This window comes from Capricornis sumatraensis, chromosome 20, assembly GCF_032405125.1.
Source record: "Capricornis sumatraensis isolate serow.1 chromosome 20, serow.2, whole genome shotgun sequence".
Lineage (NCBI taxonomy): Eukaryota > Metazoa > Chordata > Mammalia > Artiodactyla > Bovidae > Capricornis > Capricornis sumatraensis.
The window spans coordinates 21,315,867-21,387,955 of NC_091088.1; the positions used below are offsets into that span (position 1 = coordinate 21,315,867).

At 37.8% G+C, this 72,089-nt stretch overlaps 1 protein-coding gene and 1 pseudogene across 1 annotated transcript; one reads left to right on the forward strand and one right to left on the reverse strand.

Annotated features, from left to right (window-relative positions):
* Positions 1-3,836: 3,836 nt before the first annotated feature.
* NETO2 (neuropilin and tolloid like 2) lies at positions 3,837-56,881 on the reverse strand. Its single transcript, XM_068992274.1, has 9 exons — positions 56,876-56,881; positions 56,485-56,578; positions 53,451-53,591; positions 52,547-52,795; positions 47,580-47,603; positions 47,344-47,471; positions 27,446-27,674; positions 5,688-5,801; positions 3,837-4,417 (listed from the first exon to the last, which is right to left on the reverse strand). The coding sequence occupies exons 1-9, from the start codon at positions 56,879-56,881 to the stop codon at positions 3,837-3,839; spliced, it is 1,566 nt and encodes a 521-aa protein (XP_068848375.1).
* Positions 6,034-14,830, forward strand: LOC138096098 (PDZ and LIM domain protein 1 pseudogene; annotated as a pseudogene).
* Positions 56,882-72,089: the final 15,208 nt, after the last annotated feature.

Consider the following 72,089-nt stretch of genomic DNA (forward strand, 5'->3'; position numbering starts at 1 on the left):
GATTATACACTGTTTCCTTTAGATTCAGAAAAGATCACAAAAGCAAACCAGTGAAAGCTCTTTCTGTCTAGTGTCAAGGCTATAAATTGTTAACAAACATTCTTTATTAAGAATTAAGAGTCATTGTCTTCCAGAATTTGCAGGTGCCAAGAAATCATGGCAACAAAATTGAAGAATAACAAAGTGTTACAGAAAAAAAAAGTAAAATATAATGCTTGGAAGAAAAATGTAGAATAAATTACATTTTAAACCAGAATAACTGACAAGCTTACAAGAAACATCTGGGCTGCTGTTTGGAGTGGCTTTTAAAACATCCAGCAAGCAAAAGCAGGGAGACAGCAGAGAGCAAGGGAAGGGTGCTGATCGAGCTCTGAGACATGGGGAACTACCTTCTTTTCTCTGGGCTTCAGTATTCTCATCAATAACACTGGGGCTGATAATCTCTCTTGAATCTTAAAAAAACTCAAATCTCAAGATTCCTTCTGATCATGAACACCATTTTGTAAGAACGCATACGCTCCTTAGATTGAGAATTATTCCCATGATCACAACTAGGCTTTTCCTATCCTGTTCATCAGCTGACACACTCCTGAAACAAGGAAGCATCCTCACCAGACAACAGCACCACTATAAAAATGTTCAGGCATTTAGGAGGTTGTTTTAACGCCTAATAATCACATGAAACGTGACAGACACTGACACAAGTTGAAGTCCAAGTCAAAGGACTGTTTCTGATCTCTTTTGTGATTGGAGACGTGGAAAAATCCTTTGCTTTTTGTCAAACGTCTCCCCTCTCAAAAGGTACGTGACGCTTTACTCCCACATTCTTTAGATGCTGGGGTTAGCGGGGTTCCTGCAATCTGCGGGCACTTGGGGGTTGACACCCTGTGGTAAATCTGGGACCAACAGCCTAACAGATGTGCTCCTGAGCTGCGCACACTCCTCCAGATTCACCTTCTGTGTTTAACACTGGGCACCATATTCTCTGTGAAGGATGTAACAACTTCCACAAGATGGCTAAATTTTTTTCTTAAATTACTACAATTTATGGCTTTCACATTGGTAAACAATCTGCAAAGTTTTTTCACTGATGTCAAAGATGAAAGATTATATATACAGCAATTAGCATTATTCTGGTAATAATGCCTAAAATTGATTAGTTCCATTCTCTTCTCTTCAGATTGTATATTGCCAAATGTTTGACTAAGAAATAAATGCGATCTAATGCCACCCACAGCTCAATGACTAACATACGGCAGTCTCGGGCTGGCGTAGTTACTGATCCTCTGGTTCTTTACTTCTATCCCTGCAGGTAAACTGATGAGAAACCAGTGTTCTAGGCCACACTCAGATGCGCCTTCACTGGCTTAGTATTTACCATTAAGGCCTCTCTGTGTGTTTTTCATTTTCTTTAAATTACAAGGAAATGTCATTCAATATTAAGACCCTCCTTTCTTTAGTTTAAGAGAAAACTAGCCTCTTGCAGGTAAGTTTGAATTTTCTACTATGAAAAACAAGAAGACTTAATTGTTTTAGAAGCAGGAAAATTTAGAAACAATTTTTTTGTCCAAGCTTTACTTGCTTAGTGGCCTGAAACCATGTACTTCTGTACTGTTTTAATGTTAAATGTCTTCATTAACGGCTTTGTATTTTGTAGGCCTCTTCATGCCCTTTTGAGAGAGTAGGACACAAATTTCAAAAATAAAAATCCATTTACAAGTGCTACTTAAGCATACTGTATTATTTACTACTTTAGATGTCAAAGATGTATTTTCTTAATGAATATAATTTTATATAGGAAATATGATAATTTCCCTTTCACTAAGAATGAGATCACAGTTATCATTATATTAAGGATTTACTAAATGTTGTCTGGCCTGTTATCCACTAAAATGCCTATCCAACATAACTACTGAAAGAATTCAGCTATCTAATCTGGCTCTGGTTCATTAGTTCATTGAATACTACATTCATTAAGTCTTTTTACCTTCCCAAGTTGTATTTTTAAAATTGGAAATTATACTGAGTTTTAAAAACACTTAAGACAATACTATGTGTAAGTTTTCCTATCTTCTGGATAGTATATACTTTTTTAAAAATGTGATATAATAAGCATTTTGAAGGAGTATTTTTAAATATATATATCATATTTAAGGTCACAGTTTTCATTAATCTGAGAAAATGTAAAGATGTGATATTTTTAAAAAGTCAGCGAAATCCAGTGAAACTTTAATTTCTCATTTCATGGAAAATTTAACTACAAAAAATATCAAACATGAGAATTTATCTTTTAAATGTCATGCCTGTATTAGTCGTAATTCAATAAATGGATTCCTTTCCACATATATCTTAAGATCCTAAATCTCAGTGCCATAAATAATATGATTAAAGAATCATGTAACAATGTATATTTTAATTATCAGATTTGTGTACTGATTTAGATCAATAGATACCAGTGAAAAATTTATCATAAACTAAGTGCAATAACAAGAGGAAACAAAAGCTTATGTACACATTACCAAGATTTTTACAATAAATTATAGTGTACAGTTCCATCACAGCATATTGGTATACAAAGCCGCTATTGTGAATACTGAAAAGAAATCTGTCGTGGAGGTCTTTAACCTTGATTTAATAAAGTTTGTACAGTATCAAATAATATCAAAAGTCTAAAAAAACACAATGATTTTTTAATATCATGTTTATAAATTATTGTTTATATACCATAAGAAAAATAAGGTCAAAAGTGCAGTTTAAAAAAAAGTGGAAATTGTTATTCTTGGTAAGAACTAGAAAAATGTATTGTCCCAAGTAAGAAGCAATCTACAGGCTTATACAGTTTCTTAGGCATTTTCCTTTAACTCCCATACAACCTTGGTTACCATATGCTACAGGACAAACCAATACAAAGGGAGTGAATAACCTTTTTATAAAAATAGGAAACACAGATCTAGCAATGAGTAACAACGGAAATAAATATGATAGGCCGCCCCCAAAATGAATTAAATGACTTTTTACTCACAGGAAAAAGTGGGCTATCACTGAATGTGATAAAACCTAGGAAATTTCAAAAAATTTTAATTAAGTTTTTAGTTGTAACTGGCAATGGTGCATACATCCCAGGATTATGAAACTTTCTAGTATAACATAACCAAAACAAAATATGACTTAGAGGTGCTAAACCATATCACAGAAAATAAAGGTTAAGGATCCAGTAATTAAAAGGCAGCAATATGGAAATTACTCAAGAAACAGATGGATGAAACAGAATTCTGTGTCTTAACTGGCACTTACCACAGTAACTAGTTATATTTTGACAAACTCTAGAACAAATGCCTATACTGAAATACATGTGAAACATTAACCATTTATATAAGAAACTGAAATGGCAACATTACTGGCTTCTAAAACAAATTAAAGTTAGAGAAGAGAAAAAGTAAAAGGAATATGAAGAAAAATCTTATGTTTAAACTTATTGTGGGATCAAAATTTTGACAGAGCTGTATCAATCAAGAACCGTCTTCCTGCTGCTACCACCAGCTGAGTCTGGCGCAACACTGCTCCCCTCTCCAGACGCTACTATGTAACTGGTGCTTTGTGTGTAGGACACTGAGCACTAGACGCTTGTTTTTTGTTTTTTACTGCATGGACGAAGTTTCTTGGTTGGGTTAACATATAGACTGCCTGAGATAATAAAAACTTGACCATTACATTAATGCGAAATGAAGGTCTTTCTAGTTCTGACAGGAGAAAAGGGTTGGCTGTTGAAAACAATATGGACGCTCTGTAGGCTGCATACATACATACTCAATGATCAACGTCACTTCAGCAGAAGACTAAAAATCGATGGACATGGATGCTTGTGCGGAGTCTTCCCGGCCCCTGACATAAATCTCACAGGGCATCTCCTCCATCACCCTGTCTTCAAGAGCCTGCTCAGGGCACTCATGTGCCTGCTTGAAAGTGTAGCTACTCTTTCTGAAGGTGCTATTAAATGTTTTCATGGGCTGTGGTTGTGCAAAATCATTTCGGAAAGGAAGTTCCATGGAACTGAGGTTGGTCCTGCTTTGTTTGACGCTGGGCGCTTGCGACCCACAGTGATGGTCGTGGATGCACCGCGAGGCCGTCGAGGAGCGCCGCGTCTTCTGGTAGCTGTCCAGTTCCTCCGACAGGTCGGCCAGGTCGGCGGACATCTCTTTGTCTCTCAGTGAAAACAGTTCATAATGAGGAGGATCAAATACTTCTTGAAACCCAGTTTTATTAAAAGCAGTTTTGCATGCCATGACCTTTTTTCGAGGCTGTTTCACTTGTACTAAAATAGAAATAATGAGAAGGACCAAGACAATCCCCGACGTAACGCCAATAATTGTTCCGTGAGTTTTAGTGATTTGTTCAAACAGTCCTGCTTTTTTCTTTTCTGCAGAAAGAGAAAGAAAAACAATGAGACTTTGAAAATTCATTCATGATTCCTGTCACAAATTGGTAAAATATTTTTAGGTAAAGCAGAACACCTGGGTCAAATACAACCCAGAAAATGCAATTTAAGATTAGGTTTTTAAACAAAATAAAACTAGTATGACTTCTGGTTAAACTAACCAATCATAAGGCAGCCAGCCAGACTATAAAAAAAGGAAAAGGACTTGGTTCTTTACTCAGAAGGTATATGAGTACACGGGCTTCCCTGGTGGCTCAGTGGTACACAATCTGCCTGCCAATGCAGGAGACGCAGGTTTGATCCCTGGGTCAGGAAGATCCTCTGGAGAAGGAAATGGCAACCCACTCCAGTACTCTTGGCTGGAGAAACCCATGGACAGAGGAGCCTGGTGGGCTACAGTCCGTAGGGTCGCAAAGAATCAGACACAACAATAACACGTAAGCACATACAGTTTGCAAATCAAAGTAATACATGAATATAGAAAATGTCAAAACAAAATACTCTGTTTTTATCAAGTTTAGCTTTCTGCTCTATGGTAGATTTGAGTTAACCCATAGTATTCCTACTGATGGCCATAAGCAAGGAGAACAAAAATGATTTCACTGACTCACTCAGATATGTTTACAACCATGGTCCACTGTTTTTGAATGGTTACCTGAAAATACTTCCTCTCATGATAGCAATATCTTACATTAACTTTCCATAGTTATTTATTGAACTCTTGGGAGAATAAAAGGGAGATAAACTGTAGTACTGAAACAGTGATTTGATAACCAGCATTACCACAAGGCATATTTCTCTTTCAGGGAGTATATACTGAAATACAGCATAGGAAATTCATGGAATAAAAAACGCAGTCCTTATAAGGAGTCTGTTTTACACTGTAAGACTGAATCTATCAGTTGAATTTTGCTAAATAGTATTTCCATTTAATTTTAAAAATAAGAATACTCTAGGTCACAATCTACATTATTATAACAATAAGGTATCTTTACAATATAAACAACCATGACTAACTTGTGGACAACTTTTAGGTAAAAAATATAGTCTATAAAAATTGCTTTTGTTGAGAATAATATTCAGTTTTACCACATCCCAGAGGTCTGTGATTCACTAAGGAGAACACTGATTTTACATGTCTTCATTCTGTCAAAGCAGTTATGCCAAGAACAGTTGTAGAAAAAGAGATTTTTTTTCTTAGTGAAAGGCAATGGCCACACCTCTAAGGGCTGTCCTTCACCAGCAGACTCACCTTTACAATGATTTTCATCCCAAGGGTATGCACAGTTTTGAATCCCATTACAGACTAAAGAATTATTGATGCACATGTTGCTATGGCAAAAGAAAGTGCTGCCTGTACAGGGAGCTGTAGACAAAAGAAAACTTTGTTGCTAAGAAGAGAAAGCACACAGATTATGACATCCGGATTCATTTTACATTTGCTCTTATAAAGTCAATATCCTATCTCAAAGGCTTTTCTGTGAAGATACTCTGTACTACACAAACAATAAGACAAAGGCCCGTATTCTCTGCTGCTGACTCATGTAAACTTTTACCAAGGGTGGGCACCAAGAGATTGCTCTTAGGGTAATAACAATATGAATATATGGTCATCCCTCGGTATCTGTGGGGCATTGGTTCCAGGACCTGTGGCCAACACCAAAATGTGCAGCTGCTCAAGTCCCATAGGCGGCCCCTCTGAATCAATTATGCAACGTGTACTACTGCGGTATTTACTACTGAAAAAAGCCATGTGTAACTGGACCTGCACAGTTCAAACTCCTGTTACTCAGGGGTCAACCATATTTGATACAGGTCTTACGAAACTAGTACACAGCACATTTTTTTCAAAATGTGAAAGAAAATATTAGTGAAGACCTGGAGACACTGAACCCCTGTGCTTTGCTGGCAGGAATGTAAAACGGGGCAGCTGCTGTGGTAAATAGTATGGCAAATGGTAAACAGTTCTCAAAAACTCATACAGATTACTATACGCGCCAGCATTTCCACTTCTAGGTATACAGTCTTAAGAACTGAAGGCAGAGACTCAAAGAGATACTTGCTGTTCACTGCAGCAATATAATGCACAGGAGCCAAAAGGTGAAGGCAATGGAAATGTCTGTTGAAGGATGAATGGATGACCACAGACAAAATAAAAATGCACTCTTTGGAATTAAAAAAAAAAGTTTTTAAACAGTACACATATAGAATATATGCCATTGAATTTCATATTTGGTATAATTCTTTAAAAATCCTTAATGGTCTCAAAGCTTATCACAAGGACAATAAGTATTAGATACAGAAGTAAGCTGTTAGATGGACAGAAAAGCCAGTGAAGATGCATCGTGGTATTTAGTCAACTGCAGAATTAGCAGGTGAACCCACTTCTGTGTGTCATGTGTGTCATAAAACTGTATCACACAAATGTGTGCACTTTAAAATATAACAGATGTCCTAAGGAATATATAGTATTTTTAGATTCCTCATTTCTAAAAACTGGAGTTTTCTGTTGTTTAATTTTTACACCGCAATTCTATTATATACTAGATCATATTACACACTGAGCTTTTATTTTATCTAGTTCACAAGTGGGAATACAAGGAAGCTGTTTTCAAGACAGGGTGGGTAAAGTTATAAACAGCATTGTACTCTGATTTTCTGAGTCAAACTATTATTAGTTCTTATGGTTTATCAACAGAACATTATGTGACAGTACCCTGATGGCGCTTCACAGCTTCAAAAGTGGCAAAAAGCCAGGTTTCCTGCTCAGTGTTTCTTACTGGTTGAATAGTGAGTGGAAAGTACCCGTTTTTAAAAAAAATCATAAGAGTTCTTTATAACTGCTCTCTACATTATTTAAAGCAATTAGAAAGCAGCACAAGCAATGATATTGTCAGTTTCGTTTTGTAGAAATGCGAGTTATATTTAAAACCACAAATGTACTAAGCTTTATGGATTTTCAGTGGACAAGCATAACTGTTCATAATGAGAATGAAAGTATCAGTTATTGACATGGGTTGCTAATGACATGCTTCAATTCTAAACTATATAAAATGGCTGAATTATATAAATAAAGGACAAAGAGAATAGCAAAAACACTGCCAGTTCTGAACTGCTCTCTGCTTGCAGCCTGAGGACTTTCTCCTTTCCCCTTTACTCACTGCTGGGTCATGGTGCAGGAGAGGGGAGGGGGTTGCCATTTTAGCTTCCCTCTACTTCTGATGAGATGTGGCAATGATGCTGAGAGATGGTTCTGTCCTTCAGCTAAGCCTGCAGGGGACCTGTAGGGCAATATGTCACTGAAAATCACATTATGGATTTATTCTGACAAAAATATCTTCTGCTGCTTTCACAGTTTTAGTCCTGGAAATTATGTTCCTAAAACCATTCCCTTCCTTAAAGAGTAAAGTATATATTAGTACTCAGTACTTGGGAAGAAGTCAAACATATCCTGGTTGCTATTCTGTATTATGCATTTTGGCCAAGTTGTACTATTTTAGTCACATCTGCAGTCTACAGTCAATGAATAGATAGGAAGTGAACCTCTTATGCAGAATTAATGCATTTATATAAATCTCCTGGGAAATATTTTCATGGATGGATTCACAGTAATTACAAACCATTAACAGTTTAGAGTTAATATAATGAAATCAAACCTCAGGGAAATCAAACCAGTCAATTCTAAAAGAAATCAATCCTGAATATTCATTGAAAGGACTGATGCTGAAGCTCCAATACTTTGGTCATCTGATGCAAAGAGCTGATTCATTAGAAAAGACCCTTGATGCTGGGAAGGATAGAAGGCAGGAGGAAAAGCGGGCAACAGAGGATGAGATGGTTGGGTGGCATCACTGACTCAATGGACATGAGTTTGAGCAAACACCAGGAGATGGTGAAGGACAGGGAAGCCTGGTGTGCCACAGTCCATGGGGTGGCAAAAGCTCAGATACAACTTAGCAACTGAACAACAGTTTGGAGAATAACAAAAGAGAGTTAACAATGCGAATTAATGACACAGAGTCGGACATGACTGAAGTGACTTAGCAGCAGCAGCAGCATGTGAAAAGAAAACTGAAGCTCTCAAATGTGCTTATCAAGTGGACATTTTTAAATTGAAACTTTTGTTTTATCAAAGTTCACAAAATTCTTTATTTTGATCACACATATTTTTTTGGAGCAGTGTTTTCTTTTTGTTCTTGGGTAATAAAGCTACATTTGGGATATGGAATTAAGCCTACTGTAGCCTTCAATTAGTCTGAACTTTAATGATTAGTATAAACATATCACTTGAAGGAGGTTTGTCATCTGTTTACTTATTAGATCTATATTAAAGAGAAATCATTAGTTTTACAGAGAAAATAACTAAAACACATTAGAGAAGAACTTTACATATAAGATTTAGACAACTGCTACCCAAAGTAAATATAATGTGAGTCAAGAATGAGAACAAGCAGCCATATTAGTCTTTAAAAAGACACAGGTGGAATTAATTCTACTGACTGTTTAGTCTTTAAGTCCTATCTGACTCTTCTGTGATCCCATGGACTACAGCCAGCCAGGCTCCTCTGTCCAGCTGATTTCCTAGGCAAGAACTCTGGAGTGGCTTGCCATTTCCTACTCCAGGCAATCTTCCTGACCCAGGGATGCAACCTGTGGCTCCTGCATTAGCAGCTGTCTTCTTTACCTCTGAGCCATCAGGGAAGCCATTGATAGTTTATTAACCTAATGTATTTGTGTAGAAAGTTAACACAGCAGGACTAAGGCTGCTGCCTTTAGAAGGGTCTGTGTGCAAGGGTGGCCCTTAGCTGGCATCTGGAAACTTGGCTTCCCTCCATTCCCTGACTGACAAGGGTAGTTCATGGTGCCTAGAGTTTGTGTTAATATCATTTATGCCAAATATTAACAACTACTTTCCTTCTGTGAGCCTAGAATTTTGGTATATTCAAGGCAGAGAGTGCCTATGTGAACAGTCCCCAGTAAAAACCTTGGGTGCTGAATCTCTAAAGTCGGCTTTTCTGGGCAGAAGCATTGAACAGGTTACTATACTTTTTGGTTGTTGGAGAAATGAACATGTTCAGTGTGCCCCTCCTGGGAGGGGTGAGCATAATCCCTGTGAAAGGATTTCTCCAAACTCAAAGACAGTTTTTTCCCTTTCACTGTAATTATCTTAGCTGTTAAAATGAATATATGCTGGTCCTAGAAATCACCTAACATATGGGTGGTGCTGTGGAAACCTGAAACAATATCCAAAATGCTATCATTTTAACATGTAATCAATATAAAACATTATTAAGAACATATTTTACATTCTTTATTTCATACCAAGTCTTTGAAATCTGGTATATATTTCTGTAACTGTAGCACATTTCAGTGTAGACTGGCTGCACTTCAAGTGCTCAGCGGCTACACGCAGCTGATGGACCCTGTACTGGGCAGCGTGGGTACAGATGCTGGGAGTAAAGGTACTGAGGAGAAAGCAAGAAGGCTAAAAGGTTTTCCTGCTAACTACATCCTTGTATCAAGCGCTGACTTGTCTGACTTGTAACAAACAACCTTGGTTGGGTTGCTTTTTATTTTTCAAGCTTGAAAAGTTTTCAAAATAAAACAATTTTTATAAACAAACTGAGGTTATATCTATAGGTCAAAAAGAAGCAACAGCAGTCTACTGCGGCAAACACCACCGCTGAAGTGGACTTCCCCACTGCTTGAAGAATTCACTACCCTCAAAATAACTCAACATTTCCTCCTTTAACTGTTCAATTTTCAGTTTCCAAGTCAGTGAGGCCCCAGATTTTTAAGTACCTCTGAGTCACTCTCTTGTGATTTTGCATCCGTGTGGAGTGTGTCTCCACAACTCTTCTTTCAACTCATTGTTACTTCTTTGATTCAGATCTTCCTGGTTTCCCACCTCAACCATCGAAGTAACCTCCTAAATAGCCTCCATGCCCCAATAAAAGCACAGCTTTTTTTAGAATAACATCCTTCAAAACTCCCCAATGCCTATAACATGAAGTCTAACTTCAGCCTTTTGTTTAAAGGTCTTCAAGTTCTAGCTTTAATCTACCGTTCCTGGTTCATTTCTCTCCGTTCTCTCCCACTACTTCCTGTGGCCCAAATTAGCTCTGCTTCTGTACCTTTCCCATCACAGCAACTCTGAAAATAACAACCTCACTTAACATTTCTACCTTGTGAAAAATCAACCTACCCTCAAGGCTTAACTCAAAGGACCTTTCTGCAAGGACTACCTGCCCACTAGAGGTAACCTGGATATTTACTAAGAAAGCACTTTGTTTTCTGTCTTAAATGGTCTTTGTCATAGTCAATTCTGTATTTATGTCATTTGCATATATATCACTTCACTTAAGTGACTGTAAGATCCTTTAGGACAGGGATTGTATCATCCATTTTTGTATCTTCATAGCAAATACTTCATTTGGTAAAAGTTAAATAAATGAATGGAAGGCAGGTAGGAAGGCTGGTTGGCTAAAGTAACTTCATAATTCAGCTGACCATCTGGCAATTCAGAAAGATCTTAGAAGAGCTCAGCTATAATAAAGCCTATATATGGTCTCATACAACATGATTTTAACACAGAATCCAGGGAGCAATAATATAATACCTTGAAATTATAACTAAAGGGTAAAATGATCAATTCCCACATTTCTCAAGAAAAATACCTGATAATATCTTACTAGTGTACTGAAATATGTATTAACTTTGAAGTTGCAGAAATCATATAGGTTACCATTGTACCATATTCACCAGTCAGGATACAAAATATCTTTGTCTCATAAGGACAACAGATAAGATATGCCACTTATTTTTAAAAATATGTATAATGTGAACATACACATGTAATTATATCCAGGAAGTTTGGGTGAATTTTCATATGCCGACTTCCTTCATTCAGGAGATGACTGTGAGGAAAGCAACCTGTTAAACAGGCTAATCAGCCCTGCCTAAATGTAGATTAAAGTTAAGGGCCATTCAAAACCAAGTCAAAACCATGATGGTGTGAAAGCAGTTTTTTGTCAAAGCTAATGCAATATGATCTGCACTTATAAGCAAAGTCAGCGAAATGATTATTAGGAACTACTGATAAGTCACTTATACTTCTTATAGGAGATCCCAAAACACAGAACCATTTGCCTTGTGAGGATTTGTTCATCTGAATTAACAAGAGTTTCCCTGGTGGCTCAGATGGTAAAGAGTCTACCCGCAGTCTAGGAGACCTGGCTTGGATTCCTGGGTCAGGAAGATCCCTTGGAGAAGGGAATGGCAACTCACTCCAGTATTCTTGCCTGGTGAATTCCATGGATAGAGGAGCCTTGTGGGTTACAGCCCATGGGGTTGCAAAGAGTTGGACATGACTGAGCAACTAAAACACACACACAGATATCAAGTTTTTAAGGAAAGAATTCTAAAATCTGTTCTCAAAGTTTCTCCACTTATAAGCTGGGTCTGTGTGTCTACACATGAACTACAACATCCTGTAATGTGAAAAAGTTCCCACATGCTCATAAAATAATAAAGACACCTTCAAAGACTTTAGCAATCAGAAAAAAGACAAAATCTCCATTGTAATCAGAAGAAGATGTCTAAAGAATATATTGTAATCACAAGAAAGATGTCTGAAGAATACATACACAGAAGGAAATGCAAATGTGTCACTACAAAAATCAACTAAGCACAAAAGACTGTAATGATGGAAATGAGGGATAACAAAGCTGTAAGGCATATAGAAATCAACAGCAAAATTGTAGAAGTCTTTCCTTAGTAGCTACTTTAAATGTAAATGGATTAAACGTTCCATTCAAAAGGCAGAGATTAGCAGAAAAGCAAGAAAACAACCAAGATCCAACTATATGATGTTCTGTAAGAGATTCACTTTAGATCCAGAGACATAATTAGGTCGAAAGTAAAAGAACAGAGAAAGATATTCCATGCAAATAGACACCAAAGAGAGCTGGGATAGTGATATAAATACAGGTGCATATCAGAGATATTGCTGGTTTGGCTTCAGACTACCACAATGAAGCAATTATTCAAGGACTCACATGAATTTTTCGGTTTCCCAGTGCATATAAAAGTTACATTTATGTTTTACGGTAGACTATTAAGTGCACAAGTAGTATCACATCTAAAAAACTCAATTTAACTTAATTTAAAAACATCATACTGCTAAAAAATGCTAGCCATCATCTAAGCAAGTCTTTTACAACAGTAACATCAACAATCACTGATGACCATAAACAATAATAGTGAAAATGTTTGAAGTACTGTGAGAATTATCAAAGTGTGACAGAGAGACATGAAGTGAGCAACTGTTAGAAAAATGATGCCAGTAGATTTTTCAACACAGGGTTGCCCTGGGGTTTACCCAGTGGCTCAGCAAGAACGAATCTGCCTGCAATGCCGGAGATGTGGGAGCCACAGGTTTGATTTCTGGTCAGGAAGATCCCTAGGAGGAGTAAATGGAAACCCATTCCAGTATTCTTGCCAGGAAAACACCATGGACAGAGGAGCCTGGTGGGCTATAGTCCAGGTTGCAAAGAGTCAGACGTGACTGAGTAACTCAACACATACAGGGTTGCCACAACCTTCAATTTGTGAAAAATGCAGTATCTGTTAAGATAGGCCTGTATCAGACAAAAACAGACTTTAAGTCAAAACTGTTACAAATGACAAAGAAGGACACTGTACCTTGATAAAAGGGTCAATGCACCAAGAAGATATAATAATTATAAACGTATATGGACCAAAATCAGAGCTCTAAAATATAAGTAAACATTGTTAGAATTTAAGGGAGAATTAGACAGTTCTATGATAACAGTTGGAGACATCAATACTCTACTTTCAATAATGAATAAAACCACACAGAAGATCAATAAGAAGGGAATTCCCTGGTGGTCTAGTGGTTAGGACTCTGCAATCTTCACTGCCAAAGGCCTAGGTTCAGTCTCTTGTTAGGGAACTAAGATCCCACAAGCTGTGAGGGGCACACCTTCAAAAGACCAATAAGGAAATAAAGGACTCGAACAGTACTATAAACCAATCGAACCTAATAGACATAAAAACCCCACCTAACAACAGCAGGAGATATTTTTCTCAAGTGCACATGGAACACTCTCTAGGACAGACCATAGGTTAGGCCACACACAGTCTTAATTTCAAAAGACTCATATCAGACAAAGTATCTTTTCCAATCACAGTGAAATGAAACTAGAAATCAGTAATAGAAGGAAAACTGAAAAATTTACAAACATGTGGAAATTACACTACACACTCTAACCAACATTTCAAAGAAGCTACCACAAGGAAAACTAGAAAATACCTTGAGACAAATGAAAATACAATGTATGAAACTTATGGAAAGCAGTGAAAGCAGTGATAAGAAGGAAATTTAAAGCTATAATGCCTACATTTTAAAAAAAGGAGACAATAAAGGAGAAAGACTTCATTCAAATCATAGAGAACCAGAAAAAGTAGAGCAAACTAAGTGTTCCTCATTTCCCAGGTCATTCCTGGAATCAAGGCTGCAATAGCCAATGTCTGTGTTGGAGATGTAACCACAGCCATTGATGGGGAAAATAGCAGCAGTATGTTGTACTTAGAAGCTCAGAACAAAATCAAGGGCTGCACAGACAACATGACTCTCACAGTAGCAACAGAACAGAAATATGGTCTCCTCTGGTGACAGAGGAAGGGAAACATCACTCATACAAGATGAATTAGCCTCTGAACCCCAAGAGATCCTACACATAGGAAGCGCCCCGAACCACAGTTATGCCCTTTACCATCTCACCTTCCTCCAGCTCTTCCCCAGGGTCGTCACAAACCAGTGCAACAACCCAGTTAGCTTCTATTCCTCTGAAAATATCTAAAACTTTAACAACGCCTTGGTGTCAAAGAGGCAGCCAGCAGGCAGATGACGGCACATCTTAAGACCATCCTCAGCTTCCAAGCAGACTTGTCTTTGGCAAAGAGTCTGAAGTTTACAAGATGCTTCTGGAGAAACAGGAGTTAAATGAGCCTCTGAGACAGCCCACTTCATTCCTGGTTTTGCAGGAAATCCTAGAGTCTGAGGAGAAAGGGGATCCCAACAAGCCCTCAGGACTCAGAAGTGTTAAGGCTCCAGTCACCAAAGGGGCTACATTGACTAGAAATGCCCAGAAGCTGCTCACGTGTGACAAGTGTGGCACCAGCACTGTGAGCGTGTTTGTGAAGCTGCGGGAGCATCACGGCCACCCCAAGTGTTATGTGTGCGCCAACTATGGCAGCAGTCTGAAACAGAAGGGCCATTTCTTTGCGGAGGATCAGATCTACTGTGGAAAGCATGCCCAGGAGCGTGTCACCCCACAGAGGGCTACGCTGTGGCCAGTGTTCCCCGAATGAGCCAGCAGTTCTGGACCCAATGCTGTTTTCCACACAGCCTCGCTGCATCTTGTCCTCTGAAAGCTGTGGCCTCTCTCTTCCAAATTCTCACTTATGTTGGTTTTATCACTGATTATTAAATTTCACGTCCCCCTCTGTGCTAAGTGACCCACGCTGGCTGTGTGACGCCTGCTGTTACAATTAAAGGAAGGTAGTCTTGTTCAGTGTCCCCTTGCCAGCATCACTGTCTTCTCTTCCCCTCCATTCATCTCTGCTGCAAATGGACATCAGCCAAATTTGAACCAAATTTAATGTCTGACAATGATTTTGATTTTACTCAATAATTTAACAGATTCCAAAAACTCAAAAGTTCCATGTATTTGTCAGAAGGATTAAAATATAAAGATTAGAGATAAATAAAATAGAGGGGGGAAAAACTGGAGAAAATAAAAAACACCAATCTTGGTCCTTTGAAAAGATCAACAAACTAGGCAGACTTTTAGATACAATGACTAAGGAAAAGATTAGAGACTCAAATTACTAAAATCAGAAATGCAAGTTGGAACTGTCTCTTCCTTCAGTCTACAACCAGTAAAACATCCATAACTCATAAAATCAGAAATGCAAGTATAGATTGTACATATATAAAAAGAATTAGAAAAGAATACTAAGAACAATTTGTATACCAAAAATAGGCTAACTTAGATGAAATAGACAAATTCCTAGAAACACACAATCTACCAAAACTGACAAAAAGGAAAAAAGATCTCAAGAGATTTCTAAATAGCAAGGATACTGAATCAGTAATCAAACATGTTTCAACAAAGTAAAGCCCTAGACCAGATGGCTTCTTTATCAAACACATAAGAAAAATTAACAACAGTCCTCGAACTTTTCCAAAAAGTTGAAGAGGAGGGATCGATTCTTACTCATTTATTGGCCAGCATTACTCTGATATCAAAGCCAGACAAAGAAACAACAAGAAAACAAAACTACAGACCAATATCCCAACATCCCTTATGAATATCAATGCAAAAATCCTCAAGAAACTACTAGCATTGAATTCAGCAACATTTTAATGTGAGGATCAAGTAGGATATAAGGATAGTTTAGCATATAAAAATCAATTAATGCAATACACCTCAATAACAGAATGAAGGAGGAAAAACTCACACGATCAACTCATGTGAATCAGAAGAAGCATTTGACAAAATTCAACACCATTTCATGATTTAAATAAACCTCAATAAAGCAGGAATACAAGACCATTTTTTCAATATGATAAAGGCTATATATGAAAACCCCTCAGTTAGCATCATACTCAATGGTAAAGGCAGAAAGTTTTCCCCCTAAAATCAGGAATAAGACAAGAATGTCTGTTTCCATTTCTGTTTAATACAGTGTACTAGCCAGAGCAATTAGGTAAGAAAATGAAACAAAAGCACTCAAATTGGAAGGGAAACTATAAAGTTATCTCTGTTGGCAGATGACATGACCTTACAAATAGTAAACTTGAAAAGACCACAATACAGACATACATTCAGAGCAAATAAACTAATTCAGCAAAATTGTAGGATACAAAAATCAACAAAAATTAGTTACATATCTATACACTAGTAAGGAACAAATGATGATACCATCCACAGGCTCATTGTGTTTCCTATCAAAATTCCAAAACTATTTTTTACAGAATAGAAAAACTTATTGTAAGATTCATGGAATCTCAAGGGACCCTGAATAGTTAAAGTTGAAAAAGAACAGAGTTGAAAGATTCTTAAGTTCAAAACTTACTATAAAGCTACAGTAATCAAAGTAATTGGCATTACGATAGACAAATAGATCAATGGAATAAAGAGCCTCTCAAATAGACTGTCACATGTATTAATATATGGACAACTGATTTTTGACAAGGGTTAAAAGATGATTAAAAGCGGAAAGGACAGTCTTTTCAAGAAATGACTCTGGAAAGCTGTATATTCACATGCAAAAGAATGAAGCTGAAGAAATTAATTTGAAATGAATCAAAGACCTAAATGTAAGAGTAAAAACTATAAAAATTTTAAAAGAAAACATGGAAAAAGGGAGTGTAGTCAGTTTAATGATGGTTCAAGTGCTCCCTCTGTCTCTTCCTTCAGTCTACAACCAGTTAAACATCCATAACTCAACTCTGCCCAGCAGACCAGGATGTTGGAGAACTGCACATGTCTATACCTAAAGGTGGGTGCAATGGAACACCAACAGGAGGTGTAATCCAGGCAACGGCAGAATCACCGCCTGCACCGCTTTGCTGCTATGGCGGAGCCAGCAATCCCAGAGAAACTGCTGGCAGCAGGGGAGGTGGTCCACGAACCGCCAGCCTTTTGGCTGCAGCGGGCTCACAACCAAAGGCACACGGGTCGGCTGGCCCATTCCTCCTACCCGCAGTGGCGCTGCCTGGAAGCCAGCAATGCTGGTCACAGCAGAGATACCTGCTCTCCAGCTCCCCTTCCCCCTGCCCTACTCCCACAGTAACAAAGCCTGCACCTCGGTAGATCCCAAACGCGGTGAAGTGCCTGTGATCCTTGTGCTCCAAGCGTCGATGCCAGCAGCATCAAGGCACCAAAGACCATTGAGGCACAATGACAACAAAGAAAATGACAAGGAAAGTGCCAACTCTCAAATACAACCAGAGGCAGCGCAGGTAAGAGAAACCAAAATTTGTGCTATAGCGCCACCTACTGAAAAACTAGAGAAAGGCCTCTGATTTCTAACCTGTAGAACTCTTAGAATCAAAATCAAGTAGGGTGGGCTGGGGGAAGCTTTACTAAAAAAGAAAGATGTTTGGTACTTCAAATGTGCCAGAAGGGGAACAACTCATCAAGCACAATGAAGAACCATGGTAACATGGTATCACAAAAAGAAAATGAATGTTCTCCGGAAACCAAACTCTGTCTCAGAACAATGAGATTTGATAGACTGTTCAAATGAACCATCAGACAGAAACTCAACCAGCTTCAAGAAAACTCAGATAGGCAGTTCAATGTGTTTAGGAATAAACTTAATGAACAGAAGTAATACTTTATAAAAGTGATTGAAACTCTAGAAAACAAATTCTGGAGCTGAAGAACTTAACAAATGAGATGAAGAAAGTACTGGAAAGACAGCAGGCCGTATGGAAGCTTGAAGACGGAAATCTAGAAATGATACAGGTAGAAAAGGAGGGAATTAAGACCAAAAAATGAGGAAATTCTATGAGAACTATCTAAGTCTATTAGGAAGGGCAACATTAGGATAATGGGTATACCAGAAGGAAAACAGAAGGAGAAAAGAACAATTTATTTCAAGAAATAATAGCTGAGAACTTCCCCAAACTGGGGAAGGAACTGGATATATAAGAAACTAAGAGAACATTTAATTACCTCATGCAGAAAGACCTTTTCCAAGACACATTATATTAAAACTGTTGAAACTCAGTGGCAGAGAAAGAATTTTAAAGGCAGCCAGCCATGGCGGGGGCGGGGGGGGGGGGTGAAGGGGTTGGTGGGGGTGGGGGGAAGATGTTAACTTACAAAGTAAACTATTAGCAGGTTTCTCAGAATAAACTCTACAGGTCAGCAGGGAGTGGCATATCCTACACATGATACTGAAAGATAAAAATTGCCAGTCAAAAATATTCTTTTCAGCAAAATTATCATTCAAATATGAACAAGAAATAAAGGCTTTCCCCCAGACTACACCTGAGAGAGTTCATCAACACTGTAACTGCCTTACAAAAAAACGCTGAAATGACCTCTTCTACCTGAAATGAGAAGGAAAAAGTATACACAACTTTGAGTAGGGTGACAGAGAAAACTGAAACTCTAACATCAGAATATTAAACGTATCATAGAAAAAAGGTTAAAGGGAAATAATTTATAAAAATAATTTATAGCTACTTCAATTTGGTAACAAACTTGTAACAAGAAATAATTGAGGAAATCAGACATCTAAAACATAAAAGGGGAGAAGGAAAAGGTCAGAACTCATATAGGCAAGTAAAAGCAAGATGCTGTCAACAGAAAAAAGGATATTTTAACTATGAGACATTTTATACAAACTTTACAGTAACAACAAAACATAAAAAGATGAAACTGAAAAAATATCCCAGAAAAGCTCCAAACAGAAACATAAGGAAAAAACAACAATGGACATACAGAGCAACCAGAAAACAAAAAATGAAAATGAAATGGCAGTACTATATTTTCATTTATCAATATTCATGCTAAATGTAAATGGACGGAATTCACCAATCAAAAGTCACAGAGTGGCTGAGTGAATTAAAATGCAAGACCCAAGGAGACTCACTTCAGCTCTGCAGACAAGTAGGCTTAAAGTGAAGGGATGGAAGATGATGTTCCAAGCAAATGGTAGCCAGCAAAAGCAGGAGTAGCCAAACTCACATCAGAAAACACAGGCTTCAAGCCAAAAAAGGTAACAAGAGACAAAGATGGACATTATATAATGATAAAGGGGACAATTCATCAAGAAGACATAATAAGAGTTATTCATATACATGCACTTAACACAGACGCATTAAACCAGAAGGACTGGATAGATTTGCACAGAACATTCTATCCAAACGGAGAATCCACTTTCGTCTCAAGTGCACATGAAGTATTGTCAAGAACAGACCATATGTTGGGACACAAAACAAACGTTAATAAAGTTAAGAATCGAATTATATCAAGTATCTTTTCTGAGCACAAAAGTGTGAAATTAGATATCAACTACAAGGAGAAAGCTGAGAAAATCTACAAATATGTGAAGGCTAAACAAATGCTACAGAGTAAGAATTAGATCACCGAAAATAAAATAAAATACATGAAGACAAATGAAAATATGACATACCAAATCTATGGGGATGCAGCAAAAGCAATACCGAGAGGGAAAGTTACAGTTATACAGGCCTACCCTGAGAAACTTAAAAAATCTCAAATCTAACCTTACATCTAAACGAACCATAAAAAGAAGAATGAAGTCCAAAGTTAGTAGAAGGCAAGAACTAATAAAAATCAAAGCAGAAATATGTGAAATAGACACTAAAAAGACAACAGGAAAGACAGATGAAATTCAGAGATGCTCCTTTGAAAAGATAAACAAAACTGACAAAACTTTTGCTGGTCTACGAAAAAAAGAGAGAAGGATCTGATAAATAAAAGAGGAGAAATAACAAGGATACCACAGAAATATAAAGGATGACGAGAATATTATGAACAACTATATGACTATGAATCGGACAACCCAGAATGGACAAATTCTTAGAACCATCCAACCTTCCAAGACAACCATGAAGAAACAGAAAATTTTAAGAGACTGATCACTAGTAAAGCGGTCAAAATAACAAAAAATACCCCCCCAAAACAAAAGTCCAGGACCAGATGGCTTTACATGTGAATTCTACCAATCATTCAAGATTTAATACCTATCTTTCTCAATCTCTCCCAACAAACTGAAGAAGAGAGAATACTTCCTACTCATTCCATTAGGCCACCGTTACACCGACAGCAAAACCAGGGAAGACACTTCAAAGAAAATTACAGGCCAGTATCTCTGATGAACACAGATGCAAAAGTTCTCGATAAAATGCTAGCAAACCATACAATAACACATTAAAAAGATCGTACAACATGATCAAGTGGGATTTACCCTAGGGATGCAAGGGTGTTTCAACATCCACGAACTAATCAATATGATACACCCATGAACAAAACGAAGGATAAAATCCATGACTGTCTCAACAGATGAAGAAGCATCTGACAAGATTTAATATTCACTTATGATAAAAACTCTCAATAAAATTGGTATAGGAGGAATGTACCAAAAATATAATAAAGGCCATATACGGTAAACCTGTATCTAATGTAATACTCAGTGATGAAAACTTTAAGCTATTCCTTTAAGATCAGGAACAAGACAAGAATGCCCAATCTTGCCACTCTTCTTCAACACAGTATTGGGAGTCCTAACCAGAGAAATAATGCAAGAAAAAGAAATAAAAGGTACCCAAATTGTAAAACAAGAGGTAAAACTGTAACTACTTGTGGATGATAAGATTTTATACATAGAATACTCTAAAAAATTCACCAAAAAACTTTTGGAAATAATAAAAAGAATACAGCAGTTGCAGGGTAGAAGATCAATATAAACAAATATGGTGCATTTCTATATACTAGCAATGAACTAACAAAAACGCAGTTAAGAGAATCCCATTTACAATCACAACAGAAAGAATACAACACTAAGTATAAACTTACCCAGGAGGTATGGGACCCGTACACTGAAAACTGTAAGATTATTGTTGAAAGAAACTGAAGACAGAAATTAATGGAAATATACTTTGTGCTCATGGACTGAAGAATTCACATTATTAAAATGTCCAAATTACCTAAAGCAAACTATAGATTCAATGCAATTCCTATCATAATTCCAAGGACATTTTCTCAGAAACAGAACAAAAAACTCTAAAATTTATATAGAAACATAAAAAAAACCCCAAATAGTCAAAGCAATCCTGAGAAAAATGGACAGAACTGGAGGTATCACACTCCCTGATTTCAAATTATATTACTAAGCTACAGCATTCAAAGTAGCATGTTATTGGCAGAAAACAGACACAGAGACTAATGGAAAAGAACGGAGAGCCCAGAAATAAACCCACACATATATGAACAACTAATTTAAAACAAAGAAGCAAAGAACTTACAATGGAGACAGAATAGTCTTTTCAATAAATGGCACAAGGAAAACTGGACAGCCACATGAGAAAGAATGAAACTAGATCACTACCTTAACCCCCCCCACACAAGTCAGCTCCAAATAGATCAGATACTTGCATGCAAGACCTGAAACCATACAACTCCTTGATGAAAACAAGCAGTACACTCTTTGCTCTTGGTCTTAGCAAACAGTTTTCTGAATATGTCTCCTCAGGCAAAGGAATTAAAAGCAAAAATAAAATGTGAGACTACATCAAACTAAGACGCTTTTGTACAGGAAAGGAAGCCATCAAGAAATGAAAATGCAACCTACTGAATAGGAGAAAATATTTGCAAATTATATACCCAAGAAATAACACATACAACTCAACAACCAAAAAACAAAGAGCTGGATTTAAAAAATGGGCAGAGGTATTCAATAGACATTGTTCCAAAGAAGACATACAAATGGCCAACAGGCACGTGAAAAAGTGCTTAACATCACTAATTATTAGGGAAATGCAAATCAAAACAATAATGAGATACTACCTCACACCAGTCAGAATGGCTATTATCAAAAAGATAAGAGATAACAAGTGTTAGAGAGGACGTGAAGAAAAGCAACCTTCATACAGTTTTGGTGGAAATGTTAAGTTGTTGCAGACATTATGGAAAGCAGTACAGAGACTCTTCAAAAAATTAAGAACCAGAACTTCCACGTGATCCAGCTATTCCACTTCTGGGTATTTAGCCAAAGAATAAGAAAATACTAATTTAAAAAGATTTATGTTCATCTCAACATTATTTACAATAGCCAAGATATCGAAGGAACCAAAGCCCCACTGATGGATGAATGGATAAACATGTGGTATATACGTATATATAAAATGGACTAGTACTCAATTGTAAGAAAAGATGAAACCTTGTCATTTGCAACAACATGGATAGATAGACCCAAAGGGTATTAAACTAAATGACATAAATCAGATGGAAAAAGACAAACACCACAGATTTCATTCTTATGTGGATTATTTAAAAAAACAAACAACAGACCAAACCAAACACACAGTTACAGAAAACAGAGCAGTGGTTATGGGGGGTGGGGAGGACAAATGCGTAAAGGAGGCCGACTGTACAGTGACAGGTGGGAAATAAGCTTCTGGTGGTGGCGATGCTGCAGTGTGCAAAAATAAAAATATGACACTGTATACACAAGACATACAATACTAGAAATTAATAAAACCTTGCTATCAAATATTTTTAAAAATAGAGGAAAAGCTTCATAATGTCTTTGGCAATGATTTCTTGATTATGACACCGAAAGCACAGACAAAAAGGAAAAAACAGACAAACTGGGTAACATCAAATTTTTGTTTTCTCAAAGTACACTATCAGGACAGTGAAAAGATAATGCATAGAATGGGAAAAAATGCTTGCTAATCATATACCTTATGAGAGATTAATATCCAGAATATATAAAGAACTTCTACAGCTTAACAAAAAACCAAGAACCTACCAGGTGGCTCAAATGGTTCAGAAACTGCCTGCAATAAAGGAAACTTGGGTTTGACCCCTGGGTTGGGAAAATCTCCTGGAGAAGGGAATAGCTACCCACTCCAGTACTCTTGCCTGGATAATTCCATGAACAGAGGAGCATGGTGGGCTACAGCCCATGGGGTCGCAAAGAGTCAGGCACGAACTGAGTGGCTAACACTTTCATTTTCAAGTTAGGAAATGAGTAAAGGACTAAGTACAAGCACGCCACACTTTCAGACCACTGCAATAAAGCAAGTATTGTAGTAAACCGAGTCATACAAAGGTTTTGGTCTCCCACTGCATATAAAAGGTATGCTTATACTATGCTGTAATGTATTAAGTACATAACAGTATTATGTCTAAGAAAATAACGCACATACCTTAATTTAAAAATATTTTACTGCTTAAAAATGCTAACTGCCATCTGAGCTTTCAGGAAGTCATAATTTTTTTGCAATAATAACATCAAATATCACTGATCACAGATCACCGTAATACATACAATAATGAAAAAGTTTGTAATGTTGTGATAATTACTAAAATGTAACACAGAAACATGAAGTGAGCAAATGCTGAAAAAATGGTTCTGACCAACTTGCCTAAGGCAGAGGAGCCACAAGACTTCAATGTGCAAAAAAGAAATGCAGTGTCTGTGAAGTGCAATAAAATGAGGTGTTCACTAAAGAAGGCATACAAATGGCCAAGAAGCATGAAAAGATACTCAACACCACTCATCATTAGGGAAAATACAAACTGGAATCACAAATGAAAAAAAATCACATTTCACATAGCCATTAGGATGGCTACTGTTAAAAAAAAGAGGATGGGGACTAACCCTATTGCATTGCTGGAGGGAATGTAAAATGGAACAGCTGCTGTGAAAACAGCTGGTGGTCCTCAAAAATTTGAATAGATTTTAAATTTTAATATTCTGATATTAAAGTTTAATATTCAATATAGAATACTGATATTTAGTTAGGGAGTTTGGAATCAACATGTACATAATATTGTATTTAAGGAGGATAACCAATAAGAACCTACTGGATAGCACAAGGAACTCTGTTCCAGGTTACGTGGCAGTCTAGATGGGAGGGCAGTTTGGGGGAGAACAGAAACATGTATATGTACGGCTGAATTCTTTTGCTGTCCACCTGAAACTATTACAACATTGTTAATTGGCTATACTCCAGTGAAAAATAAAAAATTTTTAAATAAACAATATTTATATGATCCAGCAATTCCACTTCTAGGTATAGTATATACCTAAAAGCAAAAACTGAAATCAGAGATTCAAAGAGATAACTCTACGCCAGTATCCATAGTGGCTTTATTCATAATAGCCAAAAGCAGAAACTCAAGTGTTCAACAATAGATGGAATGATAAACAAAAATGTTTATGTAAAATGGAAAATTATTCAGCCATAAAAAGGACTGAAATTCTTAGAAACATACCAAGTGTAATAAATCAGACACAAAAGGACAAATATTCCATTTATATGAGGTATCTAGAACAGGGAAACTCATGGAGACAGAAAGTAGATAGAGGTTACCTGGGGCTGGGGGAATAGGGAATGGAAGTTATCATATAATGGGTATAGAGTTTTAATTTGGGATGTTACCTAAGTTCTGCAAGTGGATAGTGGTGATGGCTGTATGACGCTGTGACTGCTTAATGCCACTGAACTGTCCACTTAAAAATGGCTTAGGGTATACTTTACCATAGTTTAAAAATATGTATAACCACTATAGAAGGGCATTTGGCAAAACCCCACAGTGGCCACAGGACTGGAAAAGGTCAGTTTTCATTCCAGTTCCAAAGGGCAGGGCTAAAGAATGTTCAAATTACCTGAAAATTGCACTCACTTCCCATGCTAGTAAGTGAAGTGAAGTTGCTCAGTCGTGTGACTCTTTGTGACCCTGTGGACTGTAGCTGGCCAGGCTCCTCCGTCCATGGGATTCTACAGGCAAGAATACTAGAGTGGGTTGCCATTTCCTTCTCAAGAGGATCTTCCAAACCCAGGGATCGAACCCAGGTCTCCTGCATTGCAGGCAGACGCTTTAACCTCTGAGCCACCAGGGGCTAGTAAGGCTATGCTCAAAATCGTTCAAGCTAGGCTTCAGTAGTACTTGAATTGAGAACCTCCAGATGTACAAGCTGGATTTAGAAAAGGCAGAGGAACCAGAGATCAAATCGCCAACATCCGCTGCATCATAGAGAAAGCAAGGGAATTCTAGAAAAGCATCTACTTCTATTTCATTGACTATGTGAAAGCCTTTGCCAGTGTGGATCACAAACAAACAGTGGAAAATTCTTCAAGAGATGGGACACCAGACCATCTAACCTGTCTCCTGAGAAACCTGTATGAGGGTCAGGAGCAACAGTTAGAACTGGACATGGAACAACAGACTGGTTCCAAACTGGGAAAGGAGAACGACAAGTCTGTATACTGTCACCCTGTTTATTTAACTTATATGCAGAGTACATCATGCAAAATGCCAGGCTGGATGAGTAGCAAACTATAATCAGGATTGCTGGGAGAAATATCAACTTCAGATTAGTACCACTCAAATGGCAGAAAGCAAAGAGGAATTAAAGAGCCTCTTGATGAAGGTGAAAGAGGAGAGTGAAGAATCTGGCTGAAAACTCAACATTAAAAAACTAAGATCATAGCATCCGGTCCCATTACTTCATGGCAAATCGAAGGGAAAAAGTGGAGGCAGTGACAGATTTTCTGTTCTTGGGCTCCAAAATCATTGCAGATGGTCACTGCAGTCATGAAATTAGAAGACGCTTGCTTCTTGGCTATAACAAACCTAGAGAGTGTGTTAAAAAGCAAAGACATCACTTTGCTGACAAAGCCAATAAGCCATGGTCCTTCCAGTAGTCATGTAAAGATTTGAGAGCTGGACCACAAAGTAGGCTGAGTACTGAAGAACTGATGCTGAGTCTCCTGCATTGCAGGTGGATTCTTTATTGTCTGAGCCACCCCGGAAGCCCAATGTATATTCTAGAATTGAACAAATAAATATACTGTAGATAATCAGAGTCAGATTTCTCACTGGAAGAGAAGGAAAGGGCGTTTTGGAAACATGGTTGATTCTAAGGCTTAAAAGAGAAAACAAATGTTGAGCCTGGTCCATTTTTACTTTCTGTATCAGAAAAGGAAGCGGTTAAAAAATAACAGGCTTACCCAAAGAGTACAGGATGCAACCTGAAGGAGCTCCCAATGGCCAAAGCTGGGACGTTTAGCACCAAAGTAAATGCTATCATAAATGCTATATATATAATAGAGTAAAATAAATATCCATGAGCTAATAGTGACACAAATAGAATACATAAATGAGGAGGAAGAATAGCTTTTGCTCACAAAATTGTAATTAACAAATGTAGAAAGACTGATGGAAACAGAAAACCACCTTGAAGTAAATGCTATAGTAATAGTTATTACAGGCAGAAACCACTAATGGATGCTAATGTTAGTGAGCAAAAGGGTATTTGCATACTCTGAGTTATTAATTTGAAAAGAAAAATCGTTAAGTTTATAGTGTAGAAATGTGGCAGATAGTACCTTAAGAAAGTGATCCAAGTTAGTGTGAGGCAAACCCACATTATGTACTGAGAAAGGTGGAATGTGATTTCTATTGTATTCTTGACAGACACGCATAACCTCAGTTCATGAGAGAGAGAACATCAGAGAAACCTAAACCAATGGACATTCTACTAAGTAGCTAGCTAGTGCTCTTCAAATGCATCCAGGTCATTAAACACTGAGAAAGTGCCACAAACAGAGCAAACTAAAGGAGATATGACAAAAGCAATCTGCGATTCTGGATCAGAAAAGGACATTAATGAGAAAATTAGTGGGTTCTGAGTAAGGTCTATAAACTGGTTGATAATACTGCATCAGTGTTAACATTCAGCTTTACTATGGTATTGTAAGATGTTAACATTAGGCAAATCTGAGTGAAGGGCACAGGAGAACGCTACTATTTTACAACTTTTTATAAGCTTAAAATTACTTTAAAAAATTAAAAAAAGAAAACAGTCTATCTAAATCTTTGGGGAGCATGGTTTGGTGGATTCATAATTATTTACCAAGATGACTTCATACTACTGATAATTCCTTTTAATTTTGAAAATCCTGAGAAGTCTCCACTTTTTGCACTCCCTACCATATATCCTTATAACTGGTAGTGTTGCAATTTATTCATTACTATGCTTTTTTTTCCACCTATGACAAGTCAATTCTTTAAGAATACATACTAAGACCTACTTACTTCTACATTCTGTGACTAGCAGTCTTTGTCAAAAGGAAATGCTCAATAATTATATTTTGAGTAAATGATTATATAAAAGATCTCACTGCTATAGAAATTATTTACTTACGCTCCACAAAGGAAGTAAAGAGCATTCTGAACCTGCTTAGCCGACTACCTTCATCTGCCCACATGCGTATCACCCCAACTCCTGTCTTCAGCATTACATCATTGGCCACAGTGCTGCAAAATTTGGCCTTCAGATTTTCAATAGAACTGCTTCCATCGTAGACTGCAACAAAGTTTCTCTTGCATTCATTTGAGTGCTCCATTTGATAATCTAGGAACCTCAAATAAATCTGTAACATTAAAACAAAGAAAAACAGTGCTTTAAAAATGTTATTAATTTTAATTTTCTAGTTCTATTATCCAATCAGTATGTAACGCGGACTGAACTGAATTATAATAGCTGCAGCAAAAACAAGAGATAAAAGGCTGATGCCTAAGAAGGTAACAGAACCAAGACTAATGTTCTGTTTCTTTGGTTGTCTTAATAATGGAACCAAGCGCTAAGGAACCTAAAGCTTGCATTTTGTCTATAAAGAAAACCTTACTGCTTCATGAGGTATGACTATCGTACATATTTTCCTTGTTATAAAACAATCTGTGGTACTGACAAACTGGGAAAATGAAAGAAACATTCATAATTCTTTCACTCTATCAATTATTATGATGAACTTTTTTCAGTTTTTTCCTCATTTTTAAAACCTAAGCCTAATTTTAAGATACACACACTCTGCTTTTGCTGTAACACATCAGAACTTACCTATCACTTCATAATTGTAATCATTCCTACGATGTCATTTATTTACCCACTATCCTACTGTTGCACATGTAAGTGGTCTTATGACTTTACTCCATAAATGAACAATTTCTAACTTTTCAGTCACAAAGATTTAAACTGGAGTTTCTAAATAAGCACTAGTATTCTATTGCTTAGTATCCCCTTTCCTCGAATGTCATAGGCAGTCTGCTACCCGGCACTCAGTCTTCTTAAAATGTCCTTGACCCATTCTTATTTGAAGAGTTACATTAGACTTTAGGCTTAGAAACACCTTGAGCAAAATCTCCAAAAGAACAGAGTGAAACAGGTACTATTCTTTATGGGCTGGGAGGAAAGGCTCACTGGGACTAAGGAACTTGCCCAAGGTTACTTAGAGCGAGGATGTGAACCTCAGTCAGTCTGAATCTTATTAAGATGTATGTTCTTCACATTCCCTGGGATGCCTTTTATGTGTGTACATAGATGCACACACACATACACACACTCTTCACATACATGGTTCATTTTTGGATATAGTTGCTCATATGTGACTCTACAATTAAAGTAAAATTTTAATGAATGAAGAATAAAGATTTCTTTGATTGCCACTGGAGATGTCTAGTAGGTATTCACCTTGCTGATCGCTATCTCTGAGGTAGCAGTATGATGCCACACCCACCCTGTAATTTAAAGGGCGTCATAAAACAAAAACATCCCCCCCCAAAATACCTTGATGACATAAAACTAAGAACAAAAACTTAAAAATATATCTCAGAGTTAAATTTTGACCAGTAACTCTGGCTTATCTGAAATGACCAATTTGCCACTTTCATGAGCAAAATTACTGCTAATGTACTTCCATTTCAAAACTTCACTAAACCTCATAAATGTATTTTAACACAGAAGAAATATGTTTGTTTAAAATATACAATCTGTTTTCATTACTTTCTCCATCATTTATATAACCAGAATATTCTGCCCATGGCTGTCTGGTGGTGAGTATCACTAACATTAGTTTTATTTGTCTTCTCCATTAGACTCTATGGTCTTCCAATTAGAGTGTCAATGTGCTATCCAGTATAATTCTTGCTCAGAAAGAGCAATCAATGAAAAAGTGAGTAGGTTCGTAAAACCTAGTTTTGATAGAGTTGAATATCAGGAAGACCATCAAAAAGTCTGAAGTATTTACTCTCTACTGTTTTTTTAAATCCAAAGAAACATACCTGTATAAGGCCATAGTAAATGTGCCTTAAATAGGTAACTTTTAAAAATCAAAGTTTTAAGGTAAGTCATAAGACAAAAATAACATTCTTTGCTATTGTGAATACAGCTAAATATTGACAATAGTTTAATTCAAATAATCTTCAGAAAATATTTCTAACATTATGAGGCTAACAAACTGAAATGGGTGGATTGGGGCACAAACTACTCTTCTCTCACCCAGACTGCAGATCTTTAATTAAACATAAACACTCTTGGCCTCTTACCTACTCCTATACCCTCCCAGGGAAGTGGAGAGAGTCACCTGGATCGGGGATGGTATTTGTTCACTTTTCCTCTCCTCCTTCCCTGGACCAGTGAATGAGAATAACAGTGACCTGGGTAAGTGGGTCTCTTCTGTAGATGCACTTTCCTCGGATGGGATGTTCCAGTCTAGTCTTAGGTAGGAGGTGGACCTAGTGGGTAGGGAATTAGCAGGTCTAGATGGATTCTCTCACTATAAGCTTCCTAGCCTTTATTATAATAAAGGGGCTATTCTGAAGTTTCACTGTCTCAACTGGTTCATAACTCCAATGGGGAAAAGGACGCTTTTTATTAGAGGCCTCAAAGACCGCGAAAGAAATGCAATGAGATCCTCAGAAAGCTGTTATTTTTATGGAAAGGCCACTGATAAAACACATTAAAACACTACTTAAATGCAAACACCAACGACTTTTATATGTAAGTGAATTTTTCTTGAACATCACCCGTAGTAAACTAGTTCACCCCATTTTCAGTATTCAAGGGTTATTGTGGTCTTCAACATTTTCTCTTTTAAATTCCTCAAATAAAATCATCTGTTTATTCTTCTAGTTGAACTCATTTAAAAAATTTTGATACAATTCCCATGTCAAGTGTTTTTTTTGTTAACTTTAAAAAATCAATTTACTTTTATATATTAAAAGTAACCTTCTTCAATATTTAAGATTCTAGGTTACATTTCTAAAAAACTTATGCATATAAAATCATTTCTTCATGAGGTATTTTATAAAAGAGCCACACTGAAAGTATTAATTTCACTTAAATAATTATTAAATATTAAAAAACCCTCAAAACCCACAAACCCCACCTCACCTCTGCACAGTCATCCCTCAGTAGCAATGAGTAATTGGTTCTAGGAAGGTCCTGCTCTGGATACCAAAATCTGCAGGTGCTCAAGTCCTACGATGCAACCTTTGTATTTGTGGTTTTGTGTCTATAGACACAACCAGCTGCAGATTGTATAGCACTATAATATTTACTGAATAAAACCTATATATGTGGACTTGTACAGTTCAATTCTGTGTACAGTTGACCCCTGAACATGGGTTTCAAATATGCAGGTCCATTTATGTGGATTTTATTCAATAATCACATACTATAGTATTACACTATGTTTCCCTGGTGGCTCAGATGGTAAAGAATCTGCCTAAAATGTGGGAGACCTGTTCGATCCCCAGTTCGGGAAGATCCCCTGGAGAAGGGAATGGCAACCCACTCCAGTATTCCTGTCTGGAGAATCCCATGGACAGAGGAGACGGGCAGGCTACAGACCATTGTGTTGCAAAGAGCTTAACATGACTGAGTGACTAACACTTTCACTTTCTTTCATGGTACTACACAGTCTGTAGCTGGTTAAATCTGAGGATGTGGAACCTCAGATACCAAGGGTTGACTATAAAGTTATACTCAGAATTTCAACTGCGAGTGGTCAGTGACCCTAGCTTCTATGTCGTTCAAGGGTCAACTATACAACTAAAGCCATCTATGTTCCTACTATCTTTCCAACATTCCCTGTTTTGAGTATAATTTTTATAATTACTATGTACATTTTTAGACTTTTAAATTTATGTATCTATAAAAACATAGTATTTTTATATATTTTTATTTGTGTATTTTAAAATCTTGTATCAGTTGTAGAAATAAGTCACTACTTATCCATTTTCCTTTTGGACATTTAGCTTGCTTCCAGTTTTTAAAATATTAAATATTGCTGTAAACATTCTTGCATTCTGATTACGCTCTCACACGATGAGCATCTGGGTACACATTTAGAAACGTGGTTGCTGTGTCATAAGACATTACCATTTTCATCTTTACCAGGGTATGCCCAATAGCTTTCCCAAGTTGAGAGCATCTCCATTCTTCAATCCTTGTTGATACTTGGTCACATCAAGACATTCAATCACATCCCAAGTAATATAAAATAAAATTCTCTGACAAACGCACAGGGTCAAGTGACAGACACCATAATCAAGAACAGTTCCATCACCACCACCCGCACCCCCCACCCCACCCCCGCGAAAATCCTGTCCAGGTCCTCAGCAGTCCAAATCCGTCTTCAACTTTAATTCCTGGCAACCAATCTTTTGCTGTTCTGTAGTTCCACCTTTCCCATAAACGTTATAATTTCATATAAATGAAATAATAGTATATTCTGAGTCAGGATTCCTTCAGTTAGCACAATGCATGTGAGATTCTTCTATGCATCTGCATCCCCAATGGTTTGTATCTCATTACTCCTGAATAGATTTCACTACACAGATGTACCACAGTTTATTAACAACTGAAGAGTATTTGGATTGTTTCCAGTTTATGTCTATTATGGATGAAGCTACTGTAAACATTTACCTTCAAGTTTTTTGTGTGTAAACATGTTTTTCTTTCTCCTGGCTACCCTGCCAGGAGACTGCTCACTCACATGGTAACTTTATAGGAAATCACCAAGCTGTTTTCCAAAACGGCTATATCATTCTGTATTCCTACCAGGAGTCTTACTACATTCCCAATTGCTCTATATAGCTCCCAGCACCTGGTACTGTCTGTTTTAAAATATTAGTTATTATAATAGAGGTAGAGAGCTATTCCACTGTGGTTTTAATTCACAGTTTTGAAATGTCGAAATATTCTCTGGTGCCTGTTCAAAATCTCTTACTCATTTTTAAATTAGGTACTTTTCTTATAGTTGAGTTTTGAGTTCTGGATTAAAGAAAACTTTTGACAAGTGATTTAGAAATATTTTCTCTTAGTGGCTTTTCTTTTCATTCAACAGTGAAAAGGAAAAGCTTTAATTTTAATGAAGTTCAATTTATAGTTTTTAAAAAATAGATTCTTCTTTGATGTCTTATCTAAGAACTCTCCCTAACCCAAAGTTTTCAACTATGTTTTCTTCTAAAAGTTTTACAGTATTACACTTGTGTTTATAATCCAGTTTAGGTTAGCTTTTAATATAAGGTATAAATACAGTTCAGTCAGTCGCTCAGTCCTGTCCGACTCTCTGCAACCCCACGAATCGCAGCACGCCAGGCCTCCCTGTCCATCACCATCTCCCAGAGTTCACTCAGACTCACGTCCATCGAGTCCGTGATACCATTCAGCCATCTCATCCTCAGTTGTCCCCTTCTCCTCCTGCCCCCAATCCCTGCCAACATCAGAGTCTTTTCCAATGAGTCAACTCTTTGCATGAGGTGGCCAAAATACTGGAGCTTCAGCTTTAGCATCATTCCTTCCAAAGAAATCCCAGGGTTGATCTCCTTCAGAATACAGGTATAGGTTAAATTTTTTTTTTTTTTTAATATGGGTATCTGGTTGTTCTTAGCACCATTTGTTGAAGACAAGACTATCCACTGAACTGACATCATATCTCCAACGAAAAAAATAAGTCATATTTGTGTGAGTTCTATTCTGTTCCACTGATCTGTCATTTGTAAGTACCACACTATCTTGGTTACTGAAGATCTGAAATCAGGTAGTGAGTATTTGTGTTTTTTGAACATTGTTTTGGCTCTTATAATTCCTCGCATTTTCCTTATACTCTAAAAACAGTTTGTCTATATTTACAAAAACATAGCAGGGGTTTTAGTTGGAACTGTGCTTGTTTATACAGATCTATTTCAGAACAACTTCTGTTAACACTACTGAGTCCACCTCAATAGGTATACACAGTATTGCTGTTGTTTGGTTGCTAAGTTGTGTTTGACTCTGCAACCCCATGAGCTGCAGCAGACCAGACTTTTCTGTCCTTCCCTATCTCCCAGAGTTTGCTCACTCATGTCCATTTAGTCAGTGATGTCATCCAACCACCTTATCCTCTGTCTCCCCATTCTCCTCCTGCCCTCAATTGTTCCCAGCATCAGTCTTTTCCAGTGAGTCAGCTCTTCACATCAGGTGGTCAAAGTATTGAAGCTTCAGCATCAATCCTTCCAGCAGATATTCAGGGATGATTTCCTTTAGGATTTACTTGATCTCCTTGCTGTTCAAGGGACTTTTAAGAGTGTTCTCTAGCACCACAGTTCAAAACCATCAATTCTTCAACATTCAGCCTTGTTTATGGTTCAACTCTCACATCTGTACGTGACTACTGGAAAAACCATAGCTTTGACTATGCAGACCTGTGTCAGCTAAGTGACGTCTCTGCTTTTTAATATGCTGTTTAGGTTTGTCATACTTTTCTTTCAAAGAGCAAGTGTCTTTTAATTTCGTGGCTTCAGTCACCATCCACAGTGATTCTGGAGTCCAAGAAAATAAAATGTCACTGTGTCCACTTCTTCCCCATCTATTTACCATGAAGTGATGGGACTGGATATCATGATCTTAGTTTTTTGAATGTTGAGTTTTAAACCAGCTTTTTCACTCTCCTCTCTCACCCTCATCAAGAGGCTCTTTAGTTCCCCTTCACTTTCCACTATTACAGTAGTATCATTTGCATATCTGAAGTTGTTGGTAATTCTCCCAGCAATCTTAATTTCAGCTTATAACTCATCCAGTCCAGGATTCTGCATGATGTACTCTCCACAGGAGTTAAACAGACAGGGTGACAATATACAGCCTTGAAGTACTCCTTTTCCAATTTGGAACGTCTGTTGTTCCACATTTGGTTCTAAGTGCTGCTTCTTGTCCTGCAATCAGGTTTCTCAGGAGTCAGGTAAGCGGGTCTGATATTCCCATCTCTTGAAGAACTTTCCGGTTTGTTGTGATCCACACAAAGTCTTTAGTGTAGTCAATGAAGCAGATGTTTTGTTAGGATTCCCTTGCTTTTTCTATGATCCAGTGGATGCTGGCAATTTGCTCTCTGGTTGCTCTGCCTTTTCTAAATCCAGCTTGCACATATGGATGTTCCCAGTTCATGTACTGCCGAAGCCTAGCTTGAAGGATTTTGAGCATCATCTTGCTAGCATGAGAAATGAGTTTAACTGGACGGTAGTTTGAACATTCTTTGGGATTGCCTTTGGGACTGGAATGAAAACATAGTATATATTTCCATTTATTCAGGTCTTTGAATTTTTTATCAGGGTTCTGCAGTTTATAGATGCTGTGTTTATTTTTTGGGGGTGGGGGGGAGGCAAGGGCTCATTAACGGTATTGCTGCTTTCTTAATTTTGAACTCCAATTGTTCATTCTTCAAATACTCAATCAGATAATACAACTGAGCCTTGATCAACATGGGACGTGGAGGCGCGGACCCTCCTTGCAGTCAAAAATCAATGTATAACTTCACAGTCATCCCACAGTATCCTTGGTTATACATTTGTGGATTCAACCAACCACTGATGGTATAGTAGTAGGTATTTATCCTTTAAAAAAAATCTGTGTGCAAATGGATCAGTGCAGTTCAAACACATCTTCAAGCATCAATTACATATGAAAAAATACAACTGACATTTACCTATCGGTCTTTTATTCAACCTTGCTAAACTGACTTTATTCCAGGAGTTTTTTGAGGGTATATTTCATGTTAATTTTTTACACAGATGATTATGTCATCTGGAAAAATAGGTTTTTTGCCACGTTTCACTATCTACAACTTCCAGTATGGTGTTGAGTGGCAGTTATCTTGTTGCTAATTTTGAGGAGAAAAAGCATTCGGTATGGTGTCAGCTGTACATTTTGATAGACATCCTTTATCAGGTTATAGAAGTTCCACTCTTTTTAATTTTCTGATATTTTCATCATGAATGGGTGTTGATTCTTTTAACAAACTGAGATAATCATGTAGCATTCTTTCTTTACATATTGAATCATATTGATTTTTCAAATATGAATCAGCCTTGCATTCCTGGGATAAACCACACTTGGTTGTGGTTTTTGAACATATACTTTTTAATATATTGCTGATTTAGACTGGCAATACTTAGTTAGGGATTTTTGTATCTATTTTCTGGAGTAACAATTATGATACCAATTCCAACATGTGGGTCTTCCCTCTGCATACCCCCACTACAACAGCAATCCTCAAATATCAGTTAGGTGTCCTATAATTCAATCCAGTGATGACTCCAGCTATCCAGAGACAGCATCAGATTCCAAAGGTTGAGGGCTTACTCCCAGGGGATTAGCCTCCACTTCAGAGGCCAAACACAAGATCAGGCTGTCATGTGATTCTGACTCACTACAAGTCTGAGTTTCCTAAGGTCTCATTCTTGTTGTTCATTTGCTCAGTTGTGTCTGACTCTCTGTGACCCCATGGACTGCAGCACGCCAGGCTTCCCTGTCCTTCACCATCTCCTGGAGCTTGCTCAAACTCTCATCCATTGAGTCAGTGATGCCATTCAACCATCTTGTCCTCTGTCATCCCCTTCTCTTCCTGCCTTCAATCTTTCCCAGCATCAGGGTCTTTTCTAATGAATTGGCTCTTTGCATCAGGTGGCCAGAGTATTGGAGCTTCAGCTTAAGCCTTTCTAATAAGAATATTCAGGATTGATTTTCTCTAGGATTGACTGGTTTGATCTCCTTGCAGTCCAAGGGACTCTCAAGAGTCTTCTCCAACACCAGAGCTCAAAAGCATTAAATTTTGGATTCCTTTAATTTAGTTTAATAGAGCGTTTAATAGTTTAAATTTAAAAGTTTAATTTAATAAAGTGGCTTACAGAACATCAGTTTACTTACAAGATTACCGGCTACCCTGGTAATGAGCCTCCATATTCAATGGATTTCCAGAAGTCACCTCGTTAACATAAACTCACTTGTGGTTGAAAAGAGCTTGTTATTAATAACAACACACTCACTTCAGGTTTATAAAGGCTCTGAAACATTTTCAGGGACTGAGGACAAGAGACTAAATATTGTTAACATAAGATGCTGAATTGCTCTTATCATTCAGGAAATTCCAAGAGTTTTGTGAGCTCTGTGCCAGAAATGGGGATGAACACCAAATATATGTATTTCCTATTATCAAGCAAAACATCATAAGGGGAATACTGATCAGCAGTTTCCAAATAATGTCTTTGGTGGTTTCAGGGTGATGCGTAAGAGTTTAGAAGTGTTCCTCTTCTTTTACTTCCTGGAAGAGACTGAGAAGAATCAGCATCATTTCTTCTTTAAATATTTGATATTATCCATTTAGGTGATTTCTTTGTAAGGTTTTAAACTGTGAATTCATTTCACAAATATATAGTCATACAGATTACATATTTCTTCTTTTTTTTTTTACTCCCAAAACACTTTATTATTATTTTTTTTAAATTTAAAAATCTTTACTTCTTACATGTGTGTTTGGGCAGCTTGAGGCTTTTAAGGAATTTGTCATTTCATTTGAGATATTTGATTTGGGCACAGAAATGTCCACCGTTTTAATGGAGGGTCTATAATGATATCCTCTCTTTTGCTCCTGATATTGGTAAAACAGTTTATGTCAGATTATTTACCATTTCTGTACACTTTCATTCATGATATTAGAAGATTCATCCTAGTGCCATTTCTTTCTAAAGAACTTCCTTTAGCATTTCTTTTATAGCAGGTCCACAGGCAATAAATTCTCTGTCTTCGCTGGGGCTCTGTTTGCCCTCATTTCTGAAAAGATATTTCTGCTGGATATAAAATTCTGAATTTTACAGTTATTTCAGCATTTAAAGGTTTTGATGCACAGTCTTTGGCTTTGGTAATTTCTGCAGAGAAATCCATAGTCATTCAAATTGTTGCTCCCTTATATAAAATGCATCATTTCTGTCAGATCTCAAAGCTTTCAACCTTTGGTTTCAAGCAATTTGATTTGGTATGAGTAGGCTTTGTGTTTTGTTTGTTTTTATCCTGTTTAGTGTTTGCTATGCTTCTCGAATCTGTAAATTTATGTCCTTCACCAAATTTTTTGCAATTATTTCTTCAAATGTTTTTTCGGTAACATCTTTTCCTCTTCGTCTAGTACTTAAGTTACATGAATTTTACATCTTTCGAAATTGTCCCCACAGGTCCCTAAAGCTTTTGCATAAAATATTTTCAATCTTTTTTTCTCAATTCAGATTAGGTAGTTTCTACTGAATCCTCTTAAGTTTACTGCCTTTCCTTCATTCTTATATTGGCCCACACATTGAATAATTTCTTCAAAAATTTAAGATGTATTTCTTCAGTTCTAAAATTTTCACTTGGTTCTTTTTTATAGTTTCTGCTTCTCTGGTAAGTTCTATCTTTTCACTCATTTCAGGAATGTTTACCTTTATCTCATGGAACATGGTTACATTATTGATTTAAAATCTTTGATTAATTGTCATTTGACTACTGTTAGGGTTGGGATCTCCTGTATTCTCCTTTCAGAAATAATCATGTTTCCCTGGTTCTTTATATTGTAATTAAAAAATTACATCCTGGACATTTTGAATATAATATTGAGACTCTGGATCCTTAAAAATCTGTGGAAAATGTCGAGTTCTGTTGCTTATCAGGACACCTACTCAGTGAGGTTCAGGCTGCACGTACTGCCTCTTTGTCTGGGTGTTAGTTCCATGTGCTGGTTCAGTTGTCAAGACCTTTGCTATGCCATGCAGACTTGCCCAAAGCACACCCTTCTCAGGCACCGGGGCAGTGTTTATAATGTACTGTGGTCCTCAACACCTTTGCTGTGTTTCTCCGGGCCTGCTGTGTGCATACATAGCTCAGGGCTAAGTCAGAATTAGTACCTTTCTTCCTCTACCTCTTTGCTCTCCAAGGCTTCCTTCTCATTCTCTGGATAACCTGGTTCCCTCTTCCCAGTTCCTCTGCTGGCTAGAAAGATAAAATTTCCTCAGTTTTTAGTCTCCTGATTTGCTGTGAGTTCTGAGTGACTAAGAACAAAGAGGAAAAAAACAAAAACAAAAACAATGGGAATTTCCTCCATACATCACCGAATCTTCCCCTAAATTCCACCAGTTAGGACGTGGGGTTTCTCTTGGGGTTTTAGTTGTTACTATAGCTACTGTGACTGGTGCTAACCTTGGGCAGAGTTAGTAAGGGGAAAAAACAAATCAACCAGGGAAGCCCCATGCAGTTTGTAGGGGCCCCTCTCTTAGTGTTCTGGCTAGCAAACTTTCTGTGTCTATACCTGCTATCAGTTCTACAAAGAGAAAGAAAAAACCCACAACAAACTACTGACTCTCACCCCCTTTTGGGGTTAGTATTCAAGTTTTGAATACTTCCCTTCTAACCCCCTTTCTAATGGTTACTTTTCAGAATCCTCATGCAATTGCTTTCTGTATTCTATCTAGTTTTCAGTTATAATAAGAGCAATAAGCTACAGTAGGATTACAATATTTTGGCTGGTTCTAGAAGTCACTTATTTTAAGGGAATAAAATTGATACATTTTACCTTTATGGTTTGTACTTTGTGTCTTCTCTGTTTTTAATAAACTGTCCCAACCAAAGGTTACAGAACTATACTCCAATAGTTTCTTCTAGAAGTTTTAGTTTTAACATTTATGCCAAATGCAAACAGGTTGCTGCTGCTGCTGCTAAGTCACTTCAGTCGTGTCCGACTCTGTGCGACCCCAGAGACGGCAGCCCACCAGGCTCCGCCGTCCCTGGGATTCTCCAGGCAAGAACACTGGAGTGGGTTGCCATTTCCTTCTCCAATGCGTGAAAGTGAGAAGTAAAAGTGAAGTCGCTCAGTCGTGTCCGACTCTTCGCGACCCCATGGACTGCAGCCCACCAGGCTCCTCCGCCCATAGGATTTTCCAGGCAAGAGTACTGGAGTGGGGTGCCATCGCCTTCTCCGGCAAAACAGGTTATCTCACATCAACAGTCAATTGGTGTAACATCAATTATTAAGTGTTTCCTTTTGATCCAGCATGCTATATTATATACTAAGCTTCCATACATATGAGGTCCTATGTTTTGATACTTTATTCAGTTTTATCAGTTTGCACAGCCCACTGATAAATGCATTCCATCCAACCTTCACAGTATCATCTCAAAGGGTAAGTACTCTCACTTTGTTTTTATTCAAAATTGTCATGGTTCTTCTGGATCCTTTCCTCTTTATGTGAATTTCAGAGTTAGCTTGAAGTTCCCCAGAAAGCCCTATGGGGATGTGGATTGTAATTTTAAATTGATGGATTTGGGAATAAACATTTCCATCTTCTCATACATGAAAATGGTGTATGTCTCTCTGATTTCCTCCAATTCTCTAGGTCTTCTTTCTGTATTTCAATATAATTTGAAAAATTACTTCCTGGTATGATTTTGTGTTTTACTTTCAAATTACTTTTGGAAAGCAACTTATTTTTATAATTGATGAACTTTTTTTCTCGTCACATTGTTGTTCAGTCGCTAAGTCATGTCCGACTCTTTGTGATCCCATGGCCTATAGCACACCAGGCTCCTCTGTCCTTCATTATCTAGGAGTTTGCTCAAATTCACGTCCATTGAGTCTGTGACACATCTCACCCTCTGCTGCCCCTTCTCCTTTTGCCTTCAATCTTCCCCAGCATCCAATGAGCTGGCTCTTCATATCAGGTGGCCAAAGTATTGGGGAGTTTCAGCATCAGTCCATCCAATGAATATTCAAGGTTGACTTTCTTTAGGATTGACTGGTTTCATCTCCCTGCAGTCCAAGGGACTCTCAAGTCTTCTCCAGCACCACACTTTGAAAGCATCAATTCTTTGTCCTCAGCCTTCTTTATGGTTCAACTCTCACATCTATACATGACTAGTGGAAAAATCATAGCTTTGACTATATGGACCTTTGTTGGCAGAGTGGTGTCTCTGCTTTTTTAGGTCTGTTATAGCTTTCCTTCCAAGGAGCAAGCATCTTTTAATTTCATGGCTGCAGTCACCATTCACAGTGATTTTGGAGGACAAGAAAATAAAATCTGTCACTGTATTCATTTGTTGCACTGACCACCACCAAAAAAAGTACTGGCAATAGACGTAAGCTTAAAGAAAATGATTTTAAGGTTTCACCATTAATTATGATGTTTGCTATAGGATTTTGAAGATAGTTTTCATCATGCTGAAGATATATCCTATGCTGGAATTACTGATTTTCACTAATCAATAGATTTTAAATTTTACTGATTTTTTTGCATCTATTGATATATGTGGATTTATCTCCTTTAAGTGTCAATATGGTAAACCATATCATTTGATTTTCTGTTTTCTCATAGTAAGCTGTCCACAAATGTCAAAGATAAGCCCATCTTTGGTCAAGTTTTCTAAAAAATACTTGTTAGGTTTAGTTTGTTGCTACTTAGTCTTTTGGGTCTTTTTCTTTCTCCTTCATTTTATAAATAATTCTCTGTTTTAAAATTCTCTCATGCTATCTATTTAGTTTTGATAAAACAGGGTGGGGAAAGTTCTTTCTTCTTCAGTTTTCTAAAACAGTTTATATAACGTGTTCCTTAAATATTTGGTAAAATCTAATTTGGCCAGCTTTTCTGTTATCATATTTTAAGTACTGGCTTGGTACAAAAGTAATTGCATTTCTGGACTGTGAATTTTAAATCATTGTAACTACATTCAAACATATTTTTATTAGTCAAAATAGGAACCACTGCAATAAACACATTTTCGCCAACAAGATACAAGTTTGTTTACTCCTGTAGCATACAAATCCATGCTGCAGGATTCAACAAATGCTCAGAAAGCATTTTCTGCATCCTGCTGGTTATGAAAGTGTTTTCCCTGCAAAAAGTTGTCAAGATGCTTGAAACAGTGGCGGTCCATTGGCTAGAGGTCAGGTGAATATGCTGGATGAGGCAAAACCTCTGATTCATTCAACTTCTGAAGCATGTTGTGCAACATGTAGTCAGAATCAGATATTATGGAGAAAAACGAAGGTCATTTAAGAAAAATTTTTATGTTTTTACATTATGAAAGTATGATAACACATTTACAGTAGACTTGGAAATTACAGAACAAGATTACATGTATTTCCACTATATATTAGAATTGACCCATTCTGCTGCAGGCGTTCAAGTTTTCGGTGCATCTCATTTACTTGCTGAGCATACTTCTCAGATGGATTGCTTCTGCCAGGATTCAGAAAGCTGTAGTGGATTAGACTGGCAGCAGACCACCAAACGGTGACCATGACCTTTTTTGGGTGCAAGTTTGACTTTGGGAAGTGCTTTGGAGCTTCTTCTTGGTCCAATCACCGAGCCGGTCATTGCTGGTTGTCATATACAATCCAAATGAGAAATGTTTGTCGTTGTTGAGTACAGTAAGAGAAAACAACAATTCTTTTGATTTGTGGTTAGCTCATGAGATATCAACTTATCAAGCTTTTCCACCTTTCTAATTTGCTTCAAATGCCAAATGACCACAGAATGGTTGATGTTGAGTTCTTGAGCAACTTCTTGTGAAGCTTTAAGAGGATCAGCTTTGATGATGGCTCTCAACAGGTCATTATCAACTTCTGATGGCCAGCCACTACGGTCATCTTCAAGGCTCTCATCTCCTTCGTGAAACTTTCTGAACCACCACTGCACTGTACATTCATTAGTAGTTCCTGGGCCAGATGCACTGATGTTGAGAACTGTCTCTGCTGCTTTTTTGACCCATTTTGAACTCGAATAAGAAAATCGCTTAAAAATGCTTTTTGTCTAATATAATTTCTATAGTCTGAAATGAATATAAACAGCAAGTAATAAAGTCATTAGCAAAAAAATAAAGTGAGAAATGCATATTAAAATGATTATAATACAACATTTATTTAAGAATGCACTCCAATATCAAATGGCGAAGTTCAACAATGCAAAGCCACAATTACTTTTGTACCAATCTAATATAAAATCAATTTTGTCAATTTGTTAAGTTTATTTAGGTTTTCTATTTCTTTGATTTTGATAAATTATATGTATGTAAACATGTATGTATATACATACGTTATATATTTCAGTAAACTGTTCACTTAGACTGTTCACAAATGTATTAGCAAAGAACAAACTAAAGTATTTCGATTATGGAAAATTTCAAACATACAAAAGCAGACAAAATAGTATCATAAGCTCATTTTACCCATTCCCTAACTTTAGCTTTATCTTCCCTGATAGTTCAGTTGGTAAAGAATCTGCCTGCAATGCGGGAGACCTGGGTTCGATCCCTGGGTTGGGAAGATCCCCTGGAGAAGGGAAAGGCTACCCACTCCAGTATTCTGGCCTGGAGAATTCCATGGACTGTATTATCCACAGGGTCACACAGTCGGACGTGACTAAGCAACTTTTACATTCACACCCTTCATACTTTCACTTCGCCTCTCACATATTATTCTGAGACAAATTCTAGAGATACCATTTTATGTGTAATTAGTTTCATATGTAATGTTAAAGATGTTAACAATAACTTCATACTATTATTAACCAAACAAGTGAATAATTTCTTAGTATCAAATTCTAGTGTTCAGACTTCTAATTGTCTCTTAATGTTCCTTGCCTTCTGTAGTTTGTTTGAATTCAAACTAATTTGACTTGTACTTTTTAAATCTATACATCCCCCTGCTGGTTTTCTTTTTCCCTTTGTAATTTATTGAGGAAATGCTATTCTTTTTGTTGTTGTTCAGCAAGTATTCTTCATAGTTTGTCTTACAATGCTTTTTTAATCTCAGCTGTGGTTGAGTGAATGACCTTTCCCACTTCTAATACTGTCTTTTTTCTACATTACTCTTGCCAGAAGTATGGTTGTTGCTATTATTTTTTAAATAAAAGGCCACTTTTTGGTTTTGTTGAGTCTTCCTTTTTGTAAATTTTGAAGTTCATTTATCTCTGTTCTTCTATTATTATCCTTTCTTTGGATTCTTCAGTTATCCTTTTAGCTTCTTTAGCTGAATTGTAGCTCATTAAGTTTAAATCTTTTTCTTCTTCTAAAATTAGTATTTATGATCACAAATTCCCTAAAGTACATTTAGGGATATCCCACAAGTTATGATATGTAGTATTTTCACTATTGCTTAATTTTTTTTTATGAATGTGTTCAAATTTTCATCCTAATTTCTTCTGTGACATATTACTAGATGATATATTATTATTTCTAAACATTTTTTTAAAAACTGTAGTTGACTTACAGTGTTAATTTCTGCTGTACAGCACAATTATTCAGTTATACACATATATAGGCATGTGTGTATATGTAAATATACACATTTTAAAGATACTGTTTTCTATTATGGTTTAACTCAACTATATCTATTGACTATAGTTCCTCATGCTATATAGTAGGACTTTGTTGTTTATCCATTCTACATGTAATAGTTTGCATGTGTTAACCCAAACTCCCATTCCATCTTTTCCCCACTGTCCCTCCTCCTAGGCAATCAAACCTTTGTTCTCCATGTCTATAAGTCTATTTCTGTTTTGCAGGCAGGTTCATCTGTGTCTTATTTTATATTCCACATGTAAGTATATCCTATGGTATTTATCTTTCTTTTTCTGATTTACTTCACTTAGTATGATAATAGCTAGTTCCATTCATGTTGCTGCAAATGGCATTATTTTGTTCTTTTTTATGGCTGAGTAGTATTCCATTGCATACATGTAACACATCTTTATCCTTTCAACTGTGATGGGATGGATATTTACATTGTTTCCATGTCTTGGCTACAGTAAATAGTGCTGCTAGGAACACAGGAGCACTGCAGTTTAATCTGGATATACGCCCAGGAGTGGGACTGCTGGATCACATGGTAGTTCTATTTTTAGTTTTTTGAGGAACCTCTGTACTGTTTTCCATAGTGGTTGCACCAACTTACATTCCCACCAACAGTGTAGGAGGGTTCCCTTTTTTCCCACACCCTCATTAATATACGTTATTTGTAGACTTTTTAATGATGGACATTCTGACCAGTGTGAGGTGGTACCTCATTGTAGTTTTTATTTGCATTTCTCTAGTAATTAGCAATGTTGAACACTTTTCCACATGCCTATAGGCCATCTATAATTTTTTCTTTGGAGAAATGTCTATACAGGTTTTCCACCCATTTTTCACTTGGGTTGTTTCTTTGTTGAGTTGTATGAGCTGTTTGAACATTTTGGAAATTAAGCCCTTGTCACTGCATTATTTGCAAATATTTTCTCCCATGCTGTAGCTTGTCTTTTCATTTTGTTTATGGTTTCCTTGGCTGTGCAAAAGCTTGTGAAGTTTGATTAAGTCCCATTTGCTTAATTATATTGCCGTGGGAGACTGACCTAAGAAAACATTGGTACAATTTATGTCAGAGAATGCTTGCCTATGTTTTCTTCTAGGAGTTTCAAAGTTTAAGTCTCTAAGCCATTTTGAGTTTATTTTTGTGTATGTATGGTATGAAGATGTGTTCTAACTTCATTGATCTACAAGCAACTATCCAACTTTACTAGCACCATATGGGGTTTTAAAGTTATCTTTTGGTTTCTGGTTGCTAATTGTACTTTTGTCAGAGAATGCTCTGTATGATACCAAGCACTGGTGTGTATGTCAGACTTCCTTTTTCCATTCAATGTATGGATCAGTTTCCATAAATGTTTCATGCACGCCTGTAAAGAATGTAAAATCTCTGAATGCTGGGAGTTGGGATACCATGTTCCATTAGGCACAGTGTGATGTTTAAACCTAAGCCTTGACAATTAGTTTTTGCATGCCTGATTAAATTATTGAGAGGTTAAAAAAATTACTCATTATAACTGTGGATTTGTCACAATTTTCCCTTGACAACTGTCAATTCATGTTTTGTATATTTTGAGGCTATATTAATACATAAAATTAAAAATATATCTTCCTTATGAATTAGTGACCATCTTGATTTCAATTTTAATAGTTATACTAGCTCTTTAAGTATCTGTTTCTCTGTTTTTGTATTTTCAAAATTTTCTGTAGTTAACCTAAAACAGATACATTTGGATTTTTACCATAGCACTTGGTTTATTATTTTTGCCCCCAGATACCTTAATTTTGCCCTCATTCTTGAATGACAGTTTAGTTGGACATGGAATGTTCGAATTTTAGATTGCTGGTTAATTTTTTCCCTTAGCACTTTGAAGATGTTATTCTATTGCTTTCTGGCTTCCATTTTGCTACTGGTTATTCCTTTGTTATTCTTTCTAGGCAATCTCTTCTCTCTCTAGATGTTTTGGAGATATTCGTGTTGTCTGTGATGCCGATTGTAACTCAGGGTCAGTTACCTCTTTTTTTCCTTGCTTTGAGAATCACTGTATGTCAATGCCTTTTGTTATTTCTTGCAATTTCCTTAATACATTGCCACTGTCTCCCATCCTCAAGCTACTTTCTGGGTAATTTTCTCGAATCTATCTCTCAATACTATACTTTTTACTTTAAGATCTGTTTGGTTATTTTTAAAGTTTACTTGGTATTTTTCTTTCTCATATTTTGATACCTACTTGTTGGACATTTAAAACACTTCAGATCTTGGGGATCTAAGAAACTTCCTGCTGTTATGCTTGCTAACTCAGCTTGCGGTGGGTTGTTCACCTATCCGCTGTCTAATTTGGGGGTCTACTGTATATCTATGGCAATCTTGTAGCCTACATGGCTACTTGTATTTATCTGTGCCAGATGCATCAAAAGGTGTAATAAGCCCAGGACCATTTTGTTCATTTTGGGCCTAAGTGATTCCTGGGCTGAGCATGGAACATAAATTTGCACCCCAAACTAATAAAGATAGGTTTCTAGGTATCAACTGTCAGGGGAGACCTCAGCCTCACCCTCATCCTGAGACTGAGCCCAAAAAGATAAGCTTCTTTTGTTACAACCAGTGCTCATAGAAGAGTTTTTTTACCATTTCATGGCAACCATCTCCCTTTGTGGGTTCCAGCTTTATGTGATGAACCTCACAAAGGCCACATGAACCGTAGGCCTTTTATTTGTCTCAGTGTGGGTAATATCATGCTCCTGGCATGCTCACCCGAGTAGTCACAGGTTACTGAAATCAGCAGGGGCATTTGGCATTTGTACCATCAATTGCAGTTTTCAGCTTATTGCTCTGGTTTATAGTTCCTGCAGTTCTAGTTCATAAGGATTATGTTCTTTGGGGGGGCTTATCTATGCTTTAAAAAGGACATCTATTATATATTATTTCATGTTTCTAGGTGTTTTGTAACAGGTAGGTTTTCAGGTTATCTAACCCATCACATTACCAGCAACTTTAAATTTGATTTTTGTTAATTCTTTAAAGGTTTGTTCTCTTACCCTCACTCTTTTTTTCCTCTTTTTACATATATATATACAATAAATACAATTTTAACTGTTACTATTCCCAGAAGTACAAATTAAAAGCAAAAAGCAGTAGTAGTTAGGAACCAGTCTCAATCTGTCAGTTTATGAAAGCATCCTTCCCTGTGGTACTTTCCAACAAAAATTCTACATGATTAGCAGAGGACAGCATGATAAGAACACAGAACTAAGACAATGTATTTGTGTTTTGGTTTTGACACTGTTATAACCAACACTGAGATCTCTGACAAGACACTTCAACCTCTTATAGCCTGTTTTACCTCCTCATAAAGATGTTTATCAATCTATGATCACACTGATCAATACCTGTACTGTCCAGTTAGGAATACACAGATTTTAAGAGTCTTAAAATAAGGATATTAATGTATGTGTAATATTCCTGAAGTTTACATTGTAATTTATTTAACTACAACAATGCTGATGTTAGGTGTTCATGACTGAAATAAAATTTTTAAAAAGTTGCAACACCAGTTTAACTAACAAGTATGTGCATGAACCAAATAACACATTGTACAAATCACATCTTATTATATCATTCTCAGAAGTGACTGCATACTTAATACTACCTTAGCTTTCGGAGTAGCTTTAATCGTCCATATGCAATCAACTGCTTGGCCGGGTTTTGTTTTTTCCTCTTGTTCTACCTGACTAGAACGCACTATTCCATCAGCTCCTGATAGCTCAAACTGGCAATCTAGAAAGAACAGATGAATGATGTTCAAAGGAAAATAAGACTAATCAAAGATGCCATGAGAAAAAAAAAAGAGGTAATATACTAAACCTGGGATGGGATTTAAAATACCTCCTAGGTAAGTAAAGTCTGGATCTGTAACAGAGAAGAGAAGAAAGTGATTGGCACTGAGATATTTTAGAGTTAATTTAAGGCTTAATGTCTTATGTTATATCTAACACTGCATTTAACAACAAAGCAAGAGAAAGCTTTCATTGGTGTATACTACAAAGCGCTGCTCACTTATAGGACTGATGTTTTTAAAAATGATAATGCTTAAATTTTTGATCATGTTGTGAATTAATAACATTTATGCTACCTGAAAACTCACAACTCTTTCTCAACTGCAGTAGCTAGTAGAAAGATATAGACTACAATGAAATATTATCCAGTCTTAAAAAGGAATGAAATTCTGACACATGCTATCTAACATGGATGAGTCTTGAAACGTTATGCTAAGTAAAATAAGCCAGACAGTTAAGGACAGTGTAAGGTTCCATTTATTGAGGTCCCTAGATTAGTCAAATTAATAGAGATAGTTTTCACAGGGCTGTAGGGATAGGGTAATGGGAGTTAAGTATTTAATGGGGACAGAATTTCAGCTCGGGATGACAAAACAGTTTTGGAAATGGACAGTGGCTATGGCTGCACAACACTGTATATGTACTCAATGCCACTGACTTGCACATTTAACAGGGTTAAAACAGTGAATTTTATGTTACACATAATTTACTCCTCCTCACCATAGTAGTAGCTGTGTGTGTGTGTGCTCAGTTATGTCCAACTCTTTGTGACCCCATAGGCTGTAGCCCAGGCTTCCCTGCTAACTCAGGGAATCAGGTAGGCCTGATATCCACTCCAGTATTCTTGGGCTTCTGTGGTGGCTCAGACGGTAAAGAATCAGCCTGCAATGCAGGAGACCTGGGTTCAATCCCTGGTTTGGGAAGATCTCCTGTAGGAGGGCAAGGCAGCTTGCCCAACCCATTCTTGCCTGGAAAATCCCCATGGACAGAGGAGCCTGGTGGGCTACAGTCATGGGGTCACAGAGTTGGACACGACTGACTGACTAAGCTACAGGCTGTAGCTCACCAGGTTCTGCTGTCTTGCCTGGAATTTTCCAGGCAAGAATATTGGAGCGGGTTGCCATTTTCTTCTCCAGGGGATCTTCCTGACCAGGGATCGAACCCATGTCTCTTGCATCAGCAGGTGGATTCTTAACCACTGAGCCACCTGGGAAGCCCACTGTAGTAGCTTAATGAGCTGCATTTTCACAATGGCAGCAAAAAGAAAGAAGACTAAATGATATACAGTATATTCTGGCCTGTGAAATAGTTCACAGAAAGTTGACAACCAATAGTTTATATTAAAATAATTGATTTAATTAAATTGGTCAGGTATTTGATTTTTAATAACTAAATCAATTAACTGAATTGATACTTCAGCACCAAAAATACATTATATAAAAAAGTCATACATAGAGTCAGGTTTTTGCAAATATGTTTAGACTACCTGAAAGAAATAAAAGGTATCTTAATCATTTGAACAATGCTTTTAAAAATATCAAAAAACAAAGTCAGGCAACTTTATATGTAAAGATTCTTGGAAGAAAAGCAGCTCTCTTTTTCTTCTATTATATGTATCATGAGAGCTACTTCATATGGTTTATGGTTGAAATATAGACACATTAAAATAAAAAGAATGTTTAAGATTTCTAGACTAATTACCTTACATTTGCGTTTTATAGTACTTCAGTTTCTACATACCTTATGTTTAATATGATGCTAATAACAATAACATCAAGATATTGTAATATTCTATTTTATAGATGAGGAAACTGAATCAGAGAGAGATGATGACTATTTTAGATAATATAATGGCAAAATCAGGACTAGCTCTAATTCTCTAGACAATTTTTCTTTCTCTACTTTTAAAACGTGGGTGAGGTTGCCACAATCTTACTACTAAAGAAAAAAAAGGTCAAAATAAATAGGTAATTCATAAATAGCTAAATCATGGCTGTCTAGTTATTTAAGCCATATTTATAAAATAAATTTTGCCCAGGGATTTGTAAATGTGGATGAAAGCTACTAACGATGAGAAACTAGCATCTTTTAAATATATGAAATTCTCTGAGCTACTGGTGATATTTGTTGAGGCAGAGCCTTGTAATGGTTTCCTACTTCCTGGAAGTAACTGGAATAACTCTGAAAATTTTAGTGCAATGACAATATCCCTAGAATTCTTGCCTACATGGGAAGTTCTGATTCACTTGCCAGAGAGTTGCTGTGATTTTTTTACTCTAATGCTGGTTAAGATTTAGATTTCTCTTTGACACATCTCTGCAAAACTGGTGAAGTGTTGTTACTTTCTTTTATTTAGGGAGGTTGGAAAGAATAGTCTCTGTGATGTATTCTAAATTAAGCTAAAATTTTTCCTACTTTTTTCAACATGTACTTTGATAATCATGCTGAAAGTCAATGGTTAAGATTTTGTGCAGATTAAGATTCCACTGCAGAGGGCATGGGTTCAATCCCTGGTCAGGAAGATTTCGCATGCAGCATGGCAAAAAAAAAAAAAAGAAAAAAAAAGAAATTAACAAGAATTAAGCAATCAGTTACATATTAAAAACTGTCAATTAAAATAGGTTTAAATAGGCTAATTAAAGAGTCTAAGATATTTTAGACTAGCAATTTTTTCATTCTGACAAGTTTATATGTATGTCTATCTGAATTTTCATATTAAGTTTTTTTAGACACGTGTTTGTAATTTTAAAATTTTTATTGTAGTAAAATATAATATTTACCCTTTCATCCATTTTTAAGTGTACAGTTCAGTGGCATTATGTATATTCATGATGCTGTGCAAACATCACCACTCTCCATTTAAGGAAAAATTTAAGACAAATTTTAATATGATACAACAATTGCACTCCACAGTACTTAGCCCAATGAGTTAAAAACTTGTCCACACAAATGGCTGCATATGGATGTCTATAGCAGGTTTATCTGTGGTTGCTAAAACCTGAAAGCAGCCAAGACATCCTTCTACACAACAAACAAACAAACTGTGGTACATTCATACAATGAAATATTATTCAGCACTAAAAAAAGAAAAGCTACTGAGCCATGAAAAAAACAGAGGAACCTTAAACAAATATTACTAAGGGAAAGAAGCTAATCTGAAAAGGCTACATACTGTAGGATATGACATTCTGGAAAGGGCAAAACTATAGAGACGGTAAAAAGATCACTGGTTGCCAGGGCTGGAGTGGGTGGGATGACTATGTGGAGCACACAGGATTTTTAGGGCACTTGCAATACTCCATATGACACGGTATTGGTAGATTCATCATTACATCACTCATCTACCCAAACGCACAGAATGTACGACGTCAAGAGTGAACGCCAATGTGAACTGCAGAATTCAGGTGGTGATGCAGGTTCATGAGTTGTAACAAATGTACCCTGGGTGCTGGATGCTCATCTTAGGTTTTAGCGGTGGCTGTGTGTGTACGGGGGTGATTATAAAGTATACCATAACTCTGTACTTTCTACTCAGTGTGCTATATGCCTAAAATTTCTAAAAAAAAAAGTACAAATTTTACTTTCTGAAAATGTGATCATTTTGACATTGAGAACTTAAATACTGAAGTGACACTTAAAACAGGGAAAAAAAGCTGAATATATTCTTCAGGGAAAAAAAAAGACTGGTAACACAGTTGAAAGAATAGCATGATCTCCGTTATATAAAATAAACAAAATAAAAAGATAAAAACATCTGAAGTGATATATACCATATAGCTTATATTGGTTTTTTATTGATAGGGTGATAAGGTTATGATATTTTCATTTGGCTGTTCTAATTAAAATTTTTTTAAGTTAGTAAATTTCTTGCACGAAAACATAAAAAGATTATATGATTCTTACATTAAGTTACTTTTTCATCTTGTTAAGTCTGTGAGTTCTCTGAAGACAGGAGTAATAACTAGTGTACCTTTGGGCTTCTGCATTAGGGATATGTATACTTTTACAGTGGACAGGCTCTGAGGACTACAAAGCGTTTCCACATAACTCTGTGGTAGGTAAGATGGGTAGAATGCACTGAATGGAGACCCTCTCCCACCACCCAAATATATGTCCACATCACAACTGTCACAAGCTATGACTATTACCTTATAAGGTTAAAAGGTTACCTTATTACCTTGTAAGGTTAAAAAAAAAAGTGAATATTACATTCTAAGGCAAAGGATGTGATTAAGCTAAGCATTCTGAGAAGATCGGGGGGGATGTGAAAATGGAGGCAGAGATTAGAGTGATGAGGCCACAAGTGCAGGAATGCTGGGGCAGCCTCCAGACGAAGGAGAGGCTAGGAAAGCATTCTCCCCTAGAGTTCCTAGAGGGAAGTGACCCTGCTGGATGCTGGCCTCCAGAACTCTGAGAGAATAAACTACCATTGTTTTCAGCTGCCAAGTTTCTGGTAATTACTTATGGCAGCCTCACGAAGATATTCCTGTCTTATCAACAGCAATGCTCAGGCACAAGTCCATGCTTAATACTAAATTTTACAGCTAGCAGGTGGCACAGAAAGGATTCAAACCCAGATCTTTTGCCTCCAAGTACAGAGCACTATTCTTTCTACTGTTCAGTATTTTCTAGGGACTGTTTATTTAAATGAGTGTTTAATTCAACCATTCCAAGGGAAAAAAACCTGCCAAAACAATTGGTAGAGATCACGAAAAGACAAATTTGTTGAATTACTTTAAAAATGTATTTATTATGATGTCTTTGACCTTGAAATATGCTATAAAACTTAAATCTAAGAAATAATGTAATACCATATATGATATGCCTCAAAATTCAAGTGATATTATAGCTCTATTTCTAATTTTTATTAAACATTTATTCATAGGCTGATTCCCCTTTGATCTTGGCAATTTTTAAAAACCTTTATTTGATAAACTTGACTGGATTTTCTGTTTTCCAGTCTTAAGATTCTAAAACCAGAGTGAGATCTTGCTAGTGAAACAATAAGTTATTTACCTGGGATAAATGAATATTTTGCTCGAAATCCCAGCCCTTCAAGTTCTTCATCAGAACTGAACTTAATCCACATGAATCTCCCTGTTGATCTAATTAATGGAGGGCTTTTCACACCACAGTAACGATCTATAAGTGGAGAGAAACCAAATGGCCCATCTCGAATTTCCAAGTGATCAAACCGACATTCAAATGATGGTTCTATGTAATAGTGTTCATCAAAGGTCAACTCTATTCTTTGACGTGGAGCAGCTAGAAAGAAAGAGTAAGTAAATCAGGGCAATGTGAACAAGAAAAAGTAAAAATATCCTGACGCAGTGAGAAAAGCACAACTTCTCTGTTACTGTTTTATAGATGAGGATCATACTGAGTTATTATATATAAAATTCATAATAAATGTTATATTGTATGTTAATAACAATGCTATCTGTAGAATTATAGTAATCTTTCCCTTTGGCATATGCTATATATTAAATTAGTTAAATGTAGCGGAATGCTCAAAATTAAGAGTTGAGAAGCTAATGCTTAATTCACGAGATACAATGTACCATGATGGAACGGAAAAACAGAAGAAATGAAAGAAACATAAAATGTAACTATGGACATGAATTTCATAAAGCCTAATAAGAGATGTCAGTAAGTTTAAGTTTCTTATCAGAGAAGTTTCTCATAAATACTGATGCATCTAGTTAAATATCATTTTAGGAGATTAAAAATTCTTATAAAACTTCAACCATCATTTTGTTAATGTTGGCAGTATTAAGAAATACTTATCACGACTAGGATTTAATTAAAATACATGTTTACATTTTGTTCAAACTGGTTTAAAAAGAGCATTTAACCAATTATTTAGTTTTACAAAAAAAGTTAACATTCATCCAATGAAAGATAGAAATTGGTCAAATACCTTCCAAAATGTAGATACATTCCTTGTTTGGTGGATATGAGTCAGGATAATTTGGTGAAGCAAAATGACCTCCATTGCTGGTTCGAACCCAAATGCCACACTGGGTTGCAGGAACGTGCTTCATTCCAATATTTTGTCCATCTTACGGAAAATTTAAAACGTTAGTTAGTTTCCCCTACAACTTCCCCAAACAACTGCCAATTGAGTTACACACACACACAATTTTTAAGAACTATTGTCAATTGAGCATAACAGATTGAAGACAGCAGAAGCATCTGCTCTAGAGGACAAATCTGCCATGTAAAGCAGCAGGGAAATAAAATGCTTACATTTTATAAGGGCAAAACCACGTGGGAGACTCTGATAAATTAGCAAAACTCTATAGAATTCAGTTCTGACACAAAATAAAAGAATTCCAGGAGTTTATCTCAGGTATGGTACCTCTATATTTAGTTTAACTCAAAGTGAAATAAGACTCAAAGATTGCAAAGGGATTTTTAGGTAAAGGTTGTAGATTGAACACATGCATTTAGCTCTGCTCCTTCTTCAAAGCCCACTTAAACAACTGTAAATAATTTTTTAAAGGGCATAAACCCATAAGTACAAATAGGTAGCTGCAATATTAACTACTGGCAGTGGTAGGTATCTCTGGAAGTGGGGGTGGAAGTGGTGAAGTTGGGTATTTTTAAAAACATGAGGCTAGGTTAAAAGTCTCTGCAATCAGTTTGACTCCTAATACCCTCTCTCCCACTCCACAAACCCAGGTAGATGCTACTCTATCACCACATCAGAAAATAATGCTATTTCTTTGGAGAAAGTAAACAGGGTTGCTGGACCAGGGAACATCAGGCACAGCAGAGGGTGCAAATATCAACAGGAAAACAGGGAGATGAGGTGAATGTAACATGCTGAACCACACTCCCCTTCTCCTCCCCCACTCAACTCCCCAAAGGCCTCTTGGTCAGATATAGAGCCTCTAAGCAGGAAATGGAAATAACCTTTGCTGAGGAAACTAATGAGTCCAGAGAAAAAGATTCATAGGTGGATTCAATCATTCACCAGGAAAGGCAGCAGTAAAGCAGCCCTGTGTGCACTTGCAGATGGCTAACAAGCAGATCTGCGTGCTCCTCTCGTAACTATGAGAGGCACTCAAGGAGCACCAGACACGCGAGGGAAGCCTCCAATATGAAAAACAGACTAAAAACAAATAAAAAAGTGACTCTGAGAAGCAAAGATTATAGAATACTTAAAAAAAAAGCACTAAACAAAACTACCATTTAATCTTCTCAGAGAACAAGGGAGTAGCGGGCCTTTGAACAACACAGGTTTGAACCACGTGGATGCATTATAATCGTAGAGTGCTCATCTGTGGTTGGCTGACTGTGAGGATGCAGAACCTCAAACACAGAGGACCGCCAGCAGCTACAGGCAGGTTTCTGACTAACCCTAAACTCTAACCCTACCCCTGCATTGTTCAAGGGTCAAACGCATATCTATAATACAAGAACACAGCATACTCTGAAAAAGATTATTCAGAAAACAAAAGAAGTTTCTAAAAATAGAAAAAAAAAAGTTTAGAGCAGAAGTGGCTCACACTGTAAAGAATCTGCCTGCAATGCAGGAAATCCAGGTTTGATCCCTGGGTTGGGAAGATTTTCTGGAGAATGGACTGGCTACCCATTCCAGTATTCTTGCCTAGAGAATTCTGTGGTGGACAACATACAGTCCATGGGGTTGCAAAGGGTTAGACACCACTGAGTGACTAACATTTTCACTTTCCATGAGCCTTGGACCAAATCTGGTCTGCTGCCTGTAACTGTAAAGTCAAGTTTAGTGGAATAAATACATGCTCATTCATGCTTTTACCCTGCAGTTGCAGAGCTGAGTAGGTGCTCCTGTGACTATAATGGCGTGCAAAGCCTTAAACAATTCCTATCTGGCCCTTTATAGAAAAAAGTTTTCCAATTCTTGGTTTAGAAGTCTCAATGAAGACTACTGAGAAGAAAACAGTTAGATGAGAAATGGAAAAAAAGAAAAGATTTTTTTTAAAAAAAGTAACCAAATAATAAGAATTCCTTAAAAACAGGAGAGAAAATGGAGAAAAGAGAATTTTAAAAATAAAACAAGAAAAAAGGGAAAGAAAAATTCCCTACAAACTACAACCAAAGACAAAATTTTCATATTGAAAAAGGCCAGTGGTGACTTGAACAGATGTAACCAGAATTGTTAAAATACTGACATGGGTACTGCAGGTGCAAAGTTAAAAAGAACATTTATATGTAGTTAGAGGTGAAGAGTAGGTACAAAAAAGAGCTAAATTCTTATCTTCCATGGTGGGAAAATTATCTACTACTTCAAACTGAAATAACTGAGAATAACCATATACTTTGTTATTCAGAAATATGCAGGAAAATACCAAAAGAATCAGCTAAAAGAGTAGTTTGGTAGGCTGGTAGACTACCATGGAGAAGTGGGGTTTGGGAGGCTGGTAGACTGATATTTCCTAATGAACTTTTTAGAATGCTTCAATTTTTGTCAGGTATATGTATAACTTTGATGAAAATAAAAATAAGTCAGGTTATTTAGGAAATGTACTCAACTCTGAAATAAAAATCTGGCTCAAACATCATACTATCTAATCCTCTTTCATAAACAATAACTGGAACATGTCCTCAGGGGTTTGAATAAGATATTGATGGAAATGTTTCATTTGTTTACACTGGAAAAAAGGGATTTTTATTTTTGCTTGGTGATAAAGCATGAATCTTATTTAATTTTTGGACATAATCCATAGTGTTCTAGGAGTCACTAGTTATGCCAATTTTTAACATTTATCAGTGTAAGATTTTATGTTAACAATTTACTCAACTGCAGCTGAACCTGGCTGAATTAAAGCTGATAGATTGACAGAAAGCCTTAGGTCATTGAAACACCCCAGAGGGATTATGGAAATAGTACTCGAAAGTTGTAATCCTTCCAAAAAGCAATCCTACTGCTCTGAACACGTAGTAAATTAGCATTGTAAATTCTTTACCTTGGGTCTTTTGGGCCACAGCAATTCCTTCCACTACAAGTATTGTTACTAACAACACTAGAGAAATAAGAGAAGATAAGTTAAAAAGTTGAATCTATATTAGATTTTACCAAGTTTATGAGAAAAATCAGATGACAAAAAAAAACTAAACCCCCCTATTTCTTACTAACATTCACACTCAATACTATTAATCGTTATGTTCGGAGTTACTATTTGACAAGACAACCCAAGAAAAAACAAAATTGATATGACACGCATTTATACAAGCACTAATAAGTACGTTTTCAATTTATGATGGATGCAAAAATACATACCTTTCTTTTCTTGTACAACGAACTGTGCTGATCCCAATTATCCTATATTTACTGCACTCTACGTCCTCAGACCTTACACGCATTATGGCTAGCTTTGCAATATATTATGCCAGTAAAAGTTCACTTAGATTATTTGACTTGTGAGAACATCATAATAAAAACAGAAGTAAGGGGGCAGCAGTCTCCTGGAAATCAATTCAAGACATTCTATGCCTGTGCAGCACTATGCTGTGTCCTGCATTACAAAAGCAGGCACTATTTGGAAAATGGAGCTTCTCCCCTCCCTCCACGTTTAACATTTCTGATCCCCAATGAATAATATATTGTTTTGTATGTTTGTGTTTGACGATAACACATTCTTTTTAAGAATGGTGCACTGGTATCTTTCACTCTCTCAATGGAAACCACATTATCAGCCTCCTACGTGAACTGGGGTTTTTATTTTTCATTCAATCAGTCAGCAAGCACGTCAGAGTACCTACTGGATAGCAGGCACAGAGGATGCACAGATTAAGGCAGGAGAGAGATAAAGCAAAACAGTTACAAGAGAATGGACTTCAGGAGTTAGCTGGATCTAGGTTTGGGGTTCAAGTTTTGATTTCTACCAGCTGTGAGACCTTTTCAGCTCAGTTTACTTATTTGTAAAATGGGGATGTTGTACTAACAACACCAACCACACAGGTTGTTGTGAAAATGAAATGAGATGATGATGCACATTGCACAGAGCCTTTTATGCGTGCTAGGCATTCTGCTAAACCATAGATATGAGGACAAACTCATCCTTAAGGAGTCAACGTATTGTCAAAGACAATCTACAAGGTGAAAAAGAATTTAGCAGGGGTTACACAGAAAACACAACGGAAGCAGAAAAGGGAAGCATTTGTTCACTCTGCTGGGGGTTAACAGGAACAGAGTGAGGAAAACTTTAGGGAAAAAAGGTCTATTCTAGTGAAACCTAATAGAACTTCTACCCAGGAGAGGGAGAAACAGCTAAGACAATGAAAACTTACCTAGGAAGTGTTAGTGAATTCTGAGTAGGATAGTACAGTTAGCATGTGGAGGGGAAAAGGATACATCAGGTTAGAAATACTAGGATGAGGGTGTTCCCTGGTGGCTCAGTGGATAAAAATCTGCCTGCCAGTGCAAGAGACATGAATTTGATTCCTGGCCAGGGAAGACTCCACACACAAGGCAACTAAGCCCGTGAACCACAACTACTGAGCCTGCCTTCTGCAACTACTGAAGCCCTCATGCCTGGAGCCTGTGCTCCACAACAAGAAACCACGGCCATGAGAAGCCTGTGCACTGAAACAAAGAGTGGCCGCGGCTTGCTGCAACTAGAGAAAGTCCAAGCAAAGCAACAAAGACTCAATGAAGGCCAAAAAAAAAAAAAAAAAAAATAGTAGGATGAGATCTGATTGTAAAAAGCCTTGAATGCCATGCTAAAGAGTTTAAACCTTTGACTACAAGAAGTAACTGAGTTTTCTTTTTTTAAACTAGACAGTGAAATTATCACATTTGTGTTTCAGATCACTAATCTTGACGATTGTGTGGAATCTAAATTTTTAAAAGGAGAGGTCATTTAGGAAGCAAAGATGCTAAGGTCTTGAAGCAGAGCAGTGGTAGTGTAAATGGGAAGGAGGAGAGATTTATGACATGATTAAGACTCAGATGTAGTGTTAACTGCATTTAGTAACTTAAAGGATGTTTAGGGGTGACGGAGATGGAGGCACAGAAGAGATCGCTAGTGAAGGGACTGGCAGATGGCCAGGCCACTCTTCGCTCAGTACCATGTACTAGGCATCTACCACCCAAAGTCACCAATGTACAGAGTTCTTGTGATCTTGTGTTGTTTACATTTTATAATCTAAGCATACATCTTCATCTTTGCTGTATTCTTGTTGACCTCTGTCTCCTCTGTCAACTCGCAACAACTGTAATTACGCCTCCTTTTCTCTGGTTGCTAGTCGTATTGAACAATCTGGTTGCTAGTTGTATGTAGGAACAATCCTTCCTTCAGACTCTTCACATCTCTGCACTGGATCACAGTTAGGGGAATGGAGTTTTGAAACACGATTTTAAAAAAACAAAAAACACAGAAGATTCCTGATCAAAAAGAAAAATTAGGGAATCCTCTAGTGGTCCAGTGGCTAGGATGCTGAGCCTTCTCTGAGGGCCTGGGTTCAATCCCTGGTCTGGGAACTAAGATCCTGCAAGCTGTAAAATACGGCCAAAAAAAGAAAAACAAACTGGAATAATAACAGATGTTTGACAATTCAGCGAATACCAAAACTGTATCAAGGCATCTTGATAGAGGACATTATTTCCCAAGGTATATCATCCCATTCAGATGATATACAACTGGTCAAAATTTTGTGCTCATTGTACCTTTCCTCCTGATTCACAGGCATAACAATTTACCAGTTTTCACATTTGTAATTCATAGTATGTAAGTAATACAAAGTCAGGCAGAAAGGGAAAGTAAGAAATCAATAAATCGAAACCAGGAGAACAGTAAAACAATGGCAAAAAGATGAATTGTGCCTGGAAAATTACCCTATATAATGACTTAAAAAAGCATGTCTTTTTAAAACATGATTTAGGTAATTTGCACACAATATACAACTGAGGTAGAAAAATCATATTAAAAATAAATTAGAACAAATAACCTTTTATTCCTTCTACTTTATATAGGGTGTTGCTCATAATCCCCCTCCCCAAATCTTACTACTCACAACTCAATCAACTATGCCACTGAATAAAAGGAATGAATAAGGCAAGTTAGAACAATTGGGGCTAGAAATATAGTGATAGCTGTGGTGATACAGTTCTAACGATTAATCACTCTAAATTCTGTATCATAATAAACACAGTTTCTCCCAGTTGTACAATAGGATCTTTGCAAATTGCTTGCTATAATCAGGCTGAGATATTAAAACAAACTCCACTGATGCCAAACGCTGGAATTATCTAGTACATGAAGCAGTGCTGTTGCGCTCTGCTCTGTCCTTAGTCCTGATCTGTGTGTCGCTTGTTTCCTTCTATATCTTACCAAAGGGTCAGTAGTTTCTCAAATCCAGAAAGATTTCACACTTTGAATTCAAAAACAACGTACCCAGGAAGGTACTGATTCTTTAAAGCAGAAATTCATGCCAAGAAAAACAAAAAAAGAAAAGAGATCCATGCCAAAATAAAGATTCTAAACTCAACAACCCCAAAGTATAGTTATGCAGAGAATTGCTTGTGATCTCATGTTTGAAAAAAGTAGTACCCACCGTGTATGTTCTCACCTCTGATTCTGGAGTTTAGCGTAGGGTACTATATAGATCTGACTTAAAAATGAAGGCCTAAATGATAGACAGGTGCTATTCAAGGTATTAAATACAAATCCTCCAAGCTACTCCTTTTAACCCTGAATCATTGATATTAGCATTCTACCTGCAATCTTGTCTCCAGACCTTCCAGTTTAAGGCTGTACTTTTCAATCAAGTAAAAATCAAGGTCAGGTCTATTTTTTTCACTGTTACTTAATAGTGGCAACTCTGGCCAATGCAATAAATACTGGAAAGGAGGCAAGACTGCTATTTATAGACAATGTTATTTTAAAACCCACAAGTCCCAAGAGAATTACCAGGAAAATTATTATACCTATTAAGGGAAGAGCCTAAGACTAAAATAAATTAAACAAGTAAATAAATGTAAATACAATAGAGAAGTAATACATTTTGGATAATGAAACAATGTAAAGGTAACAATTCTTCCCAGTAAGTCAGATAATATTTAATGATGTTTTAATAAAAATCTTAGCTTTTTTCTAGATACTTAAAATGCTTTTCTGACGATCATCTTAAAGACGTTTCCATATTTGCCAAGGAAAATATAAAAAAAATTCATAAAAATAATATGCTTACTATAAAGCTACAAGAATTATAAAATGTAGCAATGGTAGAGGAAGAAACTGTTATCTGTCAACAAACATTACTAGCATTCACTGCATTACAGGTAGTTGAGTCAGTCCCTGGAATTACAATGAAACAAAAAGACATGGTCCTTATTCTCAATGGGCTTTTAGGTTAGAAAATGGAAGAAAAGAAAAAATTTCAGAATCAGACATATATATCCCAGAATTTATTACGATTTATATAATATTTGAAATACTGGGTGAGAGGGCAGTTTTAATAATGGTTCTGGGATAACTTGTTAATTATTTGGAAAAAAAGTAGATTCCCTTTTCAAGCTAAATAGAAAAATTAATAGCAGAATGAAAAAAAGGTGATTTCATACTTTTGGGTAGGGAACAACTTCATTCACAAGAGACCAAAACATAAATAAAACTAAAAATAAATGGGAAAAAAGATTATGCCACTAGAGTAAAGTGCCAAGAAAAAACCAATGGAGAAATTCAGCCTTGCTAGTATAAAAATAGATTCTAGTATTGGTCAGGATATAGCAAACTGACTTATGCTGTCACTGGACTGTAAACTGTCACAGCTTTGATGAGGTTGATCTGGTAATATATATCAAGGATTAAAACTATACACATCCTACTCAGCAATTCATCCATGTTTGAGAAATAAATCACTGGGACAGTAGTTCTCAAACTTTAGCGTGGATCATATTCACCTGGAAGGTTTATGAAAACACAGACTTGGGGGGGGGGGTGGTGGCATTACTTCCAGAGATTTTGATCCAGTAAATCTGGGGTGGGGCTTGAAAACTTGCATTATAACAAATTCCCTAGTGATGCTAAAGCTGTTGGCCCTGGAACCACACTTTAAAGACAACTTCAACAGGAGAGTGATAGTATACTGAAAGAAACAAAGAGGCTAAGCTTCTTCTATCTTACTGTTCAGTTGTATATGACTTCAGTCCCAAGGTCATCTGATGGGCTGGTATAGATGCTGGAGGGCCAGGTACTATATCTTTACAGCTACCATGCCAGCATTACACTTAGCAAGAATGAAGAAGTGACACAGGGCATTCCTCCTTCCTTTAAAAACATTTGCTTAGAATCTACCATGATGTCAAAATAAAAATTCTGAGTGACAAAAACACCACCACTCCCCCAAAGTTCAACACACATGTAACTGTCAGACTTAGTCACATGGCCACACCTAATTCCAAGGAAAACTGGAAAATCTAGTATTTATTTTGGGTGATTGTGTGCTTAAAGTTCAGAGATCCACTGAAAGGTAAAATGGATATTGGAAGAAAACTGGCTACTTCTGCCATAGTCCCTTATAATCTACTCTGTACCCACCAGCCAGTGATCCTTTCAAAACATAGATCAGATCACATCACAGCCTTTCATAAAATCTTCCAACAGAGTCCATTTAGAATAAATCCATACTTCTTACTCTGACTTCCTAAGTCCTATGTTCTGACCATCCCGCTGACCTTCTGACTGCTATCTACAGCTACACAGGCCTTCTTTCCACAACACACCAAGCTAATTCTTGCCTTAGGGATTAGTTATTCCTTTTGCCTAGACTCACTCTGCATGGCTGGTTCCTTCCTGTTATTCAAGTCTTGTGAGGGCTCTCTGACTGCTAAAGAAGCACCATATTTTCTTCTTCATCTTGTTTTATACATAAATAATACATAAATAAATAAATACATAAATAGCATTTCAATTCCTACTTATATTACCCACTATTTTCTTATTATCTGTCTCTTCCTACTAGAAAGAGGGACTTGTCTGATACACTTGTGCATCTCTAGTGACCAGAAGACTGGCTGGCCCACTCAAAATTAGATGAATATACGAAGTGACTAAGCATAATCCTGGTTGTATCTCCTTTGTAACTACAACATACAGCACAGAGAGCCACACTAACAAATTAAAAAGCACAAACCTTGGTTAAAAATAGGCACACAGATGACCCAGCTTCTTTTTTTTAAGTCAGGGGACAGAAAAATAATAGATTTTTTTCTTTTTCAGATATGCTACTTCTTACTTTTATCAAGCTAACTCACTTAACCTTTGTGAGTAATTAAACATACCTCTTTCTGAGTTTTCCTGTTTTGAGCATTTAAGTGGTAAAGGTAAGGTGTTGTAAACTTATCATGAGATCCCATAATGTAACAACTGCCTACCTGGTCTCCCTGCATCTGTTTTCTGAAGCAGAATGGAATTCAATTAGAGTCCATATACTTGGTGAAGGTGAAGTCGCTCAGTCGTGTCCGACTCTTTGGGACCCCGTGGACTGTAGCCTACCAGGCTCCTCCGTCCATGGGATTCTCCAGGCAAGAATACTGGAGTGGTTTACCATTTCCTTCTCCAGGGGATCTTCCCGACCCAGGGATTGAACCCAGGTCTCCCGCACTGGAGGCAGAGGCTTTAACCTCTGAGCCACCAGGGAGGTAGTAGTAGTAACTTTTTGTTCCAAAGAACAAAAAAGTACCTTAATTTAATCAAACTCAATTTTACTTTTTAGTTAAGAAGGAAGATGGAGCTTGAACTCTGGGATCACTCCAACCTCTTCATGCTAACCACACTGCCAATCACTTCAAAGAAAGCATAACTGCAGAAATGCTTTTTCTTGCCTGCAGAATGTGACAACCTTCTTGTTAGTCAAAACGCTCTGGAGATGGCAGTATATTTATTTGTATGTTCTAATCATACTGGAGTCTTCCTCAGACATCCACAGCAGCTACCATTGGATTTTAACATGATCAGGTCACATTTTGATGAGTATTTTTGATGTCCTCTTACCCACTAACACTGTAATTTCCAATATATTATTCTGGGCATACTTAAACCAATATATTTTAATCTCATTTTGACTAGGACAAATTGAACCTTTAGATTAGTACACCCTGTAATTTTATGAACAAATATGCTAATAAGTGTCAGTTAATCTGGGTCACTCTGATGAGCGACTGAGAGGGTGAGGCCCCACAGCAATCGAAGCAACCCTGTTCGCTTTTGCTGAGTTTTAAGACCTACCTCTCCTCCCTCCACCAAGAGTTCCTTTGAAGGAGTTCGGTTAAGGAGAGTTTGGAAACCTTTTAGGAGTCCCCTTTGCAACTTAAAGATCACACTAAGTGGGATCTCAAAGTGCCCCAGGGACACATTAAAAAAATAATAAATTATTCTGAAGAATCATAAATTTTATGATGACAGCAGATTGTGCTGAATGGGTAGTAACCAAGAGCAGAACTTGAATTATTCTTTAGAATTTTAGATAATGAACTTTACTTATATAATGATCTTTTTTCTATCTTATTCCTAAATGGACTTTGAAAAATGGCTTTGATTTGAACTTGTAATGTGCATGTGCATGTATTACAGCACTGTATGTTTTTCCTAAAAGGTCAGTTTGATTTCAAAACAGATAATTGGATTCAAGTAATCAAACTATCAAATTATAATAAAACCACCATTTAGTCAGACTTCTCAACTGTACTAATAAAACATTTTTTCTAACTCCTGGTGAAGGGGAATAAAGTTAGCTTTTATCAAGGCTATCTATCTTTAAAAACTTCCCTCTTTAAAGGATAACTTTTCATTATGGTACTTATTTTTCTGTATTGTTTAATTTCTTGAAAAAGACTTAAGAATGAAGGACACGAGTTATTATTTGTCACAGTCTCAAATAAGATTTTTAAAATACAGTGCCAGTTACGCACTGTAACACCATAAATTTAACCACAGTTTATACAGATTTAAATATAACTGAGTATAGGATTCTCCTGACACAAGTCTGCAGAATGAATATGAACAGTGAAAAATGGGTTTATAAGCCTAATATTTTCATGTGACCATGATACTTAATTTTGATAAAAGACAAGTCAAATTTTATTAGACTTGGAGTGATCATAAACCGTTAAAAGTGAATTATTCAATTTTAACAATATATGAAAGGTTTAAAAGCCTAGCAGAGTTATCCTTTTGTTCTTACTGCTGAAAGTAAAACCAAGAATCAATGGCATCTTAAAGAAAATTACCTCTACTTAAAATTCCACACACTCATTATGGCTGATTTGTTTTAGCAGAAACTGACCATAATATTCCAAACAAGGCTTTTGGTAGGTAATATCTGTAATTATGCAGATGTTAAATAACTGCTTCTGATAAGAACCTCTTCAGTGTTAATTTACACCTTAAGAGCTACTTTTTCATGCACTGGTGCACACAATGAATGGAAGCACCAGAAAAAGCCAGTAGTTTTTCAAAATGTAATTTTTTAAGATTAAAAACACCAATGTTTGTATAGGTAACACATGCATTTTGTTTAAAGAAAAAAATCAAGCGATACAAATGGGTGGGCAGTGACACGGAAGTCTTCCTTTTACTCTTATTTCTCAGTCTCTTATATCTTTTTCTCAGAATCAACTTTTGTTAATTTCTTCAATCTTCCCAGAGGGATTCCTCCTATGTACAAGCACATATCCATGAACTGTAGAAGACTTAAAAATAGCTTGCTTTCTCTCCAGTAAGCCTAACAACAAGTTAGTCTGAGCTTTAAAAATACACCAGCATGTAAAAATAGTGTAGGCTGCATAACATGAAAAAAAGAAAAGCCAGGTATTACTGAAACTCATTGTTTCCACTGTAGCTCTGCCATCAACCACAGAATCCTTTCCTGAAAGGTGCAAACACTAAATGCTTCACGCTGGTGGCCAGAGAGGGCAGTGTGTACCAACGACAAACGCAAAGGCAGAAAAGCTGCAAAACCCTTCACCATTCCAGGAGTATCAGAGACTCCGTCCTATCCAGCTCAGTTTCGTCAAGTTCTGCAGGTGAAGCTGTATAACAGATCTACGTGATTTCTCCCCAGAGGGGGCTACTCAGATGGAATGTCCTTATTATACTGAACATCCTAAGGGAATGAGGACAACGAAGCAAATTCAGATAAGGAGCACTATCACAACCCTACTGTGCGAATGATTATTTTGAAAAAGTAAAACAAAATCTTAATTTCCAAGGCATGGCGATTTAAATTGGGAATTACAGACAGGAAAGCCTACAGAAATTAATTTCAGAGTTTTAACATTTTAATATAATGAGGAAATCATTAATGATTTATGGACTGACTGCGAAACAAAGTCCTAGGTTACCTTTGTACAAATTATACATATACAGCGGATAGCTAAATTGCTGATATCTCAACTATAAATTTAGAAATATATGGAGTAATTTTTGCAATTAAAATTTAATGCAAAATCATACTGAATTTTCCAGTAAAACAAAATTCGAAAGTGTTAATGGGTGGGAAAAACCCAACATTTTTCACTGTACAAATATTAAGACACAATGAAAAGCGATATATGGTACCGCTAGTCAATGCCTTTACGCCTTACCCAATATTTTGAAAAACAGAACATTTCGTAACATTACAAATACACAGCTATTCAGTTTTCAATCTAAGTCAGTAGCAGAAAAGAGAAGCCCTTTATTGGTAGTGGTGTTTTCCTCCGAGGGCCAAAAAAAAGGATTTATTCAGTTCGATTTTCAGAAACAACTTTGTTATCACAATCTTAATTATCCATGTACATAAATTTTAATCTAATAATACACCTCCTGGAAAATGCAAAGCAGCTGTAGTATGTTTTGGAGCTTTGTGTACTTGGCAAGCCGACCGTTTTATTTCCCGGTACAACAAATCAGAAAGAATCAGACAGCGGAGGCAGGGTATGTGAGGTCCCGGGAAGCGCCGGGGCACAGCCCCGAGCAGCGTGTCCGGCCCGGGCCGGGTCGCGGCGCCCGCAGTGGTGCCGCAGCCTCCGCGGCCGCAGCAGGTGGGACCCGGCCGGCTGGCAGGCCGTTTCGCCGCCCGCCACCGCGGGGCTTTTTGAGAACCGCTCCGCGACGCCTCAGCTAGGCTTTTTATTGTTCGCTGGGACTGACTTTCTGTTACTAATGCTGAAAAGAGCGGCCTTCGCTCCACTCACAAGAACCCTACAACTTTGCAAAGCGATGTACGGCAATTCCGAGGAAGAAGCGCGAGGGCACAGCTCGCAGGACCGGCCGGGCCGCCAAGTCCCGATGCGCTTCCCGGGTCCCCCGCCAAGGCACACACAGAGGGCTGGGAAGAAGCGCTCGGGGAACAAGTGGATCCCGGCGGGAGCGGGGATCCGCGGTCCGCTCGTGCCAGACAAAGGGGCGCGTCTGGCGCCCGGCGCCGGGCAGGGACGCGAAGAGGCCGGTCTTGCCCGCAGGGGGCGCCGTCCGCGGCCCCGGGCGCTTACCTTTGAGGATCGAGCAGAGCTGCTCCAGGGCCATGATCCCAAGCGGCCCAGCGCTTCGCGAGGGGCCGAGGCGGCGATGAGGGAGGCGGCAGCTGCGGCGGCGGAAGCGGGGCGCTCACGGCTCGGCGCGGCTGCAGCCCCGCTCCGTCCCCATCGCCCGCCACCAGGTTGCTCCTCGCGGGGCAAGGCTCAGGTCCTGCGGCCCGCCATGCCCGAGCCCCCCGGCGGGCTCTCGCGCTGACCCAGCCCCCCGACGGCCGCCGCCTCCTGCTCCACGGCGCTCCGTCCCATCGACCGCCTGGGAGCCCAGGAGTGCGGACGCCAGGGCCGGCACCGGGACCGGCCGCTCCGCCTGCGGCCGCAGCGCGGGCCCGGGTGAAGTGCGGGGCGCTGGAAGCCCAGGCTCATTTAAGCTGCGAGCGCGAGCGCCGCGTGCCGGCCGCGCTGCCTGCGCGCATGTGCCCGCCCCCAGCCCCCGCCCGCGTGCCCCTCGCACCCCTCCCGGCCAATCGCCGGGCGAGCCCGCCCGCGGCCTCGCACCCTGGGTGGGCGGTGCGCCCCGCGGGCCGCAGTTGGGCTGGGGGCGGGGCCAGGAGGTCTGGGGCGCCGGCGCCTCGCCCGCGCTCTGAGAGGCGGGCGCGAAGGCAGAGCCCGGCCCGTCCCCCGCCCCCCGCGGGGCGCGGGGTGAGTAGGTCCGAGTCCTCGAGGCCTTCCGCCTGAGGGAGAGATGGGGCTCCGCCGCCCACTGGACTCGGCAGCCCGGGCCCGCCTGCCCAGCTCCGTCTGCCGACGGAGAGGGGGCCCTGACCCCTCAACCTCCTAGGACCTCAGTTCAAGGTCAGAACTCCGCCCTCCTCAGCCCAGCTCGACTACCTGCTTCGGCGGGCGGGCGCGCACCTGGGCGGGGCTCGGGACCGAGCGAGCCTGAGGTTCTCACCTACCTTTAGCATCAGGTGAGTTTACGTGACCAACGGTAATGTTTACTAACAGTTACCGACCCGCTTCCCGAGTTGCCAGGCACAGCACCAAACACTTCACGTATCAACTCTGTAATCCTCGATTCACCTCATGCGGGATGGGAAAGAGGAGGCAGGGAAGGTGAAATTCTTTGTTCAGAACCACACAGGGAGCGGAGGAGGCAGGGTGGTGAGCCCAACACATCTGCCTCCAGAGATACCCTCTTTTCCACCAAGCCATGCTGATGGTGTCACTTGACTCTGCTGATAACAAATCTCCACATTTGTAAACAGCTGCATAGTGTGTGGTATTAATTCCGTTTTATTTTCTCCGTAGTGATTATCATGCTCTGAAATTACCTTGCCCACCTACTACTTGTTTATTTGTTCATCACCTGAGTCTCATTTACCATATTATTAAAACAGAAGTTGCTTGTGATAGGTGCTGGGGGAACACCCATGATTAAGGCCCTAGAGTAAATGAATATTTATACCTGTATCTGACACATAGTAGGAACTCCATAAATATTTGTCTATCAAAGTTAAGGACAAATTGTGGCAACTGAAACTTTCCTTCTATCCTTCAGAAAGTATTAACAAGGTCTACAAGTGAAAGGATATTTAACATCAGTTAATATTAAGGTAGCCCTTTACCATGTGCCATGAAAGATACATAATGTGTCTATTTGGCTTCCTAAGCACAAATTACCAACAGTTAAATTGATTTTGCATGGAAGAACCAACTAGTAAATAAAGCATTTTAGGAGCCTTTTCCACTGATAAAGTGACTGATTGAGAGACTAGGACAGTATTAAGATTAAATCTTAGTCACAGGCAGTGGTGGACAAAACGAATTAGGAGGAAGGAGCCCTCTCAGCTTCTGGAATAATGGTTCTTTTTTTTTTTTAATGCACTTTTATTTTTCTTTGGCTTCACTGGGTCTTCTTGCGTTGCAAGGGCTCAGTAGTTGTGGCTCGCAGCCTTCCGTTACCCCTCTCCATGTGGGATCTTAGTTCCCATGTTCCCTGACTGGGAATCAAAAACCCAGGGCCCCTGCCAATAAAGGCAGATTCTTAACCACAAGACCACCAGGGAAGTCCTTGGAATAATGGTTCTTAATGCATAATTATTGGCTGACGGAAGAATCCATGTGTGTATGATGTCCTCAGAAAATGCTTCGTGAAGGAGGTGACACACACAGAATGAAAAGGCTGTGGATGCCAAGTGGAGAGGAGAGAGGGCAGAAGAGCAAGGAGCACTGGCACTTCCTCCATGCCTGTGCTCTCTACTGTTTCTTCTTGTAAGACACTAATCCCAGAGCATCAGGCAAGGAGCAGCAGCAAGCATCTTTTTTGGGGCAAATGTGGTGATTGGTAGTGAAGGTAAAGTTGAATATGGTGGGTTTTGTCTGTGGGGATTTTGCTTAATTCCTAGGTGAAGGAGTTTATACCTGACTCAGGAGGCCAGAGGGGCAATTTTTCATAGTGGAGCAGTGGAGGTCTGGAAAGATAAATCTGGCAGTTGAGTTGAAGATAAAAGGGGACAGATTAAAACAACTGTAGTTAACAACTGTAGTTAAGACAAAGTATATACATAGTACTGTTTCATTTAGTCTAGTACCTCTTACTGGTAGTAACATTTTGGTGAAACCTAAGAAGTATGTTGGCTGGAGAGTAGATTCCCAAGGAGTGGTTTGGGAATGTTCATTTTGTGGTACCTATTAAGACACCTATTTTTTGGATGTAATTGTCTACAGTAGATTTTCCATGGAATGTGGTAAAGCACACATCATAGCTGAGATTACTGTGTGACCATATGTTGACTAAATTAAAAGGAAAGCAGTTTGCATCTCTCTCAGCTGGGGAGTTCTGTTTTTGAAATATTATTTCCCTGGAAGACCACCCAGTAGCACCCAATCTGTTCCCAGATTACCTCCAGTGCCCAGGTGATTGAGAACTCTGCTTTCATTGTACCTTGCCTGATCTTTCAGGCATAGATCTAGTCTCTAAAACTCCTCAAGATCATTCCTGTAATTTACATTTTGTTTTCTCTGACCAAGTCTTCTGTAGCACTTGAATGGCATTGTGGAGCATTGACTTACGTTAAAAATGCTGCATTTTATCTCTGTGTTTATGTACCAAACAGATTTTTATTGTCTCTCTCTTTCGCTGAAATTTGGAAGCTCTTACATTTTATTAAATGATAGCCAAGAAAGGCAGGTTATGTTTAGAGATGGTTATGAACTGACTGTTTCCCTCAAAATAAATGTGTTGTGGTTTGAACCCCTTGTGTGCCTGTATTGGAGATGAGGCCTCTAAGGTTAAATGAAGTCATAACGGTGAGACCCTGACCCGATGGGATTAGTGTCTTATAAGAAGAAACAGTAGAGAGCACAGGCATGGAGTAAGTGCCAGGTGAAGACCTGATGAGAAGGCAGCAGCCTGCAAGCCCTCTTATCAGAAACAAAATTGGCTGGAGCCTTAATCAGGGATTCCAGCCTCCAGAACTGTAAGAAGATAAATGTTGCTTCAGTCACTTAATTATGACTTTTTGTTATGGCAGCCTGAGCAGACTAATACAGAGATATACCATAACTAACGAAGATGTAGGAATTGACACATAACCAAACTGATACATAGAAAATCTATTTGTAGTAAAAAAAAAAGGGGGGGTTTGTCTTTACTGTTTTTCTTACAGTTTGCACATATGACTACAATGATGAAATTTAGTGAAAAGCAAAATCATATAGAATCTCATTGTATGAAGAGTTCAGTATATGAAGATTTCAGTGGGGTTTTTAAAGGAAGGAAAAGAGGAAGATTTTTTTTTTTAGTTTATTGAATTAGTTGGCTTGGGTTCTCATAACTACATGTTATAGACTGGGTGACCTACACAATTGAAATTTATTTTCTCACAGTTCTGAAGGCTAGAAGTCCAATATTAGGGTACCAGTAGGGTTGGTTTCTGGTGAGACCTCTCTTCCTGGCTTGCAGACTGCAGACTTCTTGCTATGTTTTCACATAGCCACAAACTCATGTCTTTTCCTCTTCTTACATCAGTCCGATTGTATTAAGATCCTACTCTTAGAACCTCATTCAACCTTAATTACATTCTTAAAGGCCCTATCTCCAAATATAATCACATTTTGGGTTAGAGCTTCAACATATGGATTTGGGTGGGGGGAAAGGCAGTTCAGTCCATGCAGTCATAGACCAAAATTATCCCTGTGCCAATGATATTGAAGAAGGCTTATCTCCAGGGAGTCAAAACTAGGTCATCTGGTAATGACGTCACCTAAACTGTGAACTTCCAGATGTTCAAGCTGGTTTTAGAAAAGACAGAGGAACCAGAGATCAAATTGCCAACATCTGCTGGATCATCGAAAAAGGAAGAGAGTTCCAGAAAAACATCTATTTCTGCTTTATTGAGTATGACAAAACCTTTAACTATGTGGATCACAATAAGCTGTGGAAAATTCTGAAAGAGATGGGAATACCAGTCCACCTGACCTACCTCTTGAGAAACCTCTATGCAGGTCAGGAAGCAACAGTTAGAATGGGACATGGAACAACAGACTGGTTCCAGTTAGGAAAGGAGTACATCAAGGCTGTATATTGTCACCCTGCTTATTTAACTTCTATGCAGAGTACATCATGAGAAACGCTGGGCTGGAAGAAGCACAAGCTGGAATCAAGATTGCCGGGAGAAACCTCAGATATGCAGATGACACCACCCTTAGGGCAGAAAGTGAAGAGGAGCTAAAAAGCCTCTTGATGAAAGTGAAAGAGGAGAGTGAAAACGTTGGCCTAAAGCTCAACATTCAGAAAACGAAGATCATGGCATCTGGTCCCATCACTTCATGACAAATAGATGGGGAAACAGTGTCCGACTTTATTTTTTTGGGCTCCAAAGTCGCTGTAGATGGTGATTGCAGCCATGAAATTAAAAGACATTTACTCTTGGAAGGAAAGTTATGACCAACCTAGATAGCATATTCAAAAGCAGAGACATTACTTTGCCAACAAAGGTCCATCTAGTCAAGGCTATGGTTTTTCCAGTAGTCGTGTATGGATGTGAGAGTTGGACTATGAAGAAAGCTGAGCACTGAAGAATTGATGCTTTTGAACTGTGGTGTTGGAGA

Coding starts and splice junctions, on each gene's coding strand:
- NETO2 (XM_068992274.1), bottom strand. Junction 53,592..56,484: donor TGTGGCCCAAAAGACCCAAG/GTAAAGAATTTA, acceptor ATTTTCCGTAAG/ATGGACAAAATATTGGAATG. Junction 5,802..27,445: donor CTTTACTTCCTTTGTGGAGC/GTAAGTAAATAA, acceptor TTTTGTCTACAG/CTCCCTGTACAGGCAGCACT.